General features: G+C 44.8%; 2 protein-coding genes, 1 long non-coding RNA gene and 1 pseudogene across 8 annotated transcripts; 3 read left to right on the top strand and 1 right to left on the bottom strand.

Moving 5' to 3' along the window:
- The first annotated feature begins 10,773 nt into the window (after positions 1–10,773).
- Positions 10,774–13,673, top strand: LOC141021870 (uncharacterized). Its single transcript, XR_012182931.1, has 3 exons — positions 10,774–11,096; positions 11,259–11,866; positions 13,231–13,673. It is a non-coding gene; the product is annotated as an uncharacterized lncRNA (long non-coding RNA).
- Positions 13,674–14,563: 890 nt separating this feature from the next.
- LOC109761983 (uncharacterized) lies at positions 14,564–15,453 on the top strand. Its single transcript, XM_020320794.4, has 2 exons — positions 14,564–14,858; positions 14,984–15,453. Exons 1-2 carry the CDS (start codon positions 14,805–14,807, stop codon positions 15,224–15,226), a joined length of 297 nt encoding a protein of 98 aa, XP_020176383.1. The 5' UTR covers positions 14,564–14,804; the 3' UTR covers positions 15,227–15,453.
- A 19,794-nt stretch (positions 15,454–35,247) lies between these two features.
- On the bottom strand, positions 35,248–44,488 carry LOC120966053 (uncharacterized). Of its 6 annotated transcripts, none has more exons than XM_045229619.2 (14): positions 44,314–44,484; positions 43,151–43,917; positions 42,916–43,068; positions 42,591–42,824; positions 42,306–42,504; positions 42,153–42,224; positions 41,719–42,067; positions 41,434–41,629; positions 41,258–41,356; positions 40,917–41,173; positions 40,732–40,807; positions 40,566–40,654; positions 36,144–36,334; positions 35,248–36,008 (listed from the first exon to the last, which is right to left on the bottom strand). In XM_045229619.2, the coding sequence occupies exons 2-13, from the start codon at positions 43,706–43,708 to the stop codon at positions 36,193–36,195; spliced, it is 2,424 nt and encodes an 807-aa protein (XP_045085554.1). In that variant the 5' UTR covers positions 43,709–43,917; positions 44,314–44,484; the 3' UTR covers positions 35,248–36,008; positions 36,144–36,192. The 6 variants fall into 6 exon arrangements, with proteins under 6 accessions (XP_045085554.1, XP_040247560.2, XP_073358209.1 ...); XM_040391626.3 differs by having other exon boundaries at positions 43,175–43,917; positions 44,314–44,483; XM_073502108.1 differs by having other exon boundaries at positions 43,786–43,917; positions 44,314–44,480.
- A 5,785-nt stretch (positions 44,489–50,273) lies between these two features.
- LOC120972976 (small nucleolar RNA SNORA57) lies at positions 50,274–50,405 on the top strand (annotated as a pseudogene).
- Positions 50,406–71,922: the final 21,517 nt, after the last annotated feature.

The raw sequence follows: 71,922 nt of genomic DNA, 5'->3' as shown, positions 1-71,922 counted from the left end.
TGCAGACCCTACGGGTTTGAGAACTATGTAGACATGACCGAGACACATCTTCGGTCAATAACCAACAGCGGAACCTAGATGCTCATATTTGTTCCTACATATTCTACGAAGATCCTTATCGTTCAAACCGCAATAACAACATATGTCATTCCCTTTGTCATCGGTATGTTACTTGCCCGAGATTCGATCGTCGGTATCTTCATACCTAGTTCAATCTCGTTATTGGCAAGTCTCTTTACTCGTTCCATAATGCATCATCCCGTAACTAACTCATTAGTCACATTGCTTGCAAGGCTTATCGTGATGTGCATTACCGAGAGGGCCCAGAGATACCTCTCTGATACTCGGAGTGACAAATCCTAATCTCGATCTATGTCAACCCAACAAATACCTTCGGAGACACCTGTAGAGCATCTTTATAATCACCCAGTTACGTTGTGGCATTTGATAGCACACAAGGTGTTCCTACGGTATTCGGGAGTTGCATAATCTCATAGTCAAAGGAATATGTATAAGTCATGAAGAAAGCAATAGCAATAAAACTTAACGATCATTATGCTAAGCTAACGGATGGGTCTTGTCCATTACATCATTCTCTAATGATGCGATCCTGTTCATCAAATGACAACATATGTCCATGGTCAGGAAACTTAACCATATTTGATTAACGAGCTAGTCAAGTAGAGGCATACTAGGGACACTCTGTTTTGTCTATGTATTCACACATGTATCAAGTCTCCGGTTAATACTCCCTCCGTCCCAAAATAAGTGTCTTGAGCTTAGTACAAATTTGTACTAGAGCTAGTATAAAGTTGAGACACTTATTTTGGGACGGAGGGAGTACAACTTTAGCATGAATAATAAATATTTATCATGATACAAGGAAATATAAGTAACAACTTTATTATTGCCTCTAGCGCATATTTCCTTCAAAACGATGAAGCATGTTTGATACACTTTGTTGTCGGTTATTCAAAACGAGCTAGCTTTAGTTCCTCTAGGGTCGAACGGTCGAGAGAGCGAGAGTAGGCTGTAGTTCCACGGTAATGTGGATCTGCGCCCGGGCTACACCCGATGAATAGTAAATTCAAAAATAATAGTTAAAAAACTGCATTTTTTGGCATGAAGGATGCTCAGGTGCCCATGTTGCGTGCAAATTTTTGCGCTGTTTGGACATTCAAATACCTCCATGGAAAAAAATCGATTAAGATAATGCTCTCTTTTAAAGTTTCTTTCACAACTAATTTTTATTTTTTTGTCAAGACCTCCCCAAATATCCAAACACCACAAATGTTTACACGCACGTTACAGATTCGAGCATCTTGGATGCCACAGAAAACTTTTATTTTTATTTTTTGTTTATTTTTAAAATTTTCATTGTTCACACCCAAGTGCAACTGAGCATTGAATCATCTATAGTTCCATCACTTCCGTGAGTATTAGCATAGACACGGTGTGGCAGTGGTGGTGGTATTGGCCTGTTAGGGCGTGTACGATGGTGCTATTTTAGAAGTGCACGTAGGATAAATGCTGAGGTGGAGTAGAGAGAAACCATAAGAAATAGTATGTCTTCTCTTAAAAAAATGATCTCTTAGCAACAATATGTTTCATCATATGTTTAGTGATACCTCGTTACCAGAGGTAAGGCTAAGAATAACCCATCGTACAACATGTTTATTGTCTTTTCTAGATTACGTAGGATTAACATAATTCTGCCTTATAAACCAATGTGCATGCCTTTATGGACCGTGTAGTCTCTTCTATTTGCTCATGACATTTCCTTTAAGAAGGAAAAAAAGACCGACTAGAACAAAAAAAATTCAAAAATACTAAAAAAACCTAACTTTAGATTTTTAAGCATGGCAAATCAAATGATTATTATGGCAAATTATGTGTTGCGAGCATGACATCTCCCTTCAGCAAGCATGGCACATCCTAACAAAAAAAACTGAGCATGCCGGAATTTACCATGTTTGCTGAAGGGAGAATTACTAGGCTCACGACATGTAATTTATCATTAAAAAACATTCGATTTGCCATGTTTAAAAAATCTGATATCAGATTTGTAGCGGAATCAAAAAAATTGAGGCAAACCGACTAGTAAAAATGATGTTACGGATATATGCCCTATGTATCCACGGTAATGGAATCATTTTCGCCAAATGTGACGTTCAGAAGAGACTTAATTGGACCCAGACTCCAATCGTGGAATATCTTGCTCGAACGGTTGTCCACGGTGCAATTGTCACATGGGTCTGATGTAATTTAATGGAACCTCCATGGGAATGGACAATTCTCAGTGGATTCTATGTATAGAGCGTTAATCCAGTCCGATGTGCCAGTTGTTAATAACAAGAAGATCTGGAAGATGAAGATACCTCTTAAGAATAAAACCTTTGCATGGTATCTTCGTCGCGGAGTCATTCTTAACCTTATTAAGAGGAATTGGCATGAAAGCCCGCAATGTGCATTTTGTCACCATGAGGAGACAATAAAACATTTATTCTTCCAATGCAAATTGGCTCGTTCTATATGGTCAGTCATCCAAATAGCTTCTGGCTTGTATCCTCCCTGTAGTGTTGCTAATGTATTTGGCAACTGGTTATATGGGATTGATCACAGGTTTAGGAACTCTTCTCAGGGTGGGAGCGCTTGCCGTTATTTGATCGCTTTGGCTATGTAGAAATGATAAGGTTTTTAACGATAAAAGTACTTCTCTGTTGCAGGTTATCTACAGGTGTACCGGGACTCTTCGTTTATAGTCCTCTCTATAACGTGTGGAGAATCGAGGCCTGTTTACGGAGGTGTGTACACGATTGGAGGCTACGGCTAGGGATACTTTTATCCAACATGGGTGGCAGCATGATCTAAGGATTGGCCCCCCTCCACATTAGGCATTATACGGACTCTACATGTTTCGTTGTAATTCACCTTTTTATTTTTATTTTGTGTGAGAGGATCTTATTTGGCTGTGTGCATCTTAGTTATGCAGAGGCCGGGTATAATGCTTAAATCTTTTAAGTAATAAAGCGCCCCTTTTCAAAAAAAATATGCCCTATGTATATTCCGGGAAAAAAGTAAAAAAAAAGGACACGCATGCTCTATGCGAGATGGGCCGGATCGTTTTGGGGCCTGCATTCATTTACAGGCGGGCATTCCTCTGTAGTCCGTAGCATCCGCCCATGTCTCCCGAGAGCTCCTGTCTGACACTCGGGAGCTCCTATATGGCGCGTGACGCGCTGGCGAACATGCTAGCGCGCACATGTCCGCTCACGTAAGCCCCGATTGGGCCGGCCCACGAGCGGGGTTGAACGCCCGAGTTTTTTTTAATTACTTGTTTTTAGTACTATTTTTGCTTTTCGTTTTTCTTCAAAATAATTCGTAATTTAGAAAAGTGAATTTTGTAAAAAAAGATGAACATTTTTTTATACTTGACGAAAAAAAATCTATTAAAGAATATTTTTTTGAAAACCGGATGAACAAATTTTGAAATCGGCGAACAATTTTTGAGTCTGGTGAATTTTTTTTCAATTTGGCAAACAATTTTTGAAATCGATGAACAAATTTCAAATTTGATGAGCATTTTTTCAATTTGATGAATAAATTTTGAATTTTGACGAACATTTTTTCAATCCGATGAACAAAAAAGGAATTTTATGAACATTTTTACACATTGATGAACATTTTTTGAATTTGATACAAAAAATGTTCACAAATTTTGTAAGAAAAGAAATAAGAAAACGAACAAAATTTTAAGTTGATGAACAAATTTTGAAATCGACGAACAAACTTTTCATTCGGGGAACAAATTTTGAAATTGATGGACAATTTTTTAATTTGGTGAACATTTTTTCAATCGATGAACAAATTTTGAATTTTGATGAACAGTTTTTCAATCTGAAGAACAAAAAAGGAATTTTATGAACATTTTTTGAATCGTTGAGCATTTTTACACATTGTGAACATCTTTTGAATTTGATACAAAAAAATGTTCACGAATTCGGAAATAAAATAAAAAATTAAAAAAAGAGAAAAAGGGAAACAGAAAAGGAAAAACGAAAAAGAAAAGGAAAAGAGAGAGCTAAAGAAAAAACGAAAAGAAGAATAAATGTGATATGGGCCGGCCCATACGAGCGCTCAGCGCGCGAGTGGTTGTGCCCGCCTGGTCGCTCGGGGGCGCCCTATGCGCCATATAGCAACCCGCCTGACGCTCATCAAGCAAAGGAGCTTTCGATGAAGGTAGATGCAGATGGGCCGGCCCATTTAAAGGTCAGTAGCTCGAGCGCGTGAAAAAATCGCCAAAAATACCCAGAACCAGCGACAGATCGAACACGCGACGTCCTGCTAGGGAATTATATAACCAAATCAGTCAAGCTGATAAGTTCTACTGATTTGCAGGCAGCGCAAGAATTAATGTACACGACAACTTTTGAAATTTTACGAACAATTCAAGAAAATCGAGAACAAAAATTTCAAAATTCTGAACAAAATTTGACAAACGCGAAACCCTTTTTCAAACTATGAACAATTTTGAAATTCGAACAAACTTTTCAGACGTGAATAATATTGAAAATTGAACAAACATTTCGAAATTCCAAAAAGATGAACAATTTTTTAAATATACATTGAACATTTTTGTATTATATTCTAAACAATTTTAAATACATAGTGAACATTTTTTAGTTACACGCCGAACAAAATTTAAAATATACATTGAACATTTCTGTAATGTACATTGAACAAATTTTGAATTGTGAATAAAATATAGAAACCGCGATTTTTTTATGAAATCATGAAGAAAATACGAAATATTAAACTTTTTTGAAACAAAGGACGAAAATAAAAACGAAAAAGGATAAAACAAGAAGAGAAGTAAAAAAGAAAAAGAAAAAGAATAAATAAACTGAAGAAAACAGAATAAAGAAACAGGAAAAAAATGAAAACTGGCAAAGAGGAAAAAAGGAAGAAACCGGTTTAGGGAATATTCTAGAAGGTTCCCAAAAAACGGTTTGCCTTTTTTGTGTAACTCAAAACCGGTTTGCCTGGGATTGCATTAACTCGCAAAGTAGGCCGGCCCATCGCGTGCAGCTACTCCCGCGCTTCAGCGGCGGCACATCTCCTTAGAGCAACTAGTTAACGACCACTCCTTCGGGAGCCTCTCAACGATCCGCGTCACTTGGCGCGCTCTCAGCCATTCGCCATGTGTCGCGCTCTAGGCGCTCGCTCCAGATTTTTTTTATTTTTCTGCACGCGTTTTCGGCTTTTTAAATGGTTTTTTTTATATTTTGGTTTTTCACCGGTCTTTCTTAGCTTTTCGATCAAAAAATTTCAAAAAAATATTGCGCGAAAAACGTGTTTTATTTTATTATTATTTTCCTTTCGCGAGAGTCACGGTTTTATTTCCGTGAGAGGCGCGGATGTGCTTTCGCGAGAGTCACGGCCGTGACGGTTTTCGTGAGAGGCGCGGATGTCCTTTCGCGAGAGTGACAGTTTTGCTTCCGCGAGAGGCGCGGGTGTGCTTTCGTGAGAGTCATGGCCGTGCCTCTCGGAAATGAAAAAAAACATGTTTTCCTTTTTTTTCCTTTCACGAGAATCACGGTTTCGCTTCCGCAAGAGGCACGGTTGTGATTTTGTGAGAGGCACGGGCGTGCCTCTTTCGAAAAGAGAAAAAACCTATGCTCCCGGTTCGGTTTTTTCGTGAAAAAAAGTTCTTCAAACCTGTTAACATGGAATCTAGTTTTTAAGATCTTGACGCGAGAAATCCAACGGTGAAAGCGGTTCGAGATTTGGACACACAGTTTGAGAGATAAAACGTTTTGAATAAGCAGGTCTATGAAAAAAAAGAAAAAACCCTCAGGTTGCGACAAGTGGCTCGCTTCGTGTGCGCCACTTGTCGCAACCTACGGAGTTTGAGTGATCTTTGTAACGAGTACTCCTCAACTAGTGATTTCGACATCTCCTCGACGCACGCGAGCGTCAAATAGGGACGACGATACCTCCTATATAGCGCGTGGGGTGACCCGAGTCGCGCTAGCCCCCCCCCCCCCCCCCCCCCCCCCCGCGCCTAGTTGGGCCTCGTTTTTTCCGTTATAGTTTTTGTAATGTTCATTTTTATATTTTCTGTTTCTGTTTTATTCCATATTAAAATAATTCGGGATTGCATCTAAAACTCAAAACATTCTTAAATGTCGTAAAAACAGTTCTTGAACTCAAAAAAAATTGCGATTCAAAAGGATGGACATTTTTTCAGTTTTGATGAACATTTTTTTCACTTCATGAAAAAATAATTGAAATAAATTAACAAATTTTGAGTTTGACCAACATTTTTTGAAAATGATGAACAAAGTTTAAATTTAATGAACATTTTTTAGGTCGGTGAACAATTTTTCTATTTTTGGTGAACGTTTTTTCAATCCAATGAACAAAAAAGTTGAATTCAATGAACTTTTTTTTAAAGTGATGAACAAAATTTGAATTTAATGTAAATTTTTTGAATTTTGGAGAAAATTTTCTGAATATGTTGAACAAAAAATTTGAACTTGATGAACATTTTTTTAATATGGTGAACAAAATTTGAATTTAATGAACATTTTTTCCAAATTAGTAAACAATTTTTGAATTTTGGTGAACATTTTCTAAATGCGATTAACAATAAAGTTGAATTCTATGAACATTTTTTGAAATTGATTAACAAAATTTGAATTTAGTGAACAAAATTTTTTGTGAACATTTTTGAAATCCATGAACAAAAAAATTGAATTGGATGAACATTTTATGAATTATTGAACATTTTTCTTCAAATGCTGAACATTTTTTGAATTCGATGAACGAAAAAGTGTTCATGAATTTGAAAAGAAAAATTTGCAAAAGAAGTGAAGAGTAAAGAGGAAAACATAAATAAAATGAAAGGAATAGAAAAAAAAAGGGAAAACGAAAGACGAAAGATGAAAAAGGAAAAAAGAAAAAATGGGGAAACTCGTGCCCCACATGGACTGGCCAGAAAGGAGCCCGGGAGAGCTGAGGGGTACGTGCCACGGTGGTAGGGGGCGCCCACTGCACCATATAGGATCGCGCAGGGACCACCATGTTTCCCACCAGGATTTCCTATTTAAAACATTTTGCGTCAAATTGACGGAGGTTCGCAGAGGCGAGCGACGCGCAGAGCTAAGTGGGCTGGGGCCCATTTAGCGGTTGCGGGCGGCTAGTTTCTCCTGGTGTTGGGAGCCTTCGAGAAGGTTCCCGGAACCGGCTTTCTTTTTTCCTGTTTGTTTTTCGAGGCTGGTTTTCTTTTAGGTTTTTTTTTTCATTTTCCCATTCCGTTCCTTTTTTTTTTCGTTTTCATCTTTTCCGTTTCTTTCTTCTTTCTTCTTTTTTTCTTTTCTTTCCTTTTTCTGTTTCTTTTTCAAAAATTCGCACACCAAAATGTTCAGAATTCAAAATTGTTTCTCAAATTTGAAAATATGTTTGGAGTTTTCAAAAAATTCTTCGTGTGTTCGAAAAAATGTTCATAAATTGAAAAAAATGTTCACGTTTTCATAAATGTTTCCAAATTTTAAAAAATGTTTGCCTTTTTAAAATGTTCGCAAAGTTTTCAGAAAATGTTCATGTTTTCAAAAAATGTTTAGAAATTTCAATGACAATTCACCCTTTTCAAGATAATGTTCGTAATTTGAAAAAAAATGTTGGTCTTTCTGAAAAATGTTCGCGCTTTCAAAACCATGTTCATCTTTTTGAAAAATGTTCGCACAAGCAAAACAATTTTCATCTTTCCGAAAAATGTTCGCACAATCAAATCAATGTTTGCAGTTTTCAAAAATGTTCACAGAAATCAAAATATGTTCAAAATTTTCAAAAAAATTTGTGTCTTCAGAAAAACATTCAGTTTTTGAAACGTTGCATATATATTTTTCAAAGTGTTTATGCTTTCAAAAGAAAATTCGAAATTTGAAAAGTGTTCATTTAAAAAAATGCATTAGCTATTGTACTCCTACAGAGTCGTTTTACTTTCCTACAGTATGTCCGTACGAGTAGATAGTTCTTAAAACTATGCGTTGCCTGTATGTCATCAAAGTTGGTGTCGTCTGTTTCGCAAAAAAAAAGTTGGTGTCGTCTGTTGGCTATCGTCGCGCGATACAGTGCAGTACTAGGCCAGCCCAGGCCAGAACGCGACACATAGGAGGTCTCCCTCCCACCAACAACACCTCCCCCGCCAGAACCACGGACTTTGCTACATAAAGTTCCGTCGGCTCAGTCCGTGTGTCTAGCATTTTCGTCAGAACCATCCTACATACGTTCCATTTCTCCTCTCCTCTCCTTCATAGGAATGTCTACGTTTTTTGGTAAAAAAAAAAGAAGGAATGTCTACGTTTTCCAGGAGAGCATTCCCTCTGTGCTCCGTAGCGTCCGCCCATGTCTCCTTCACTCACCCCACCACAGACGCCTCTATCGCTAGAACCAGCATTTCTCCTGTCCTCTCGTCCATCGATTTGCCATGTTTAAAAATCTGATCTCAGATTTGTAGCGGAATCAAAAAAATTGAGGCAAACCGACTAGAAAAAATGATGTTACAGATATATGCCCTATGTATATTCGCGCGGGGGTGGGGGGCGGGGAGTAAAAAGAAAAGGACGCACATACTCTATGCGAGATGGGTTGTTTTGGCGGCTCGTGTGAGAAGCCTGCTGAGACGGATCCTTCTGGGGCCTGCATTCATTTTCCAGGCGGGCATTCCTCCGTAGTCTGTAGCATCCGCCCATGTCTCCCACCAGGATTTCCTATTTGACGCATTATGCGTCAAATTGACGGAGGTTAGCAGAGGCGAGCGACGTGAAGAGCTCAGTGGGCCAGGGGCCATTTAGCGGTTGCGGGCGGGTAGTTTTCTCCTGGTTTTGGAACCTTCCAGAAGGTTCCCCGAACTGGTTTTCTTTTTTCCTGTTTGTTTTTCAAGGCTGGTTTTCTTGTAGGTTTTTTCTTTTTTCCTTTCTATTTCTTTTTTATTTTCGTTTTTATCTCTTCCGTTTGTTTCTTCTTTTTTCTTTTCTTTCCTTTTTCTGTTTCTTTTTCAAAAATTGGGAAATTTAGAAAATGTTCAGAATTCAAAATTGTTTCCCAAATTTGAAAATATGTTTGGAGTTTACAAAAAAATGTCATGTGTTCAAAACAATGTTCATAAATTGAAAAATATATTCATGTTTTCATAAATGTTTCCAAAATTTAAAAAATGTTTGCCTTTTCAAAATGTTCGTAAAGTTGAAAAATGTCACATTTTCAGAAAATGTTCGTGTCTTCAGAAAAACATTCAGTTTTTGAAATATTCCATATATATATTTTCAAAGTGTTTATGCTTTCAAAAGACAATTCAAAATTTGAAAAATGTTCATTTCAAAAAATGCATTAGCTACTGTACTCCTACAGAGTCGTTTTACTTGCCTACAGTATGTTCGCACGAGTAGATAGTTCTTAAAACTATGGGCTGCCTATATGTCATCAAAGTTGTTGTGGTCTGTTGGCTATCGCCGCGCGATACAGTGCAGTACTAGGCCGGCCCAGACCAGAACGCGACACATAGGAGGTCCCCCTCCCACCACCGACACCTCCCCCGCCAGAACCACGAACTTTGCTACATAAAGTTCCGTCGGCTCAGTCCGTGTGTCCAGCATTTTCGCCAGAAGCCCAGAACCACCCTACGTATGTTCCATTTCTCCCCTCCTCTCCTCTCCTTCATAGGAATGTCTACGTTTTTTGCTAAAAAAAAAGGAATGTCTATCTATACTACTATTAAACAAGCAAACATGTTCAGGGGCGGACAAAAACTCTGCCAATGAAACGTCCCGCGCCCCGCGGCCCGCGTCCACCCAATACATCGCTTCCCTTACCTAAAAAAAATCTTCCCGAAGGAAAATACAATCCGAACGTGCAGGACCCATGGTTAGCGATGGAAGTTAGGGTTAGGGCGCTGCCGCACTGCCCCATACCTTCATCCGCCATCCGTCCTGCTCCCCCTCCCACCATCGCTCTGCCGTCGCCCCCATGTTCCACCCGATGCGCCAGCACGACGCGCCCGGCAGGCCGGTCTTGCCTTGCCGTCCACCCACACATCTCCTCCCTCGGATTCTGGCGAGCTGCGGCGGCAACCACGGTGAACTGCCATGGGTGCAGCTAATCCGAGCTCCAGTTGAGGCAGGTCAACCATGTCTCCACGATGGCGCGGGCCAACCTGGTGGTGCCGGACGCTGCTAGTCTCGGCCGTCGCGTGATTGTGTGGATGACGCTCAGCATGTCCCTGTAAGCGTCGGCTACTGCTGCTCTCCGCCCCCATGTAATTATCCAATGCTAGAAACTATTTTTTTGTCCAGACCGACCTGCTCTTCAATTCTCGCTGGTTTGTGGTTTTTAGACCCCAACCAATCACGGTTAGTGCTAATGGAGAAGAACCTGTTGTTCCTGGAGACATGGCAGGCACTCCACCATGCTACTACCATTAGTCTCATCTGTGACGAGCTGGTGAACACGTGAGACATGACATGTCTGATTCCAGTTGTGCAAAGTCTGCTTGTACGTTATCAGTCCTGCCCCTAGCAATATAATTTGTCTGTTGCCTCAACAGCTCACACTTCTGCAAGTCATTACATGCCACCTATTAGTATTGTAGAAAGTACAACTGAATTTGATAATTGGATCAATATCAAATGCAGCTGTCATGCACCTCCTTTGTTTGAATCTGAAATTCTATTAGAAACATGATGGTGTCGTGTTTTTGCAGTTCTTATGCCATCTAACGAATTTTTTTCCCACATTTTATTTCAGATGCTGCAACCTTGGTCTATCCTTCACTCGATTCTTGAAACTGTTTGCGTTTTCTAAGTAAGTCTGGCACACGAGGTGCCCTCATGGGTGTAGATTTATCCATATTTAAACACAAAATTGATGTACTACTTTTTTTTTCTTAATTGTATTCAGTAAGGATTACTTTATTCATACATTGTTGGCATAAAATTGATGCTCAATCTTGTGGCAGACTTCCTACATTAGGAGACACTTGCCCCAGATCCAATTCGTCGATGGAGTTAGAACAATTCCGTACAACAGAGTCTTAGGTAATTTATGTTCTAACCATGTTATTATTATTGGAAAACCAAATACGGATGCTTAATCTGAGCTATGTCTCACCCCATTTCCTCTAGGTCTCTGCCAATTATTGTTTGTCTTTTGAGGTGAATGTAGCTGCCGGTCATGCTTTAACCACACGTCAATTGCAGGAGTGCGACAGCGCCATCCTGTTCCACAAACCATGTGAAGAATGATGGGTGGTGTAATCCCATGCTAGCTAGAGTGCTAGACAGATTTAATAAACTCTTTCGAGCTCATCTTTTGGCCTGAAACACAACTAAACTGCCCAGTAGTGAGCAATGATTAATAAAACGGAGTTCATTTGATCCATCTGATAAAAATAACTATTGGGGAATAAGAATGAAAACTAATCACGTGTTGTTTCTGCAATGGAATTCAGGTATACCCTCTCCTCTATTTATTTGACTGTTGTTAGATTGGTTCATCTTGGTCTGATGTGTTAATGGAGTTATTTCTTTCCTCACATGACCCCTTTCAATTGGATCACTTCTCCTTGTTTGGTTACTCTATATTCCCTACATATATCTTTATTATGTTCATCGAGACTTTAGAGTAAGACATTTATTTTGTTCATATTACCTTCAAGGTAACATGGTACCTACAACGCAGGGGGCTAATGGCAATCAGTTCTAATTTCTAAATATAATTAAGTGTAAGCTTCTCTGTTGTTTGTACTGCAGCCGTGACGATTAGAAGTTCAGGACCCCACTATAGGCAGGAAAAAAGATTAATCTTGGTAAGATAGAGTCTTCTGATCACAATCTTACTTTTTTGTTAGTGCATCCATTACTTTCTATTGAAAAATGCTCAATGGGCTAGGGAGTGGACCCTTTTAGTAAGTTATATGTATAATTGGAGATTACTTGATTTTCTCATCGTTATCTGGTTAGTTATCCCTCACAAAATCAAGTGATAATATATGCAGCATGTATAAGACTAGGAGTATTGGATGGTTGTGATTCGGGAGCGAAAATACTTCACACACGACAATTGCTCTCACGATTCTAGGACGATGGCTTATCCAACAGTGCTGTGCAGTTTTGCCTTTCCAGTGGACGGTGGGATATGCTGTGTCGTCTTGAAATCGTCCCGAGGGTGTCGTCTGTATATCAACGCTCATTCGGGAGTGTGTATTTTGAACGAAGTTTATGGTATGTATAGGGTGATAGATAGGTTGGGTAGGAACTTCTGCTCTAATTTACTATGGTTGTAGTTAAATTAATTTTTGGTTGAATCGTGTCTTTCGCACTGATCTTAATTTACTGGATAAATTATACAATAAAGTGGTTTGTGATTTTTTGGTTTTACACTATCCATCGTAATACAGAACTTATTATTCGCACTTCAACTTCCCGTGTAGTGTTAATCAAAATCAATTTGAAAATGCAATAAAATTCTATATGTTCTATATTTTTTTCAAACATGAGCATTGCTGGTTAATAAATTGATTTACATTAATTTCTGGAAAGGGGACCGCACACATGTCCTGGTGCTAAAAGTTTCTAGAAAGGGTTTATGTAATTTTGGTAGTATAAAAGTAACCCAAGTTCTTTAGTATTATCCAGAGCTAGGATATGTAAATGTATAAACACAGGGTAGAAGGTCAGTCAATTTGCAGGGTCTAACCTTGTAGTGCTGCTATTTGTCCCAACCATCTAATACTCATAACTAACTTCATTGCCTGCATTGTTAGGCTAAAATATGGAGCCACAAACGGAGCAATTACTAACCATCAGTTCACATAAACGCAATCTTACCTGAAGTTACAGAGTAGTCAAGGATGATATACTGATATGCCATGACCATCTGATAAGAAGAAAGCAGAATACCTAAAGAAGGAATACATATCCTGCTAGCAAGAGAAAGTTGTGGTGGCCCGTGAGAATATCGATGGACCTAGCTGAAAACCCCAAAACTTTATTTCTCCATATATATTTTGCCTTCTAAAGAGTAGTTATTGCCAATTGATTGTCAATAGAATGTCTAGATGCATGAGTATTTGACATCTGCGTTTGTTCTGATCTATAGAAGCAGTGGAAATAATACTTTTATCATTCAGTGAGAAATAACTAAATTTTCATGAAATCTCCATATCTTCAGTAATTTGCTCGCAGGAGAGCGATGACTGTGGCAGCAAGCTCGCTAGGGATGGAGAGCACTGCACAGAGAAGGAAGGGAACGTGAATGGAATTGGGCATTGGTATAGTGTCAGTTTCGGTCAGGCTGCCCACCATGTTTGGTGTTTCAGCTGAAACACCATAAAGCTATTTAATTATTCATGTTTATTTATCTTTCATCTGATCAAATTAAAATGTCTAATCAAAGTTTTGTAATCACATAGGTGGATTATATTGGGGTTTATGGATAGGAATATTTCATTTGACTATTTTGAGTATGTATATTTCACTCAAAATTGCCACCATTGTTCTTTGTGGACCAATTCTGATTAATACTTGGCAAAAGCATATTAGACTATTATTTTATAATTAATTCTGATTACTATATTTTCGGTAATTTGGAGTACTACCTATTTGGCAGTAATATATGACACACTTCAGTACAAAATTATTTACCATTTTAGTGGACTCAGAATTGAATGATGATATGGTGAGAAGTAGAAATATGAAAGTGATGAGCACAACAGTGAACACTTATATCGTGTGATTTTGGACAGCCGTCCTAGAAGAGGTCACAAGACCAAACACATCTTGTAACACGAACTCCTAATACCATCAGTGGTGACCTGTCACAAACAGACAAATGCCAGCTTAGGTCCTGTTCGGATCCACTCCACTCCACAACGCTGCAACTCCCTGGAGTCGACAGAGCAGAGCAGAGCGATCTGTAGATGGAAATCGCAGAGCTGGGAATGAGCTGCTCCGTAGATCCTGGAAACGAAGGAGTTCGTCAAATTTACAGCACACTGCCATCGATAAGTGGCGTACCCATTCGTTCACGTTATGTCTCGTGCCTTTTCTGTCCTACCACATCTTGAGCTAGAGCTCGCTTGGAGGAACCGGCGCGTAGGATTTCCTGGAGCCAATGGATTACCGAACAGGCTCGTAATAGATGAACTTTACTACTTATTGTCTATATTATAGACGTGCGTTGCACGTGCATATTTACTAGTGTTTTCAAAGATAAATGTTCCGTGCTCCGTAGCGTCCGCCCATGTCTCCTTCGCCCACCCCACCACCGACGCCTCCACCAGAACCCTCCTGTCCTCTCGTCCAGCATGTTCCGATTCACTTCTCCCACTGGACGGAAGGCGAAAAGCCTTCTTTCCTCCTCTCCCTCGCGCCGCCCACGCCTCTCGGCTACCTCCGACCGTTGCTTCCCTTCCCTTGGTCACCGTCGCTTTCGGCCGGTTCCTCGGGTTGAACGGGCGGCGCTTTAGCTGTAGAGCACGTGAAAGGTCGTGGGTGCCAACCAGCCCCCACGTTCCCACCCGATTAGAAAATCCCCTCCCTGCTTTCCAACGCCACCCACCGCCGCCCGCCGCCGTCAACGACGCCAAACGCGCCTTGCTTCCTACTCCAAGATCCCACGCTACATATAAAGAGCACCCCTCTGCTAGTTGGCAGCCAGGCTAGCTCTCTCCTTCGTCCTCGCAAGCATCGCACCAGATCCACCGGTAGGAGCTAGCGAGCAAGGGAGATCCACCTAACCCACCAATGGCGGCCGCTGCTTCCTCCAGCGCGTGGAAGGCGAGGTGGCTCCGCCCCGAGGTACGCACCGCCCCCATCCCATGTCCCTTCATTTCATCTGATATAGCTAGCTTAGTTTAGCGATCTAGCTCGCCTGGTTTGTGGTGGCCATGGTCTCACGACGGTAGCATGTATGGTCTTGGCAGGCGTACCCGATCTTCGCGGCGACGGGCGTGGCCGTGGGGATCTGCGTCATGCAGCTGGTGCGCAACATCACCACCAACCCCGAGGTCCGGGTGACCAAGGAGAACCGGGCGGCCGGGGTGCTGGACAACCACGACGAGGGCCGCCGCTACGCGCGCCACCCCTTCAGGAGGTTCATCGACGGCAAGTCCGCCGAGATCATGCCCGGCATCAACAGCTTCTTCACCGACCCACCAAAGAACTAGACCTGGTCGCCGTCGCCGGAGACCTCTTGTCCAAGCCAAGAGGAAGGAAGGAATTCCTCCGCGAGATTTTTTTCCCTTCTGAAGGAATACAGGAATACTGTTGTTGTTTTTCCTCGAATTCAAGTATATTATTCGCCATGACTAATTGTCTGGCTGTACACCATTGATTGTTGTGATCATACACACAAAACTCGGCCTGAATAATCCCTATATGTCTTGAGGAACTATGCGTGCGTGTGCCTTTCTCTATCATCACATTCGCAATTTGTCATGGCCGTCGACGGATTGTTCAGTCTGATTGTTGGCACCATTTTAGTTTGTGCTCGTCTTCTCCGTAGAAACTAGCCAAGCCGGCATGCAGGCTCTTTCCTCGCATGTTTGGTCAACACAGAACTCGACAAGGCATTGGGCACCGGCCTCCTTTCTTGGAAGGTGTCAAAGTAGTGCGCAACACGCTGGTTATTCAGACAAGGTTTCTAGAAAAAATATTGTTCTCTAGTAGCTATGATGTGCAGTCAACATGGACTTTCGAGCCTGAAAAATCTCTGAATTCCCATCGATATGTCTGTTGAAGCGCATTTACGCAGCGACCGGGAGGACTAGGGTTGTAGCACTGGGCGAGTATTGTAGCAAACTAGTACTATAGTGAGCCGGCACCATCACAGACGTTAAAAAATGTGAGGAGTTTTGATTTTTTTGAAACTGTGAGCAACTTTTGAAATTTCAAAGATTTTCAAAAAAAGAACAAATTTTGAAATTATGAACAATTTTCTAAAAATTCTGAACACTTTTTAAAGTGGATCAAATTTTAAACTTTTTGAACAATTTTTCAACATTGCGAACAATTATTTAATATCTGATCTTTTTAAGAAACACGGACAATCTTTGAAAATTCGAGCAAAATTTTGAACTCTGGACAGTTCTTTGAAAAAAGTGATTTTTTTGCAAAAATCAAAAAAAAATTAAAAGACAATTTTTTTCAATTTTATGATTTTTTTAAAATAAAAGGAAACACAAAAAATAAAATAAAATGGAAAACTGGGAAGAAAACTGAACAATCAGTGAAGTAAACATGTTCAAGAACCAAGGTTCCTAAAACCGTAAAAACCCAGGCTGGAACCTTCGAGAACATTATTAATACCGGAACCAGCGTCCCATCTCAGAAGCGTTAAATGAGCTGGCCCAAAGCAATAGCAAGCAAGTTCCTCCTATGCGAAATGGCAACAACTCGTTTAACTTGTTTCTACATTCAAAAAGTTAAATTCAACTTTAGAAAGGTTCACATATCTTAGAAATTTCAGGCCACCAACATTAGCAATGATCATCCGCTCCCGAGGATAAAGTGATTGAATATTGCTCCCCAAGAACAAAATTTGAAATTATGAACATTTATTGAAATTTTTCATTTAAAAAAAGTTCTGAGTTTTTTTTTGAAATTATGGTTTTCTCAATTCAAAGATTTTTTTTTCAAGAATTTCAATATGTTGGGAACTTTTTGAATATTTTTTAAGATTGTGAACCATATTTTAGTATCCAATCTTTGAAAATTCGAGCAAAATTTTGATTTTTGGACAGTTCTTGAAAAACCTTAATTTTTTCAAAAATCAAACAATTTTTTATAGATATTTAAATTTTATGAATTTTCTAAAAGAAAAGGAAATCAAAAAAGAAAAAGAATACATGAAAAAATGGGAACAAAACTGGAAAACCTGTAAAGGAAAAAAACAGAAGAGAAAAAACATGCTCAAGAACAAAGGGTCTTATAACCGTTAAAACCCAGGCTGGAACCTCCTAGAACATTCTTAATACCGGAACCATAGTCCCATCTCAGAAGCGTTAAATGGGATGTGCGAAATGGTGACAACTTGTCGTAATAAGCGTCGAGTAGGGATTGTAGCCACGAGCGCAGTTTTTTGAGTTGTTTCTATTCCTAAAATTTGGCTTTGATGCCTAGGGGACGGGTCGGATCAGGATTACACAGGTCCTAATATGGCCGAACACAGCACGAACCATTAACTACAGGTTTATTTGTTTATTTTTATTTGAAAAATGTTTAATACGTATGGAGGAAATATTGTCAGAATAACTCTAAATTTTTTATATGAAAGGTATAATGTATAAAATAGGATAAAATTCATAATTTTTTAAAAAGTGTTCCGATATTGAAAAAGTTAAATTCATGTTTAGAAAGGTTCACGTATCTTCCTAGAAAAGTTCGGGCCACCAATGGAAACAAAGATGATCCGCTCGCGAGGCCGAAGTGATTGAATATTGCTCCCCAAGTCCAGAATTAAGAGCGTTAGGGGGTAATAGGGACCCTAGAACTTAAAGCTTTTAGTCAGGCCTTGCCTTAAATACTAATAGGAAGAGGTGTGGTGGTGTTGGCCCGTTGTTAGAATCATTTTCATGGCACAAGGCAGTCCTCCGCCTGGGCCAACCCACGTATGAGCAGCTGACGGTATAAAACCACCACCAAAATGTGGTGCGTTGGCCACGGTTAGAACTAGAGACTCCCCTCTAGTAGATACAAGTACCTAGCCACTAGAGCTGGTGACGAATAAGCAGCGTGAATACTTTAGAACTAACTATATTGGCAGATCCGAATGTTTTTCTGCTTTTTCAATCATTTTCTGAAAATTCTGAATAATATTCTAAACTACCAAACAATTTTTTAAAACACAAACAACTTTCAAAAAATTGTGACCAATTTATGAATTTTTAATAAAAACAAGAAGCATTTACGAATTTTGGAAAATAATGAAAATGGGATCAGTTTCTAAATCCTGAATATTTTTTGGCAAACAGAAACAAGCTTGGAAAAAATGTGATCAATTTTTTATTTTATGTACAAATTAAAAAATGGGAACATTTTCTTTAATTAATTTTTTAAAATGGAACTTTTTATTTTTTGGAAAATGTACATATTTGTTTCTGTGAATTTTTTTTGAAACTCTGAAGAAAATTTGGAAATGACAATTTTTTTCAAATTCATGAACATTTTTTAATTTATGAACAAATTTGGAAGCAGGAACATATTTTAAACTTCTGAACACCTTTTGAAACTATGAACAAAATTAGAAATAGATAAACATTTTTTGATTTTAGGAATAAAAAATAACAACGGGAACATTTTTGAACTTCTGAACTACTTTGGGAAAGAACAGACATTTTCTAAAATTCCGGACATTTTTTGAAAAAGCGAACATTTTTTGAGTTCGGCAACAAAATTTGAAAACAAACAACTTTTTTTCCGTGTCTTAAGAAATAATGAAAAACACAAATATTTTTCGAAATGTATGAATTTTTTCGAAAAACATGAACACTTTATGGAATATTTTAAAATTAACTTGAAAAAAGAAAAAGAAAAAGTGGCGTGACAACACATGATTGACTTCTACAAGCTCTAGGGTGAAAACTTAGGTCTGCCCAAAGTGGGTATACCTGGCAATGGTGATGTTTGCATCGTTACCTTACTGAAGGCATTACTCGAGTATGCTCAGATGGTTCTATAGGGTGAAAACCTAGAATTTGCCTTCGGTGTTGGGTCCGGTGACGATGGTGCTTGAGCGCCACTTCGTTCCTAGAAGCGTTGCTGTTGAAGAAGCTCATCATCCTTGCGGTGTCATAAGATGTTTGGTGTGGATACGATCATAGCTGTTGTTTGTCGGTCGAGGATTTGATCCCTTTGGGGTGTTTTCTTTTTCCTTGTTTAGGCATAGCTTTGGTCCTATATGATTTTGCTCTTTGCCATCGTGTTTTTGTATGTGACGATGACATGTACCTAGGGTAGGGTCTTAGGCCTGACCTGTATGCCCTACCCAAGGACACTGCGTAGGAGGCCAAGGCCTACAAAGTTAAACAAAAGATACCGACTGGAATCCTCATGGAGTATGATCCACTCGACAGAAGATCCACTCGGATATCCCAACTCCACTCGACCGTCGATATTCACTCGGGAGACAAGAATCCACTCGGAGGACAGAAGACTTAGAGTCAGCTCTAGATGGCAACAACCAGGCATTCACTCCGTCTCCTTTAGGGGTTGTTTGGATAAGGAATATTAGCGATGGATTTATATAAAACAGGTTTTTAGCAAAACCCGTTTTACCAACTGTTTTGTGAAAAATCAGTTTATAAAAAATCTTGTTTGGGTTAGAAAACGATGAAACTAGCACGTCTTGTTTCCTGCTTGTACAACGATTCAGCCTTATTCTCTTGTGAACTACAACCATGAACTTTTACCCAGATTGAGCACCGACGGAGTTTCTCTGCAGTTCCTGATATTTGACACTTCCTGATGCCATCTCGAGCGTCCCTGGACGCCGCTTCCTCTTCGACTTCTCTTTGCGTACAGCGGCAAGGCCCCACAGATGCATGCCTTCTTCTACTCCACCGTGCCGCTCTGCCTCCACGAGCGCCTCGACGGTAAGTAAGCAGGCTGCTTTGTCCACACCGGTACGCAGTGCATCAGCGAGCATGATGTTCGTGGCCATCACGTACACGTCCAGAGAGCGCAAGTTCAGGGCAGTGACCAGCAATAGGAAGCTGCTATCGGACGTACACCCGCCGCCCCTCGACGCCGGTCGTCCAGGCTGCAAACAGAGTGGATGTACGTCCATGCTGCAAATAGACTGTCGAGGAGCTGGCCTCGGTGGAGACTCGACCATGGCGAACAACGTGATCACCGCAGGACCACGACCGACAACCCTGCAAAGATGGACGGTGTGGAGGAAGAGACGATGGGCGACCATGGTCGACAGTGCAACCATGACGGACGGGATGGAGGAGGAGGAGGCGGGACCATGGCGGGCGGCATGGAGGAGAAGGCGTCGTGACCACCACAGACGACACCGAGGAGGCGGAGGCACGACTGCCGCGCGGACATACGGCGTGGAGTAGGAGGCGACGAGACTGGGTATAAGCAAATCGAGTTTTTAGAAAAACGACTCATAGTCGTTTTTCTATAAACGCAGAATTCCAGGTTTTAGAAAACCAAGTTTCCTATATCCAGGGATTAGTTGAAGTAGCCAAACGGGATTTTATTCGGTTATAGACTGTTTTCCAGGTTTATAGAGAATGGATTCTATATATTCCACTTATCCAAACAACCTCTTAATCATTTAATACGGGCGTTACCAGTAACGTGCCTGGCTTTACTCTCTCATTGAGCCCTGGCGTAACTGAGGGCTGCGAGGGGTTGGCGTACTCTATATAAGCCACCCCTCCCCTCTTGCACAAGGGTTCGCATCCCCTGTAACACAACACTCCAATTAACAGAGCCTCCGCGGCACCGAGACGTAGGGCTGTTACCTCCTCCGAGAGGGCCTGAACTCGTAAAACCGAGTGTACAACTTCACCGTAGCTAGGACTCTGCCCTCTCCTACGCACCCCCTATCTCTACGGTCAGATCTGTTCCCACGACAGTATGTGTGTCTGTGCGCGCGCGCGTTGATGTTGGTTGTGTGCACCTTATCTATGCAGAGGTCGAGTGTGTGCTCATTGTGTTTGTATCTACTGAGTCAATTGCAAGAAACCACCACATTTGTGGCTAGGTTTGCAGAAAACCACCAACTCGTTAATCCGTTGCAAAAAACACCGCAAAATCACTTAAGTCGTTGCAAAAAGCACTGATCGGGTGATTTAGCCCGTTTGATCGCTTTCTGACAGATAGGACCGAGTTGTAAGGTGCTGACTTGCAACCAAATATCATACACACCCCTGTATCTAAAAATGAAAAGCAATCAAACCCCTCCTCCCAATCCCCGTGCGTTGCTCCATCTGCTCCCACCGGCTCCGGCGCCGCCACCAGCTCCCGTCGCCGCGCCGCCCCCACTGGCTCCCGTCGCCGCCGGAGGCTGGTTGGCGCGGGTGGGTTGCGAGGCGCCCCTCAGGCGGACGAGGCGGATGCAGGGCCGGCCCGAGGTCGATGACGCCCGCCAGATCTGACGGTTTTCTGCGGCGGCGGAGCTCGATCCGGCGGCGGACAGCTGAAGAGCGGCGATGCAGTGAGGATTTGGGGGCGGATTGTGCAGCGTGCTCCGGCGGCACGACCTGTAGAAGTGAGAGAGAGAAGGTCTCGGGAGGAAAGGACGGGCGGCGTCCTGAGCAGGTCTGCCGGTGGCGGGACCAGTGGTTGCCGGCGGCGGGGCCCCTGAGCAGCGCATGCAGCAGCTCGCGTTCTTGCCGTCGGGGGCCTCTGTCAGTCAAGACCACCAGGGCCTCCACCGGCCAAGACCACCAGCTGCCGTGGGCCTCCGCCGGCCAAGACCACCAGCCGCCGCGGGCCGCCGCCAGCACCTCGCCCCGTCGCCCCGTCTCCTTCTCCAACTCCGCTCAGCAGCAGGTCCTTGCCGGAGTGCATCGTAGCTAGCCTCCCGACGGCGGCTCCCGGTGCCGGAGATGGGCAAGGCGACGGCCTGGACGCCGGGCGACAACCTCGAGCCCGAGCTCAGGGATGGCCTGCTGCGCGTGGGGTGAGGCGGCCAAGGGCCTGATTGCTTTTTCCGACGCCGACGAGGGCGCCGCCGTGCCTACCGGACAGCAGGGCCAGTGCGCTGAGGTCGTCCACACCGAGGGGGCTGATTGCACTTTTTAAAAGATCTAGGGGGTGTGTTTGTCAATGTTTTGCCAAGTCAGCTCTTGACAGCCAGGCCCCACTTGTCAGAAAGCGATCAAACGGGCTAAATCACCCGATCAGTGCTTTTTGCAACGACTTAAGTGATTTTGCGGTGTTTTTTGCAACGGATTAATGAGTTGGTGGTTTTCTGCAAACCTAGCCACAAATGTGGTGGTTTCTTGCAATTGACTCGTATCTACTTGATGTTTCATTTTGAGTCAATAATAAAATCCACCCTTTGTTGAAAAATGTGCGGTCAATTTGTTTGACTTAAATTTGAGGGATCGGTCAGGTCCAGCAATCGTTACAAGAGTAAAATTTGAAGCAGTTAAATTTAAAAAGGCATACAAGGAGTAAGAGATCGGTTAGAGATGCTCATCTACCCCCATCACAAACAATGTGACAATTATTTTCACAAGTTTTTCATGAAAAGCATTTCATAAATCATGTAAACGTTTATCTGTTTATCAATGAATGATGTCCTACAAAATAACCATTAGGTAAGTCATGGGGACATTTCATAATCCTGTAAATTTTTATTGCGTTTTGAGTTTTTCTTCATCCATAAAACCCCGTGTATAGTAACGAAAAGGAAAGAATAATTTGCTGGTTTCATGATCTCAGTTTTGCTATCCTCCATGCAAGAATAGCATTTTGTTCATGCCAGAAACATCATGTCAGTCGGTACGGTGCATGATTACCACAAGATCAGCGTCGTTGTCTGTCGGTGTCAGCTGGCATTAGCAAATCCGTCCAACGTTAGTGCTGTGGTTGTAGATGCTCTAACAGACAATCTGACAATTATTTTATAGGTTTTTCATGAAAATCATTTCATAAATCCTGTAAATCTTTATCTATTGTGTTTCGAGATTCTCTTCATCTATAAAACGCCGTGTTTAATAACGAAAAAGAAAGAATAATTTGCATGGCAATTTGGTTTCATGATCTCAGTTTTGCTATCCCTCCATGTCTAAACAAAAACTGAACAATCACATCCAGACATCCAATCCTACCCAAGAGGCGACTTCCTTTGTTGCCCTAATGCTGGCGCTGCCGTTGTCTCGCCGCTGTCTATATCTTGGAGATCACCAAACACATGAGACCACCGTCGTCCTGCCGAAACGCCCATATCTGGATCTCATCCATCACTTGTAGCCCACTCACGTCGACGAAGCTCCGGTGGCTTCCGAATTTCAGCACCGTGTTGCCGTTGGACGTCCATCGCGTCAGCTCAGCATTCATCCGGTCGCCGGCATGGTTGACGTAGACCGGCACGACCAGCCCGCCGTGCTTCTTCCCCTGCGCCCTCGCCTTCTTCTCCTCGCTGCTGTCGCTGTGGTTGCCGGACGCCTGCCGCTTCTGCCTCGTCCAGGGCTTGTCCAGGTTGGCGGCGCGGAGCCCGTCCTCGGAGAGGAGCGGGAGGAGCCGGGCCACGTCGCCGCTCGGGATCAGCAGGCGGCTCTGCTGCAAGTCGAGGTCCGAGCGCTCGATGCGCTTCTGGGCGATGAAGCTGAGGCGCAGTCCGGCGGGGAGGCCCAGCGTCGTGCGTATCCAGGCCGGCTCCGTCGGGGCTGCGTCGGCGGCGAGAGGGATGTACCGGCGCGGTGCCGCCCGCAGCGGAACGGCGTCAATCGGCTCAGTGGAGAACGGCGCCGCCACGGCGCTGCCTGAGGAGGACGCGGCGTCGTTCGTTGTGATCTCTCTGGCCCCGCCGTGGCGCAGCCTTAAGAGGTGCGAGGCCATTCCGGCATGGTCGTAGTACACCGCCTGCAGCGGGACGGCGTCGATGGGTTCCGTGGCCATTGCTTCCGGGCCCGGGGAACTCGTCTTGCCGTGTGTCCTCCAGGATCGCGAGACGTTGTCGTCGCCGTGGGTCACGATCGCCAGCGCGAGCGACCGTGAGCTGCTGGCCACCGTTCCATGGCAAACACAAGGCGCAAGCTTTCGCTTCTTGGGTGGCAGCATTGTTTCCGCCGCGCCGCTCGACGTATCGCCGGCGACGGCGCTCGGTTCATCCTCATCCGATGGCGCGACCGAGAGCTTTAGGTAGTCACGCGGCGCGTCTATATGCCTCAGCGTCACCTCCCCGGGTTGTTTCCGCCGTGGCCATGCTTCCCCGGCGGGCGTGAGCGACAGCGTCAGGTACTCCGGCGGCACCGCGTCAGGCCCCTGCAGCAGATGGGCCAGGGACACCACCGCCGGCCGGGATTCGGCGTCTTCCCCGGCCGTGCCGGAAGCCGATGCTGATGACGAGCAAGATCGCGACATCGTCGTCGAAGGTGCAATGCAATATCGGTCGCCTCCGTATGTAGATTCAGGGCGTGATTCCTCCGATCCTGGGGTGTAAATATATATAGTACTGAGAGAGACGGGTCGATGAGGGACGCTGCGATTGATATGCCATGGATCCGTGTGCAGAATGAACTCAGATTCACATTTGGATTCGCATTTGGACTCGTTGGTGTCCGTCTTCAAGTGTTCCTGCATGCGAGAAGTGTAATCCGAGCTGGACTCGTAAAGCAGTAAATTTTTCGCGGGGGAGGAGTTTCCAGGTCCAAACAGATTGTTACAGCCCAGCTCAAGACTGGGTTCACCTCACAAAAAAAAAAAAAAAAAAAAAAAAAGCTCAAGACTGGGTGGAGGCTATCGAGTCCGTCCATTGCAAAAGCAATCGAGAGTTACGCCCCAATTTTTGTTTTCATTTTGAATAAGTTGCACCCCAATTTAAAATGAGTGAATAGAGGTGGCAAAAAAGAAGGAAGAATTCCGTGAGAAATTCGTGTATAGATGCTAGCAGAATGAGAGGCTCGCCACCAAAAACAAGCTGACAAATCCTGGTATTTCAAATGCCCCATATATAATAAGAAGATTTTTTTTTTTCTGAAATATGCCCTGCATTCCTCGTTCTGAAACAATAAGAAAATGTTCCCACAAGGCAACTCAACTCGCTAGTCAGTAGCCACCAACATTGGAGCATATTCCGTCTCTATCCCGAGCGATATTGTATTCAACCATACTATTTCGTTCTGAAGTGAATTTGTTGAGTAGGTCAATTGTATTTCACGTGTTTTGCCTGTAGTGTGAGGTCTTTCTTCTCCAAATCTGTTTGCCTCCCTCCCGTCCCTGAATTTTATTTGACTCTTTCTTGTCCTAGCAGAACTCTGTTATTTTTTGCATGCGATTTGAGAAAATAAATAAATCGACTCGAGCTATGCATCTTTTGTAATATCTCTGCGTTTGATGTGCTGGTTTCCATAAGTTGAATCAAAGTTGCTTGATTCTGACGTGTATATAGGTGTATAGGCTTGATGTGCTGGTTTCCATAAGTTGAATCATCAAAAAAAGAAGAAGAAAAGGGACCGTGTCCCTGGCTCCATTTATATAATAAACGAAACCACATGTTCAGATCCGCAGTGAAACAAACGAGAAAGCTGAGAAACGGCCAGACTCCCAGGGACTCTAGCCTATTACAAGACATGGAAGGACCAGGAGATAAACTAGTTCCATAGTGCTATTACAGAGCCAAGAAACCTAAAAAACAGGATGAAAGATACTGCATGGATACAACGGACTCCAACTCCTCAAGCGGCCAGCAGCTCAATGGGGGAGCTGTTGCAAGTTGGGGAGACCATTCCAGCTGAAGAACTGATGAAGGGCTGGGCCTCTCAGTGCCCAGAGCAAGCTTGCTTGCCACTCGTGATTGTTAATGGCGCCTTCACTTGATCTTTTAGGAACCTCAGGAAGTCTTCCCAATTCTCCTTCTCCTGTTCTGGGATCAGGACTGCCAGATTCTGGACAGACTTAGCATTCTCCCCAAAACCTGTTTAACAGAGATCCACATGGCATTGTTAAAAATGATGGAGTTTCTAAGTTTCCATATGCTCCACATGGTAACTGCACAGGCTACATTTAAAGGGGATCTCTTTTTGTTAGAAAGCCAGAATCTGGCAACTGATAGGTAATCAGTACCTACATCTACCTTAAAGTGTTTTCTAATGACTGCCCAAACAAACCTGGCAACCACACAATCAAAGAGAAGGTGATGAACAGATTCATCTTCAGAACAAAAAACACAATTCAAAGGTTTAATGATCTGTCTTTTCTTGAGATTGTCTCTGGTCATGATCTTGTTATGAGAGACCAGCCACAGAAAAACATGAATTTTAGGAGGAACATGCAGCTTCCAGACCGCAGGAATGTATATAGGCATGACCCCCCTAAAATTAATAATATGGTAGAGAGAACTACTGGAGTAAACACCATTGCTTTCATGTTGCCAAATTAAAGCATCAGGTTCTACAAACAGGTTAAGCTGTTGGCTATTTCCACCAGTTGGAACCAGCTTTCCATCATGCTATCTGAGAAGTTCCTTCTAAAGGTGAGCTTAATCTGGCCATTAACCCAAACATCTTTAATACTCTTAGAAATCTGGTTACAAACACTGTACAGGGGCCAGAATTGAATTGCTAAAGGTGAAGTGCCAAACCAGGTATCTTCCCAGAATCTCACCTTGGCTCCATTACCCACCTTCCACCTAAAACCAAATTTAATTGCCTTTGCTACCCACATCACTCCTTTCCAGAACCTGGATGTTGAGGGGGTTGAAGGGCAGTTAAAAATATTGGGGTTCCTAGTATTATACTTATGATCAATGACTTTCTTCCAAAGTTTATCCTCATCATCATGATACCTCTTGATCCGAGAGACTAGTAAGCTAATGTTGAGCTCTTGCAGGTTAGGAATACCTAATCCTCCAAAAACTTTTTTCATACAAACCATTCTCCAATTGGCTAGATGGATTTTCCTATTTCCTTCAAAGTCATTCCACAAGCAGTTGGCCATCTCAGTGTTAATGAGCTCTAAGGCCCATTTGGGAAACTTGAAGAAAGATAAGAGGTAAACTGGTATGCTGGCTAAACAAGCCTGGACTAGCACCAGTATACACTACAAAAAAAGACACATCCGTGACATTTTGGGCCAAACGATTTTTTTCTGTCATGCTTATGACACTTCTATGGCGATAATTGTGACAAAACCCAGTATCATCATAGATGTGGTGGGCTCCTACTTCTATGACAAAAAATGGGCTTTTCGTCCTGGGCGGGCCGGAGACGCAGCTGCATGACATTCTTTGGGCCGTCCATGACAGAGAAAACCGTGGTAGAAGCGAGGGTGAGGAAAATATTGGGGAGTTCCCGGTTACGGTGGGTGGTCGGGGCCGAGCGATGCACGTTTCTCTCGTACACGTAGGCGCGTGGGTGCGAGGCGTTGGGCTCTAACTGAAACCGAGCGAGGCGCTCGCCTACTGAACCCGAGCGATTGCACTGCAGGCTACGCGTTACTGAACCCGAGCGATCGACCGATGGCTGTTAACTAAACCTGATCGAACACGTCTGCCTCCTTCGCTACTGCTGCTAACTGAAGCCGATCGAACACGTCTGCCTCCTTCCCTTGATGAACAGTGAACGTTATTGGGGGCTTTGGATGAACAGTTCTTGGTGGGGGGTTGGATGAACAGGATCCCATGGTAGTAGAGGCCGTTGCCGCTGGATGAACAGTACCCCGATCGATCGAGCCGGTGGAGGGCTGGATGAACAGGACCCCGTGGAGGGCTGGTTGAACAGTAGCCGGTGGAGGGCTGGATGAACAGTAGCCCATGGAGCGGTGGTTGAACAGGACCCCGTGGAGAGGGCTGGTTGAACAGTAGCCGGTGGAGGAGCACGCGGTGGAGGCTGGATGAACAGGAGCCCGTGGATGAACAGTCGTAGGTGGAGGCTGGAGGAGGTCGATGGTGGATGAATAGTATCCCGCGGAAGCAGTCGACGGTGGAGATGAACAGTATCCCGTGGAGTCCCGTTGTGCGGTACGCCACACCCCTCCCGATGAACAGGACCCCCGTTCCGACCGTAGCGCTCCAACACAAGTCCGTTTCCTCCGTTTTGCGGTACGCCACACCCCTCCCGATCAACAGGACCCCGTTTCGACCGTAGGAGATCCAAAAGAAGTCTGTTTTCTCCGTTTTGCGGTACGCCAGGCCTCGTTTCCATCGGCTGTTCCGTCCAAGCCGGTTGGCTCCCGATAAACACGACGCATTCCGTTGCCTCCCCATGAACACGACGACGACGCAGTTTCTCCGTTTCGACCCAGCCATGTACACGAGACCTGGCCGTACGTATGCGCGAGTAGGCGTTCGAGACCCCGCCCGTATGTACGTACGTGGCCGTATTTACTTTCTTGCACCCTGGCCGCTGCACGTACGTGTACATGCTACGTGCGCGCCTCTACTACGACACGTGCCTTTCCTTACACGGCCACGCTTCATCGCTGCAGCCTGCAGATAGACCGATCGTATGTACGTACACGTTTGCGACCAGAATGACAACGCTACGTACGCTTCGACCGGGTGGGTCCTGACTGTCAGACACTTCCTTGCGTGCGAAGATGTAGCTGGTGGGTCCCAGCAGTCAGGGGGAAACATTTTTTTATGAAATATGGTGGACCGTCTGATGGGTCCCTGCTGTCAGGTGGAGGAATCATTAGTTTCCACATAATAAGGAGGCACTTCCTTGCTGCGGCCGTGGACCCAGCTGTCAGCCTCTCAACGTACAGTACTCTTCCGATGGAAGTCGTTCCTTGACCACGTTGACCACGCCATGCCAAGAGCACCAGGGCGGTGGACGACGGCGAGGCCTAGGAAGGGGACGACGCGGAGCCGGGGAAGACGCGGCAGTGGATGCCCACGCGGAGAGGAGTACTAGGACTGGTTCGGCTTCGGTGCGAGGCTGCCGTCGCCGCAGAATAACAAGGGGTGTGGGTGAGTGGAGGGATGGCCTGGCCAGCGGTGGGAGTAGTAGGGGGCAGTGAGGCCTCCGCGGTAGCACAGCTGGCCACAGGAGGCAGGAGCAGGCGGCACGACCGGCGCTGCTTTGGGCGGCTGGAGCAAGAAGACCAGAGGTTGAAGAAGCACTACGTCCGTTGGATGGACATCGTACGGTCACTGGAGCTAGAATCGTTCATATTGACTAAGTTGATAAAGCCCTCCATCCCCGTCAACTTAGTAGGCCCACAAGTCAGCCTCCCACTATGCTGGGTCCCAGCTAGCAGGGGGAGTATTCATTTTTTTGTGCGTAATAAGGAGGCACTTCCTTGCGTGCGAAGATATAGCTGGTGGGTCCGACCTGTCAGCGGGGGGAACATTTTTTCGCGAAATACAGAGGCCCTTCCGGTGGGTCCCAGATGTCAGGTGGTGGAATCATTATTTTGCGCGTAATAAGGACGCATTTCCTTGTGTGCGGCTGTGGACCCAGCTGTCAGCCTCTCCACGTACAGTCCACGTCCGATGGATGCCGTTCGTTGACCACGCCATGCCGAGAGCACTAGGGCGGTGGACGATGGTGAGGCCTAGGAAGGGGACGACGCGGAGCCGGGGAAGACGCGGCAGTGGATGCCCACACGGAGAGGAGTACGAGGGTTCACTGGTTCGACTGCGGTGTGAGGCTGCCGTCGCCACAGAATAAGAGGGGGCGTGGGTGAGTAGAGGGATGGCCTGGCCAGCGGTGGGAGTAGTAGGGGGCGGTGAGGCCTCTGCGGCAGCACAACCATCCACGGGAGGTAGGAGCAGGCGGCACGACCGGCGCTGTTTTGGGCGGCTGGAGCAAGAAGACTAGAGGTTGAAGAAGCACGATGACCGTTGGATGGACATCGTACGGTCACTGCAGCTAGAATCGTTTATATTGACTAAGTTGACAAAGCCCTTGGTACGCGTCAACTTAGTAGGCCCACAGGCCAGCCTCCGAAGCGGTGCGCCCCAGATGTCAGGGGGAGGAATCATTTTTTGGGCGGCTGAAGCTAGAATATCCGAGATTGAATAAGAAGCACGACATCCGTTGGATGGACATCCAACGGCCACTGCTGCTAGAACCGTGTGTTGACTATAAGTTGAAGTCTTGCATACGCGTCAACTTACTTTTTTTAGGGGACGTGTCAACTTAGTAGGCCCACAAGTGTGTGGCAGAGAACTTATAGCCATTTGCGATTTGTAAGAATGTACATCCAATTTTTGAATTCTAATAGAATTTACTACATCCCATTTACAGTTTGTTAAAAGTACAACCCATTTTTGTATTCTAATGGAATTTACTACATCCCATTTATAGTTTGTTAAAAGTACAGCCCATTTTCTAGCTAGGACAACGATTAATAATTTCAACCAACCGTTCAAAACAGAATTCAATAAAATTTCCCACATTTTGATGGGATCCGAAATATTTTTATACCGAAATTTCTAGTCAGATTAAATACAATTTCAATATAAATTTGTATTATGTAAAAATCCAACAAAACATTGCGCGCAACAATTAATGAAATTAAAAATTTCAAAATCCAAAAATAATATTTAATAAACTAATTACATGTTTGGTGCATTTTTTTATAGTTACTGCCCAGTTTTTATAATTACATCCCATTTAATATTTCTTAAAGCTCATTTTCCTGTTAAGCCTAATGCATCCCTCCTAGGAAGGATTTGCAGCCTAGCGGGGCGGAGAATAACAAGTTGACCTTGCCTAGGTATTCCTCAAAAAAGTGTAGCTGGGCTAGCCATTTTCAGCTTGAAAAAAATTAATATCTGGGCTGGATATCTGGCTTGGGCTAGACGGGCCACAACCCGCCTAGTTAATACCCTGCTCTACTCTGAACAACAACGAAAACATCGCTCAAGAAAAACTCTGCAGTGCTCAAACCTCAAAAACACAAATACTGCTCGAGCTGCTTGGTCCCAGCTGTCGACCGCTCCTTGTGCAATTCTCTCGTTTATTGACTACATAGGTTGACAATGGTGTAGGACCGTGCTGTCAGGAAACCAGGAGGAAGCAAAAAAAATATAGTTGTACATGATAAGGAGGCACTTGCGTACGTACGGCTATGGCCCTAGTGGGTCCCTACTATCATCCAGTTAAAATAAAGTCATCTCCTGAATCCTCATGTTCGTTGACCATGTTGACAATGCTCGGCGCCACGGCGAGCGCAACAACTCGAAGGACGATGGAGAGGGCCTCGCGGGCCCTACGGATGGTCTGATACAGCGCCCGGTGCTCATTCAGGAAGCCAGGATCATCGGACACCTATGAGCACCTTCGAGAGACTAAGACGGCATGAAACGGTAAGGCCGCGCTTCGGAGCTCTGGTTTATTTCACACCTGTATTAAGATACAAGTGTAATTTACTCATCATCGGAAACAACGTGTAAAATACAGGCGTAATGAAACCGAGGGCCCGAGGTCTGTAACGGAAACCGGCGTGTTACGCGTGTAATTTGAGAGACCAGTGTAGTATTTTACTAGTCGAAATCGACCAACCAAGCGCTTTGCCCGAGACCATCTGCTTTTATTTACAAGCGTCAGTTTTACAAGCGGTTTTGGTTGGAAAACGATGATCCAATCACGGTCTAAGATGATGAGTTGGTCGGAAGATCATATAGTTTCACCTCTAACCTACCCGAGTGTAACATCCCCAAATTCGAAATTTTGGAATGTTACATTAAATAGATAGTTTTGATTGATTGTATGATAGCTTGTGTGAAATTGAGTGGAATTTGAAACATTTTGAAAAGTTAAATGAGAGGGAATGAAATGACTTTCCCAAAATTTCAACTTTGCTTTCTGACCTCCATGAATTCAAATTCTTTTCAGATATAAAACCCTAGAGAGAAGATGACATGGCTTCTTCCATTTAAATAAAAATAAAAAGGGTTCAGAAAATATTTGAATTTCATTTGGGAAATATTTCAAATTCAAAAAACTTTATGCAACTCAATGATTTTCATGAGAGAAGATAAAATGACTTCTTCAAAACATATGAAATATGAGTTGTAAGTTTAAAAGGATCAAATTTAAAGCCCTTTTGGAAATTATTTTCAATTTGGAGTTATTTGGGTTTTAATCAAATTATTTTTCTCCAAAAAATAAAATATATGGAAATTAGGGTAAAATGATTCCCTACATTAGAAAATTGGGGAGAAATAAATTTGAAATCATTTTGGTATTTTAAAATGATTTTTACTGGGTTTTATTGCACCAGTAGCACTCTTTGATTTATTTAAAATTTTGTGTATTTTATTTGACGTTAGAAAAATGTTTACGTTGTAGAAAATCTTTTTCTGAAAATTTTGATATATTGTATGCCTATATTGTATTTTAATTTATTGGTTTTTTTTTATTTTTTTATTGTTTGTAAAAAAAACTTCTGGACCGACCGGACCGGGCCGGTCCAGCCGGCCTGACACGCCCACCCGCTCGTCCCCAAGCTCGGGACAGAGTCCCGAGCCGTCACGACGCCGCCGCCGACCTCGACGGCCGTGTCCGCCCCGGCCTCCTCTGCCCCCTCCCCCACGCCACTGCGCCTCCCCTCCTCCTATAAATCCGCCGCCCCGGACCCCCTCTCCTCCTCGCAGCCGCCCGCGCCGCACATCGCCGTCGCGCCGCCGATTTCGCCGCCGCCGCCGCAGCAACCCCGCCACCGCACCCCGGACGCCCGCCCCGCCCGCGCCCGGCCCACCGCCGCATGGAGCCGCCGCCACCCGGAGCCCCGCCGCCGCCGCTCGACGTCGCCGGAGTCCGCCGCCGCCGCGGTAAACCCTAGCCCCGATCCCGTCCGTCGGATCGAGATCCGACGGCGTTTAAGCGTTCACTGTTTTCCTAATGTAACGAACGTTTGTTCGTTAGTTCTTTTTAGCGAACTGTTCGTTCGTTAGGATTCCGTAGCGACCGTTCGCTCGTTAGACTTTTCGTTTTTATTTTATTTTCTGCCAGGGACCCGTTTGTGAATAATTTATTCGTGGATTAGCCCCTGATCTTACAACTCTCACTACTTTTTACTCGTTTGTCCAAATCCAACGAAACCAACGCCCACTTCTTCTTTACGATCCCCTCTGTTCAGATAATCAACTTGAACATGTTTTTGAAAAATAAAAATTTGTTTCCAAACATTTTGAATTTGAATCTTCTCTTGTTCATAACTCGAATTTTATGACTCCGTTTGAGTTGATTCTTTTTGCAAATCGAAGCTGTTGACCTAAACTTTCTGATAAGGCCAAATTCACTTAATTTTTGTACTGTTAGAAATTGTTTTATGTTGCAAGAGTTGTTTTCTTGTTTTTGAAGTTTTCCGAGATCTTTTCTTTGATTCTTTTGCTTCATTGCTTATGTGTGGTTACTATTGCTTGCTCACGATAGATTGACCGGAGTGTGACGAGTAGAAGTTTCAGGAGTTATGAGTGCGAATCATCTTCATCAACAGTACAAGGCAAGTAACACTTTGATCATACCCCTTTATTACCCAATTTTTATGCATTAGCTATACCTCTCAAACATTGCATGAGTAGGATTTGTTAACGTGTAGGTATTGGGAAGTAGATGATGAGGTAGAACCTATTGTCTTTTATTTCAAACCTTGGGAGTTACTTCTACGTTGTGCTTACTGCTATGCTATCCTCGTAGACGTGGTTTGGTTTGAGTGTATCCATGGCAGAGGTGAGAGTTATTAATTAATGGTTAACTTAAGGTGGCTACTTTAATACACATCTGGGTGGATTGTTTGTGGGCACCTAGGGAATCCAGTGTTGTCCAAGGATATCCCAGGGCATTCGTGTGATCATCCTATGGTTCGCCACCCAGGCTCAAAGGGATCATAAGATTATTCATGCTAGAAACTTCCGTGTGCAGCCACAAGCCATTATGGGCTCTGGCATAGTTGAGTAAGTTGTGGGAAACCTTTCCATGATGGGCTAGCAGATGTAGGGGATTTTAGGTGTACCGTCCTATCTATCGGTTAAGGGGACCTCTTCGGAAAGACTGTGTCTCAGTCATCCGTTTCTCAAACATCTTGCAGTGCGAGAAATACAACGGAGGAGATCGAGCCTTGTGGGGAAAAGTGCGCAAACCTCTGCAGAGTGTACAAACTAATCATGATTAGCCGTGTCCCCGGTTATGGACATCCTGAGTATTTGGTGCTTGAATTATTGATTTGATCTCATCACTTTACTTAATTAATTTGTTGGGTTGTTAATATTATTATTTGGGATTGAGATGGGGTTACCATTCTCAATATTTCAACAAATTTGGTAGTTAAATAAAAATGTATTCCTTTGTTGTAGGGAAAATTTGGCTTTATGCAAAAATAAACTTAGAGCTTTCCACCAGCCAAATATGCATGTAGTGATAGCTATTATTCAGCATTATCCTATGGTGTGAATTTGCCAGTACATTCAATGTACTGACCCTTTGTGGCTGCAACGTCTCATGTTGCAGGAATCTTACGACGAGTAAGTGATACGTTAGGGTTACGATTTCTACACTCAACTTTGCCGTTGGTGTTGATGGGAATCCACAACCTTGCTTGTTACTTCCGCTATGTACTTTACTGGGCCCAAGACAATCAGTTTCGTCCATTCCTGATGAACTACTAGCCTTAGTTCAAGAGCCATGGGCAATAGGTGAGTACAACATGGCGCGATACTCCATAGACGTGCTCAGGATATCTGCAAATAGATATCAAGAGGGGGTGGCCAACGGAGCTGACCTGATTATACTGGGTGGAAATCCATTGTTTCTACAGGTAATAAATCTACATATGATGTACATTTATGTTTCGCATGCTGAGAGCCCATGTTGTACATACTTCTGCATGTGCTAATGATTGGTGGTCCATATCCACATTGCAGCACTTTCAGTTCGACTGGGTGGACTATGGACTTGCCAACTTAAGATCGAACCTGCTGCCCAGAATTTGTGCCTACACCCTTCCAATTGTTAGGGTGCTGATTCAACTTGAGAGGGAAAACCCAGGCTACTACAGAGTAATATATGTTTTGTCTAATTTTTGATGGCAAATGAGTTTGATTTTCTTACGTGAAACTTATTGATGGGTTTTGTCTTCCTTGTGTTTTGCAGACAAGGCCAGAAGGTTACATGGAGCAGCGTGTGTGGAGGTGGCATCCTTTGATGGAAGCGACGGCACATCTGGTGAGTGAGCCTGGGTGATGAATTATAAATTTTGGAGGAAGATGATGTTGCTATTGACACATGCTGACATTACTGCAGCTGTTTGCTCCTTCGGCCATGAACAATGGAGGTGGTGTCGACAATGGAAATGCAGCCGCCCCTTCAAGTGACGGGAACCAAGAAGAAGCATCTCGTAACGAGCGTGAGCTGGGTGTTACAGTTCAAGGCGACCATGCAGTGACCAGCAGAAATGTGTTAATGACAGAAGGTTCAGAGAGAAATGGTGCATCACTAACCATCGCAGATATAGATGCACATCAGCTGATCAGCCCTGTTAACCATACCGAAGGGGGACATTGCTGGCACACTTATAGTTAGCATGCCTGGTGATGTCGCAGACCAGGCAATGAGTGAATCAGGTACCTCCCCAACACATAGGTTTACAATTCAGTACGTATACATGGTTATGACATGTTCTGTCATTTGTGATAAGAAAAGTAAAATTTGAATTACATCTGATCACCTGAATGCAACAGGTGAAGACGATGAAAGCTACGACACTTCTTCAGAAGATGATCGACAGTTGGTTGCAGCAATAGGTAAAAACCAAGTTCAGAACTAAATTCAGAAAATTACAAAATTACTCCTTTCTGATCTAACAAACTGTGTTGTTGCTGCAGATGCATCCCTTGCAGATCAGGCACGTGTAGCACGACTGCCACCTGTGGTAATTGAGGAAGGAGGCTACGAAGCTCGGCGCCGCAGCCGCATAGCGGAAATTGCAGCAGATGACCCTGGTAAACAGGTGATGGAGCCAGATATTGGCTTTGAGTCATCAGACAGTGATGAGGACATGCGGAGTCGGTATGAACGCATAGGTAGGAACCGGTCGAGAATCATGCATCACCAAGGTAATAGACCATCTGGTATAACTTGACCGCTGAAGTAAGGTTTCATACTTTTGACAGGAGAAATCAATTATTTTTTTGCAGAGCAACGTGGGCGGGGAGTGGCGCCGGTTGAAATTCCATTGATGACCATGTCAGGTAATGTTGGGAGTGCAAAATCATCATGCCATATCCCTGGTTTAGAAACATACCCACTGACAGAATGAACTCTGAAACAGCATTACCCCTAGTCCCCGATGGAGCAGCACAAATTGGATCCCCTATTCACATGGAACAAGAAGCTGAACCAGTTATAACTGCTCACATAGTGGCATCAGGTATAAAAAGTAGTGCAATAATGCATTGTATGTGCATATTGTTTCCCGAGGCACATCATTCTTATAGGGGAACCTAACCTGATTAAGATGTTGCTCATTGAACAGAAGGAATTGACATGGCTAGGAATCAGAACGATGCTTTGGAAGATAGCCCAAGGACACCTGTGCACGCTATCGTTGATAGTGGTCTACCAGATTCAGATCCATATGTTCTCCCAGAGCAGAGGGAAAATGATTTCAGCAACCATGGAGCGCTGATTGCTAGATTCCTGCAAGCATCGTCCGATATCCAAGGTTAGAATGACCAAAAACGAAAAACCTTGCCACTTCATCCATATGGTTCCTGACATTGTAGATGCATACACATTTGAACAGCTGAAGGAGTGGCAATGGACTTAGATCGGCAAAACCGAGATGGAAATGAAGGTGCAAGAGATGTGGGTGTTGTCGCTTCAGGACAAGCTAATCGAGCGCGTGCTCTGACACCAGATAGTCCTAGTGGGGGATCATACGATGAAATGCTGGACATGCATCATGACAGCCTACTTGATGATACAACTGCAACGAGCACAGCCGATGCAGCAGATGGTCTGTTTGCTTCGTCAGTACAAAATTTGTATGATGCAAATGGTAAAGTGCCTCCACTGGATGTGTGTGTTCAAGTACATGTGTTATTGTGTTTTGACGAAGATTTTTTATTTATGACCTGTGATGCAGAGATGGAGGTCCCATTTATCGATTTGGTGACAAGTGTGCCCATAACCCACACAGGCAACATGTACTTCACACAGATTGCTGAAACTGAAGTTGTTGATGAGCCGTTTATAGAGGAGTTCGTAGACCATGTAACAAGCAGCGATCACAGTGCCGGTGATGCTCGAAACCAAGTGCCAGGTATATGCACTGCTTGCAACGCAGGCGATTCTCTGTACAGGCGTGCTTTCCAAAAAGTAATAATTTGTTTTGCATGCTACACAGGTGATGCTGACGTTCATGCAACTCTGAACGGATACGTTATCCCGGAATGCCTGAAATTTCAGACAAACATTAACGGTGAGCACTTTCAGTGGAAATTAGAACAGAGGCAATCTATACTGCATGTATGAGCACTGCCTAAAAAAACTTCTGAAATTCGCAGGTGAGGAGTTCCTGGGATCCATGCCTGGAAGTGGTGGTAATGTGACTGAAAGCTTGAAATACCAGACTGTGGTAAATGGTAAGCACAGTAGCATGTGTAATGATAATTGCGTTGGCATAGTTTGGTGGAAATAACATGATGTTTCTATAGGGATACATTGTGTTGGGTCAACTCCACCTCAGGGTTTTGTTAGCATATCAGTGCCAGTCCCCATTGTTGAAGATCCAGCTCAGTCTGATGAAGGTAGTAATTATAATATTTGTTGCATACATATGATTGGGCATGCAACATGTAAAAAAAAGTGCAGCAGGCTGACAGATAGTTTGTGTCATGGAATGCAGGTGTCAGAAACATAGATGTGGCTTTGAACAACCCATCTGTTGCAGGAGGTAGGAGGCGTCATAAGAGAAGTGCAAACAGGGGGAGCAGGAGGTGTCGGCAGAGGATAAGACGCACTCCAAGGAGTAGGGGGCCATCACCTGTGATGAGCTCAGATGAAGATGACCTTCATGATAACAACCATGCGGAGAATCAAAACAAGGATGCAGATGTAACAGCAGCTCAAGTCGCCAGAAGTCAAAGTGCAAACAATCGCACGAGGCAGTAGACTGATGGAATTCCAACACGGGGAACAACAGTGTTACAGCATCCCGAAGATCACGCCTTCCCAGGGGTTACAAGTGAGTAACAAAGCCAACAATAATTCTTACCTGACTTGTGCATGTGTTTCTGCTACCCGTATAGCTGACTTAGTTGTGTGCGATTGCAGTTGCAGTCGGGGGAGAGAGTTCAGTTACAGCCACAAGAAGAGGTGGAGAAGTTGCACAAGGTACCTATGATTTAATTAAGCATGGATTTGTGAAATAAAAACTTACACTAGTGGAAGGTGTGACTTGTTGTTCCGTGTGTATCACAGGGCCAACTGACGTGCCAACGCATACAACAGATGGCCAAAGGGAGGAAGCAAAAATGGAGAATGCTGCCGGAGGTTTGCATCGTCTTTCCTTAACTCATATGCTCATGACACTAGTGCCCGTATGTCCGAGATAAATTAAGATAGTAAGATTGAAATGTTGTTTCAGCTGATGGTATTGGCGTTACAGTGGTTAGGGGGGCAGGCAATGCATCCAGCCGGATGGCCACCAATCGGAGGTTGAATGTGGGCATGGTGAGAACATTTTTCAATCCTGAAATGGGAGATAAATTCCCAGGAAAGGTCGGTCTGAAGCACGAAGAGCCTCTTGGTCGCAATATTGTGGATTTCTGGGACAGAATGCTAGGCAGCACTTCTAGAGATCGGAACAAGTAAGTTATGCTGTGATTCTGCATCCCTTATGTGGTCTTAATAGACATAGTCGATGCTTTGCTGATAAGTGCCTGCCCATGCGTGTGAAATACAGGAAGTGGTACAAGCATCTTGTGCCATACCTGGTGGTCCTTTCAGGAGAAGACTTTGTGAAGGAATTTGGACCAGGCGGGAAAGTTAGCTCAGTTGGGTGGGCAGCTGTGTCACGTATGCTGATCTACAAGGAAGGGAAAATGTATGGGACATGGCAGATCAGGTTCCGTCACATATTTGATCTTCGCTTTGTGGTAAGATCTGCAATCTCTATGGAGTCAAATTGTTTTCATTCGTCCCGCTACATGCTAACTATGTCCTGCGTGTTCTTGTAGCTGGCACTAATGTATAGGGGGGCCAGCTTGGACTTTGACTACATGAATACCATGATGAGTCCCGAATCACTAGGTTACAGGCTTGACTGGACAAAGAAGGTAAAATGTGATGTCACAGTAATGGAGATGACAAATTCCAGTGCTAGTATGTCTACTAATTATCATAACAACTTGCAGCTGATGTTACCAATACCAATGATGAATAGCTGGTTGCTATATGTGGTGGATACGGAGGAGAAGACCTTGCTGGTGATGGACCCATGCGAGACATCATCACCAAAAGAAGTGATGAAGGCCAAGCACGAAGACAATGCAAACTTAATTCTGGAGGGTCTTCGTCGATGCATCCATGCAAATATCGCTGGGTGGTACGTCCCGTCTCAGGGGTGGAGGATCAGCTACAACACCGCCATGCATGAAAGTTGTGAGATGTATGTTGATATGACTGAACAGTTCTGAATTTGCAACTGATGATAATTTTCCATAACTAACCACGATTCCCACTACTGACTTGCAGTGCGGACAGCTGGCTACACATTATCAACTACATCAGGAATCACACTGGGTTGTACCTTCAGACTATACTCACACCGGTATGTGCCCTACTTTAGTCGACATAGTATTTTGCTGTTGTCCTGGGATATCTAACTTATGAACTTAAATGGTCAGGGACGTCTGCTGTACCTGCGTCAATCAATAGCATATGAGGTGATCTCCATGAGGGGAAACAGGGCTGAACTGCCAGACTTCATGCTGGAGGACATCCTGCCTTTCTAAGCTGAAGATAATGGATCTCATTTTGGGTGAAACGTATGCCAGTCAGTTAACGAGAGAATTGCTCCAGGCCTAATCATGTTTAGGTGTGTGCCGGGGGGAGGAAGTGTTAGTTGCCATCCCAGTCTCTGTGGTGTGGTGATGCTTCCAGGTTTCCCCGGTCATTGTTATTCCGTGAGACCATATCCCCCTGAAATTTAGCTTGCATCCCACAGTGCTGGTGTGCAAGTGATCTGGGGCGATGTTACCCAGTATGCTATGTTGAATGTGTATGAATTTGAACCTATTCGAACGAATTAGCGTGTGGCACTGCATCCATGTCAATGAGAGTGTATGCTCCCCATAGTATTTGTGTATGTGTATGCTTTCATGGAACTACATTTGATTTGCAATTGAAGATGGGAAGCAGTATGAAAACATGGTCCTATTGATAGTCCATGCGTGTGTGCATTCAGATCAGAGATTTTCATGGTGCACAAGTCAAACGAGTGGATTCCGTTTAGATAGACCACATACAACCTAAATAGAGTTGGTGTCGCGGATCAGTTGTGTGGCCCTTGTACTGGAGTGAAGTGACTCCATGTAGTCTACTAGATCGTGAAGCATGTGGCGAATGTTATCGGATATCAAACTAATGAGATAAGCTGCCGGTAAACTAGATCCATCGAGATGGTTCCGAGGGTGTGCCGGCATCGCGGTGAAAAACTATGGAAGTTGATATTGAACGGTGGGTCCCATAGAACCAACATATGAATATTACTACAGTGAGTACTGAGGATACATGTTTCTAACTTGGACTGGAAACAAACGGTTCAATATCTTAGAACAAGTGCAAAAGCTACATTTATTCATGGGTTTGGACGATAATAACTCAAGTGGAGTCGAAAGGAGAGTCTGATGGAGCGAGGACATGCCAAAGTGCGTCTCCTGCAAGTGATGAGAAGTTGCCCTGGAGCTTCATGCACTGGTGTAGTGCTTCCCGCTTCACTTTCGCTATGTTGTGCTGTGCAACAACGCCATCGTGTAATAGTGAGTTGAAATGTGACGTAAACTGGGGTGGAGTTAAAAGAGGAACCTTACCTTCGTGATGGGCAACTTGAGCTTTTCCCCATCAAATTGGCGAGCAATATGGATGATGCAAGCACCAGTTTCATGTCTAGCACATACATAAGAAGAAAGAACAGTTGTGATGAGAGTATGCATTTGGCGGCAGGGGCCGAGGAGAAAAATGAACAAACACGGACAGTAGTATGTTGATGAATTACCGAGTAACTATGTTGTCACTGACTGGCATGAACTTCACAGTCCAACCATGTTTGCTTGTTGGCCATCCAGCATAGTATTCATTAAGGCAGTGGAACAGAGCATAGTGAAGCTTCCACGCAATTATCTCATCTCGTTGCTGTGTCGGAGGCTGTGGGCATTGCTTGGTGTATAGAGGATCGATGACGGTGATGAACCGTTTGATCATGTCCCAGAAAACCACCATCCAACCTTCAGGCCTAGGCACGGGAGTGAAGAACTAACAGAAGCCAAAGAAATGTATCAGAAAAATCACATGCACTCTGGATGCAAAAGCAAAGCAGAACTAGCGGAATGGACCTACCAGCTGTGATGATGTAATATCATACTTCAGCTCATTAGCACATAGCTGGTTCTGAATCGACTTTGTGTGCAGATAATCGAAATCCGATAAGACAAAAGTCTGCATTGAACGAGAAGATGCTGTCACACTTGTGACGTAATGTGTGTACCAAGGCGACTTTCACAAAAAAAACTAACCGAGAACTCAGGTTCAATTGGGTGCCTCCATGAGAGATACGGTGATTCCTTGTCAGCTTCCTGGTCCGCCTGGGAATAACGACGGATGATGATGGACATGAGCTCATGGTCGATTGCCGCATCCCCGACCAGCTGTTCTTTCAATGTGACCCCTGATATGCGTATGAACCGAGGTTTCTCATGAACAAGAAAGTTCCTGCCGTAGACAACAACAAACAGAACAAAAAAGTCAGCTTGGTACAACAATTTCAAGACAATACAATGATGATCAGATCATGCTGGTACCTTGACAGGTGGTGAGCTGATGACGTGGCAAAGAACTCAACTAAAAGGTCCTTAACCGCTGGCGTTGGAGGGTAAGGGATAACACCCCTTGTCCAGGGGCCAGTCTGGAAACCAGGCCTATAAACATATTTGCGTCCTGGGAGTCCATTCGTCCTCTCCCCAAATACAGTGGTGCTCCCATCATTCGGGAGATCAATGAACAACTCACAAATCTGTTGCAGCACATGTTTAGCAAAGCATTCAATTTGATCTCTAAGAAATATCATAGTCGTTTCGGCAGTCCGCTGCCTCTTTTCCTGCTGGTGAGATGTTGATTCATCACGCGTCGTCCTTAACGTGGGGTTGCCATCTGACATATTTGAACAGTGTGTCATGGTTTTAAAAGGGTTTGTATTTACACACATTGGTCAGTACCTAGATAAAATTGAAATTACCGGAGCATGCCGACATATCAAGTCTCACTCCAGAAATTTTAGGACCTGCAGGAGTCCTCAACACCTCCGCTCCTGATAACAAATACATCAAGTGAGTTTTCAAGCCTAAGGATACCAGCGGAAAAATCAAACCGCTTAACTAAAAAGAAGGACCTGTTGGTATATCAACAGCTCTAGCTGGGCAATTAGTAAAGCCCCTAGCTGTGCAGCATATGCACCTTGTGCTGAGTAAATCCATGAGTTTATCGACAAACTTGATCATGTCAGCCTGGGTATTAGCACGGGCTGTATTGATTTCGCGCTGGCACCTGGCATTCTGCTCCCTCAACAAAATAGATAGAAGATGCGACGCCTGGTACATGACACATATCAGATCAAATTAGCATCGCCGAACTTCAACTTGGAGAACATGAAAAGATGACAAAAAAACCGACTCACCATGCTAGGGTACCGCCTTTGTAGATGCTGCGCAAAATCAATTGGTCCAAGGGCGCGAAGAGGTGTTTGCACCTCCAGATTGGGAGACGATTCATTCACTCCCATTGCCACTGCTGCCGTATCATCACCAATACATACGTCGTCATTGCCAAAGCCTGCTCCTTGGATGTTGATTTTAGGATCGCATTCTGGATGCTTCCGTCGAGTATAGCATACGTCATCGTCATGGCGGAACTGAAGATTTTGAAAACTAGGGCCGTGAGAACACAAACATAATTTGAAAAATAGAAAATGAGAAAGAACTGCTATCTTATGGAGTCATCACCTTACAGTTGTAGAATGACAGGACGCTGGTGCCAATGTCAGTTGACATACTTATCATATTTTTCATGGTTGCTTGGTCAAAGTCACTTATCCGAGGGAGGACATCATGCTTCTTGTTGAACATCCCTAAATCAACATTGTCGAGGAAAAACACCTGCAAACAATAGAATTGGGAATGAGAGACGGCGTGTTGCGTCAAGGAACATACTCTGCTGGATTGTATTACAGAAACTAACATGTAACCACAAGTGGCAACCAACCAAATTAGTAGACATGTTGCCTGCCGTCATGTCATTCTTTAGCCGACGGACTACCTCCATCAAACACTCAAGAACATACTCGCACCAGTTGAACTGTGATATACTTTCCGTATCAGCAAGTGCACCCCAATAGTCTATCGTGCCATAGTCATGTTTGGTTGTTGGGGCCAAAACATGACCCATTACGAAAATGACGAATGCAATCTGAAAGCAATCCTTCTCAAGCTTGCTAGATGATTCACTTATGTCCCTGAGAAGGAATTGCTCTGCCGCCTTGAGACTGTGCGCCCCTGTCTTGTCCATCCCAAGTGTGTTTTTTATGAACTGTATGGCCTCAGGGTTTATAAAACCATCACGGCCTCTTACATTCCGGTGACCGCATGGGATACCGAAAACCTTGTGCACATCATCTGCCCAAAACTTCAGAATCTTCGTGGCTAACAGTATAATAGCACGGTGCTTAACACTGACTTTACTCATTAACCATGCACTGAATTTAAGGTTCATTTTCAGTATGGCAGGGAGCTTCAGCATACCACCAAAACCTATTCAGTTACCAACCACCTCTTGTAATCATCAAATGATTGAATTACTTCAACGGCTCTCTTAACTGAAATTCTAGAAGTTGGCGTCGGTGGCGCCTGTCCTTGAACCCCGCCACCCGATTGTCCGGCTTGTTGTGGTAGAACTCGTTCAGGGTGTTCATCCCCATCGCAACTGGCCATGTCAGACATGATTGCAGACTGCACAAAAAAATCGTATGCTAATCATTAAAAAAACAGCAGAAATCATGCAATCTATCTGCTAAAAATCATGCAGTCTGTACGCTAAACACACGGCTGTACATCCCGTGCTAAAGTACAACCTTCAGAAAATAAGGGGCAGACGCATGTGTGCCCTCGTCGGCGGGGACAAATTCGGTCAAAGCTTTTGGGGCTGATTCATACGATCCGGAAGGAGATCCGGGCTGAATCTACAATACAACTCAACCCATATAGAACGCTAAATCATGGCGAGATTTCCGCAAGCAAACACTAGATTCCTCAGATCTAATCCAGACCCAACAAACGATAAAAACAGATAATCGCCCCCGGGCGGCCTGATAGGAGCTGGCGATGGGAGTTAATCTAAGTGCATACCGGGCGTACTTGACCAGCCGCAGCTCAGGGAGTCCGCCGAGATCCATGGTGATTCTTTGCCGGAGGCGAGCACGGGCATGAGAAGCTACTGGAGACAACTGTGGAACAAGCAGCCAGCTGCACAAGACGGAAGCCGATAATGAGATAAGGCCAACAATTGCCTGTGAAGTTTGGTGTGGCCGATTTATTGCAGGGCAGTGGTAGGTTGGAAGGCAGGCTGTACACAGAGAACTTGGTTAGCAAAAAATATTCTCTGGATCAACAAACAGATTCTTTATTAATCGCCGCATGCATGATTACATAGTTCTGGTACACACCACACCATACAGATAATTGCAATCCCCCGGTCAACTGACCAAATCTTTTACCTACTAAGTAAACTATTTTGAACAGTGCCGCTAACATAAACACTGCGATCACCAGCAGTGCGCCCAAACATAACAAGCACCTTCAGGACCGACAGTTGACCTCCCTGGGATGCCCGAGCCTTCCCCTTCCATGGCTGCTGCTCAAGTCGGACATCTGACGCAACCTCCCCTCCGCGCCTCCATTGCTCACCTGGCTCGCCAGATACAGCTCGACGATGCAAGTAAGCTGCCTGCTGTATATGCACGGGGACAGCCTGACGATCTCCAAGAAGCTCGCTACCGATCAGCTGCGCACGGTACTCATCTGATGATCTCATGTATCCACAAATCTGCGAACAACAGAGACGTAGCATGAAATCAGTACGATTTCGAGATGAAGATGGAGTCATTATGCGCTGTGGAACTTACCTCCTTATTCACACACTTGTACATTCGACGACCAGCGTTCACTCCAGATCGAGCAATCCAGGAGTACACTCGGCCGCCGCACTCCGTACGAGGAACCAGGGGCAAGATCTCATCCTGCCCTACGGACGACGATGATGCGGACATGGTAGAGCTGCTGGTGGAAACGGCTAGGATGCGAACTCGTACAGCCAAAGATTTTTGTGATCAGTCGACCACTGGGATGGAGGTGCATAATATAGACGAGAACCGTGCCGGAGAAGATTGCTTGGTCGCTCGAACAGGTGGATGCATTGCTTGGTAGCTCCAACGGGTGTATGCATTGCTTGGTCGCTCCAACGGGTGGTTGCATTAAATGACTGTAGCTGCTGCCGCCGTTCGTCCAGATTCTCGTTCGAGCTGGCTCATTTGGTCGCGGAATTCCTGATCCGCGACCCAGACTTTCTGTCCCGTGGCGGGCCTGACTAACGGCGTATCCATTATTCCTTCCGACAGCTGGGCCATGGGCCATAAAAACAAATCTGCAACTGAATTTCCAGCTGTAAATAGCGAACCTCCGCGGCCCATCTCGAGAGACTCGTATGGTACAGATAACGAGACCACTGCAGCTCGTGATCACATTATCACTTTCGTATTCATGGCAATTACTTTGCTTTGTCCCATACATTCTACCTCCATCATGGTTATAATACAAATTTTTTTCTCATTTTTCTCTATAGAGAAGGACCGATTTGGAAACTCGGGATGAGGTAACATGTGCTAATACCTCTGCTATCTTCAAGAATGCTTGGTGGCAGTACCAGAATTACCTAAAGAAAACGTACTTCACTGGCAAAGAAACTCATCAAATTCCCTTACGTTCTCCTGAGACACATTTACTGGACGATGACTGGGAACGCCTTGTTCTTTACTAGTCCCGAACCAAGAATGTGGTAAGGTCTATGAGCTCATTTTATTTTAAGTACTACATGCTTGCGTCTTACTGTACTCTGTTCATGTAGAACAAGTGCTTAAACCTGAAGATCAACTGTTCTCATTTAAGATTCCATTGCTATCGTGCATACTGCTTTGCTCTTGTATCACTGTATTTACTCATACAAACTTATTTTTAAAGTGAACGATCCAATCGAAACTCCAATGGCACAACAGGTATGTTTACGCATGTTTCTTTAACAGGTTTGCTCTTAAATAGCTCTGTTCATTTCAATTTCAATTGTGTATATAGTTGAGTTCTCATATCATGCACATCACTAGCATCATAACAGGGCCAATAGTGTTGTTGTACATGTAGACCCATGGTGCCCATCTGAAATCTTGTTGTGTCGTGTAGTTTCCCACGCTTTGTATTCTTTCAGTGCTGCTTTCTCTTGAACTGGTATGATTTGAACCGTGTCTCTATTTTGATTTGGCAAGACAATGCAATGACCATAGGACATAGATATATGTTTGTTTGATGCTTTTATAATGTACTACTTGGCAATAAAAGACTTGGTAGTTTAATCTTGTCCACCTTACTAATAAACTGGTTCACCGAAATGAGTTTCATATACTAGTACATGTTAAACATGTTATGTGTCTGCTTGTTTCTTCTTTTAGAATGCTGACAGAATATTGGGGAAGAGTGCCTTATTAAGCAATAATAAAGGAAGTAATGCAGATAAGGTTCAGGTTCGTGAGACATCCTTGTTGGTCTCCAACAAAGCTGATAAAACAGCTAAGGAAAACTATCTTGAAGACAGTGAGGCAACCCCAAAGTCCTATCTTGGTTTACTGTTCGAGTTACTGGCCACTACCGCTTGCACAAGCTATTCAAACTCACGGTTTGAATCAGCTCGGTTTCTTGAGTCTCAACTACAAGCTGAAAGACATCGATCAGCTGTGCTGCGACAAGAAGCCGAAGGACTGCGGAAGTCCCTGCATACTTTCTGGTGCAACAGCAAGCGTTGGAGGATTTTAGCGCTAAACAGGACAAAGCTAATAAGCTTGCTAAGCTTATTGCCAGCATGGTGGATACCCAGGATAACGTTTCTTGAGCTCTTCTGAAGTTGTTTCAGTTATGGACTTGCTTTGATGCCGTGTTTATTTGCACTGGTGGCCAATTTTGACAGCCAGTGTATGTAATATGCTGCTTTGTTCCCTATATTTGCACTGGTGGCGAACTTTGATGCCTGGTGGATGTAATATGTGTAATAGCTGTAATAAGCTAGCGTTAGTTGCTTGCTTATTTATTTCCTTATTGTCTTGTTTAGTTGTTTGCTTGTAGTCACTGCAGTTCTTTTTTCGCGTTTTTCTAGTGGCCACAATAACCTATTTTAGGTAACTAGGCCACAATAATCATGGCAACACACGGACTGTTGTAACCATGGGCCTCCTGCAGGCCATAGGATCAGTGGACCTTCTACCGGCCGTAGGATCCATGGGCCTTCTACGGGCCGTAGGATCCATGGACTTTCTACAGGCCGTATGATCCATGGGCCTTCTACAGGCCGTAGGATCCATTGGTCTTCTACGGGCCGTAGGATACATGGGCCTTCTACGGGGCGTATAATCATTTCGCCAAACATGGGTCGTACTATTCATGGACCATAACGGGCCGTTAATAGGCCGTATTTGATAACGGTATGAAAACAGCCCAGCGGGTTAACGGGCCCCAAACGGGCCGAATGTAACCACTGGCTGAACTTGGCCCACAAATGGAACAGGCCAGTAACAGACCGTAACTAACCGAATTTTAGAAATGATCCCAAGAATAAATGGGCCCTTAGAAGGCCGAAGTTAACATGGGCTAGAAACGACAGACGGAATAATGGGTCATTAATGGGTATAAAGCGATACACTGTTTATTATGGGCCAGTTTCATCTCGGGCCTTTAATGGCCCGAGAGTTACAAAGGGCCTCATATGGGCTGAAAGACATCATGGGCCATACATGGGCCGGAAGTTACAACAGGCTGGAATCGTATTGGACGGCCCAGATGAAGCTACTGGGCTTAATTCCGATAGGTCGTAACGGGCCGGTAGTTAGCGGGCCGTAAATGGGCTATATACGAACAGGCCGTTAACACGCTTTCCGTGGGCCGGCCCGTTACCTTTTGACCAAGTCAAACGGGCCGGCCTTTTCACCGGAATGGGCCTCTGTTGGGTCGTGCCACGTGTCGATGTATCATAGGCGCCTCCTATCCAATGAGTGGATGACATCTGTCTCAATGGTGACCAACACGTGTTTCCTCTGGCCAATGATAATTTTACACGTGGAAAATCCCCATTGGTCCGGGCTGTTAACAGGTTATCGGATCCAAAACCGGACCCGATAGCTTAACGATGACCTGTTATGGTGGATGCCACGTGTCGGTCACCCTTGACGAAAGCAGTTCTATGACGCGCGATTTATCGTCATGGAAGTGGACACTTCCGTGATGATAATTTTGGTAATGTCATGGAACACTTCTACGACAGCACATGTATGACTATCTTGATTCTGTCATAAAATCGTCATGGATGTACATGCATGACACAAAACGTGACCTACTATGACAAACACGTATCATCACGGAAGTGTATTTTTTTGTAGTGTTACCTTTATGAGAGAGTAGCTTCCCTCTCCAACCTGCTATCCTCTTTAGGATTTTGTCTATCAGGGGTTGGAGATCTTCCCTTTTCAACTTATCATAATGTAAAGGGATGCCTAGATACTTAATTGGGAAGGCCCCTTGCTTGCACCCTAATGTGCTGGCAAAAGGTAGAGTTTCCTCCAAGGTCATGTTAATTGGGATCAATTCACTTTTTGAGTAATTGATTTTCATCCCAGAGACCTGCTCAAAACATGTGAGCACCACCTTTAGATTCGAGACTTTTTCAAAGTTATTTTCCAAGAAAAGGATGGTGTCATCAGCATATTGCAGACAAATTATCCCTCCTTGTCAAATGTTAGCGCAGAGGCCTCTAATCAGCCCACTGTTAGCAGCTTTCATAAGCATCCTAGACAACACATCCAACACTAGGTTGAAAAGTAAGGGTGAGGCAGGGTCCCCCTGCCTAAGCCCTTTGGTGGTAATGAAGAAATCACTTTCAAAACCATTCACGTTCACCCCCACCGACCCATTTCTAGTGATAGCAGAAATCCAAGATATCCATTTACTCCCAAAACCTCTCAAGGACAGAAGTTCAGTGAGGAAATCTAGGTTAACAAAATCAAAAGCTTTCTCATAATCTAGTTTAAGCACTAAACCTTTGTTCTTTGCCTGTGTGTATAGAATGCAGGACTTCATGGGCTGTAACCACACTCTCTAAAATGTATCTGCCTTTCAAGAAGGCAGATTGATTACAGGAAATCAATATGTTTAAAAGAGTATTAATCCTATTAGTTAGTACTTTGGTGAATATCTTAAAACTGCAGTTAAGAAGACTAATAGGTCTGAATTTCTTCATACTAGAAACATCAGCCTCCTTAGGGATAAGAGAAAGGAGGGCAAAATGAAGGAAATATGCCCTAGAGGCAATAATAAAATTGTTATTTATATTTCCTTATATCATGATAAATGTTTATTATTCATGCTAGAATTGTATTAACCGTAAACTTAGTACATGTGTGAATACATAGACAAACAGAGTGTCACTAGTATGCCTCTACTTGACTAGCTCGCTGAATCAAAGATGGTTAAGTTTCCTAGCCATATACATGAGTTGTCATTTGATTAACGGGATCACATCATTAGAGAATGATGTGATTGACTTGACCCATTCCGTTAGCTTAGCACTTGATCGTTTAGTATGTTGCTATTGCTTTCTTCATGACTTATACATGTTCCTATGACTATGAGATTATGCAACTCCCGAATACCGGAGGAACACCTTGTGTGCTATCAAACGTCACAACATAACTGGGTGATTATAAAGATGCTCTACAGGTGTCTCCGAAGGTATTTGTTGGGTTGGCATAGATCGAGATTAGGATTTGTCACTCCGAGTATCGGAGAGGTATCTCTAGGCCCTCTCGGTAATGCACATCACTATAAGCCTTGCAAGCAATCACTGGTAGAAAAAGGGGCTTTCGTTCGGGCCTGGCCAGCCCATTAGTCCCGGTTCTGCCACGAACCGGGACCAATGGAGGCATTTTTCCCGGTTCGAGAGCCCAGGGGGCCGGCCGGGGCCTCGTGGGCATTGATCCCGGTTCGTCTGGGCCCATTTGTCCCGGTTCTTGGCACGAACCGGGACCAATGGGCCTCGCTCCTGGCCCACAACCATTGGTCCCGGTTCGTGGCAGGAACTGGGACAGAAGGAAGGCCTTTAGTCCCGGTTCCATCCACGAACCGGGACAAATGAGTGGCCTATATATATACCCCATCGCCGACGAGCAGAGCACTCCACAATGCTCTGTTTTTTGCTGGCCGGCGAGGGGGAGGGCATTGGGTGCTCTAGCTCACCTCCTATGCACATGAGGTGTTCGATGAAATGCCCGAGCCACACTAGTTAAGCTTTCTCCTCTCGAAGCTCGACCTCTGAGCTCCATTTTTCCCGAGATATGTCTAGGTTTATATTAGCGGTCCGTCACGCCCCTCCCCGTCTTCACCTCCGTCGATCGCCCGCGCCGATCTCGTCGTCGGGACCACCGTGGTGAGCCTCTTGTTCTTATCTTCTTTCTGAATAAAAAAAATTCTTACTTTACATAGATACTTGTCTAATTTTCTTACTTTTGACACACATAATTATATATAATGCACGCAGATGAACCGGCAATGGATGTACGGTGACAGACACACCTCCGAGTACATTAAGGGCGTGCATAATTTTCTCGAAGTGGCTGAGGCAAACAAGCAGAATGGTTTTATGTGATGTCCATGCCCTAGCTGTGGGAATACGAGGTCTTACTCTGACTCGAAAACCCTTCACACCCACCTGCTTTATAAGGGTTTCATGCCACACTATAATGTTTGGACCAAGCACGGAGAAATAGGGGTTATGATGGAAGACAGCAAAGAAGAAGAGGACGATGACAACTATGTGCCCCCTGAATACGGTGATGCTGCAACGGTGGAAGCTGATGAATATCAAGAGGAACCAGACGATGTGCCCGATGATGATCTCCGCCGGGTCATTGTTGATGCAAGGGAAAAGTGCGAAAGTGAAAAGGAGAAGCTAAAGTTCGATCGCATGTTAGAGGATCACAAAAAAGGGTTGTACCCTAATTGCGAAGATGGAAACACAAAGCTCGGTACCGTACTGGAATTGCTGCAGTGGAAGGCAGAGAATGTTGTGCCTGACAAAGGATTTGAGAAGCTACTGAAAATATTGAAGAAGAAGCTTTCAAAGGATAATGAATTGCCCGACAGTACGTACGCAGCAAAGAAGGTCGTATGCCCTCTAGGATTGGAGGTGGAGAAGATACATGCATGCCCTAATGACTGCATCCTCTACCGCGGTGAGTATAAGGATTTGAACGCAAGCCCGGTATGCGGTGCATTGCGGTATAAGATCAGACGAGATGACCCTGGTGATGTTGACGGCGAGCCCCGTAGGAAGAGGGTTCCTACGAAGGTGATGTGGTATGCTCCTATAATACCACGGTTGAAACGACTGTTCAGAAACAAAGAGCATGCCAAGTTGATGCGATGGCACAGTGAGGACCGTAAGAAAGACGGGAAGTTGGGAGCACCCGCTGATGGGTCGCAGTGGATAAGAATTGAGAGAAAGTACTGGGCTGAGTTTGCAGGTGACCCAAGGAATGTATGGTTTGCTTTAAGCGCGGATGGCATTAATCCTTTCGGGGAGCAGAGCAGCAATCACAGCACCTGGCCCGTGACTCTATGTATGTATAACCTTCCTCCTTGGATGTGCATGAAGCGGAAGTTCATTATGATGCCAATTCTCATCCAAGGCCCTAAGCAACCCGGCAACGGCATTGATGTGTACCTAAGGCCATTAGTTGAAGAACTTTTACAGCTGTGGAATGGAAACGGTGTACGTGCGTGGGATAAGCACAAACAGGAGGAATTTAACCTGCATGCGTTGCTGTTTGTAACCATCAATGATTGGCCCGCTCTCAGTAACCTTTCAGGACAGACAAACAAGGGATACCACGCATGCACGCACTGTTTAGCTGACACCGAAAGTATATACCTGGACAGATGCAGGAAGAATGTGTACCTGGGCCATCGTCGATTTCTCCCGACCAACCATCAATGTCGAAAGAAAGGCAAGCATTTCAAAGGCGAGGCAGATCACCGGAAGAAGCCCGCCATGCGTACCGGTGATCACGTACTTGCTATGGTCTCTGATTTACACGTAATCTCTGGAAAGGGTCCCGGCGGACTAGCTGTTCCGAATGACGCTGAGGGACGCGCACCCATGTGGAAGAAGAAATCTATATTTTGGGACCTACCCTACTGGAAAGACCTAGAGGTACGCTCTTCAATCGACGTGATGCACGTGACGAAGAACCTTTGCGTGAACCTGTTAGGTTTCTTGGGCGTGTATGGGAAGACAAAAGATACACCTGAGGCACAGGAGGACCTGTAACGTTTGCACAAAAAAGACGGCATGCCTCCAAAGCAGTATGAAGGTCCTGCCAGCTACGCTCTTAACAAAGAAGAGAAGGAAATCTTTTTTGAATGCCTGCTCAGTATGAAGGTCCCGACTGGCTTCTTGTCGAATATAAAGGGAATAATAAATATTCCAGAGAAAAAGTTCCAGAACCTAAAGTCTCATGACTGCCACGTGATTATGACGCAACTGCTTCCGGTTGCATTGAGGGGGCTTCTACTGGAAAACGTCCGATTAGCCATTGTGAAGCTATGTGCATTCCTCAATGTAATCTCTCAGAAGGTGATCGATCCAGAAATCATACCAAGGATAAGGAGTGATGTGGCGCAATGTCTTGTCAGTTTCGAGCTGGTGTTCCCACCATCCTTCTTGAATATCATGACGCACGTCCTAGTTCATCTAGTCGACGAGATTGTCATTCTGGGGCCCGTATTTCTACACAATATGTTCCCCTTTGAGAGGTTCATGGGAGTCCTAAAGAAATATGTCCGTAACCGCGCTAGGCCAGAAGGAAGCATCTCCATGGGCCATCAAACAGAGGATGTCATTGGGTTTTGTGTTGACTTCATTCCTGGCCTTAAGAAGATAGGTCTCCCTAAATCGCGGTATGAGGGGAGACTGACTGGAAAAGGCACGCTAGGAGCGGACTCAATAATATGCAGGGACGGGCATTCTTGGTCTCAAGCATACTACACAGTTCTACAGAACTCTACCTTGGTGACCCCGTATGTCGATGAACACAAGAACAGTCTGCGCTCCAAACACCCGGAGCAGTGTGACGACTGGATTACCTGTGAACACATCAGGACTTTTAGCAGTTGGTTGGAAACACGTCTCAGAGGTGACAACACTGTTTGTGATGAGCTGTACTCGTTGTCCAGGGGACCATCTTCGACTGTATTGGCTTACAAAGGATACGAGATAAATGGGAATACATTTTACACGATCGCCCAAGATCAAAAGAGCACCAACCAAAACAGCGGTGTCCGCTTTGATGCAGCAACCGAGAGGGGAAATGACACATATTATGGTTACATAGTGGACATATGGGAACTTGACTACGGACATGATTTTAAGGTCCCTTTGTTTAAGTGCAAATGGGTCAATCTGTCAGGAGGCAGGGTACAAGTAGACCCACAGTACGGAATGACAACAGTGGATCTGAACAATCTTGGGTACACTGACGAACCGTTCGTCCTAGCCAATGATGTGGCACAGGTTATCTATGTGAAGGACATGTCTACCAAACCAAGAAAAAAAGATAAGGAAGCGAATACATCATACGATGAGCCAAAGCGCCACATAGTTCTTCCAGGAAAAAGGGACATCGTGGGAGTGGAGGGCAAGACAGGCATGTCTGAAGATTATGAAAAGTTTCATGAAATTCCTCCCTTCAAAGTCAAGGCTGACCCAAGCATCCTGATAAACGATGAAGATTATCCATGGTTACGGCGCAATAAGCAAAGCACACCAGCGAAAAAAGTGAAGACTTTCTCTCCACAACTATTATGATGATACCATGCCAACTTTCAACCTTTTCGTAGTTCATTTGAAATGCCTGTTGTAACAGACGAGTTTCCGTATGAAATCCTGATACTTCGAAAAAGATTGTCCGTATTGTACACGAAGTGCATCCAGTTTTTTCCGTAACCCTCTCAACTTTCTTGCACATGCTATGTGGGTGAAATGATGATACCATGCCAACTTTCAACCTTTTCACAGTTCATTTGTAGTGCTTTTCAATTTCAGGGTCTTATAGCTCAAAATAATCAGTAAATACATGGAAAATAATAAATGAAGTCAGAAAGGGTTGAAAATTGATGATGTGGCTTTGAATGGTGCATTTTGAACACAGAAAAACTATGGAGTTCAAATAAGTTCTAAAAATGAAATCCCTTTGTAACAGACGAGTTTCCGTATGAAACCCTGATACTTCGAAAGAGATTGTCCGTTTTGTACACAAAGTGCATCCAGTTTTTGCCGTAACCCTCTCTACTTTCTTGCACATGCTATGTGGGTGAAATGATGATACCATGCCAACTTTCAACCTTTTCAGAGTTCATTTGTAGTGCTTTTCAATTTCAGGGTCTTATAGCTCAAAATAATCAGTAAATGCATGGAAAATAACAATTATCATAAAATAAAATAAATAAGTAATTATAAACAGAATAAAATAAACTTTAATAAAATATATAAGTAGAAACAAAATAAAATAAAATAAAATAAACTTTAATAACATAAATAAAATTTATGAAACTAAAATTATCAACGTATTTTCTGTTCAAAACGTTATTAGCAACCTCTAGTATTATTGAAACTAAAATGATATAAAATTGATACAACTAAAATTATCAAAGTATTTTCTGTTCAAAATCATTAAAAGCAAAAAGAATTTTCATAAAGAACTTTTTTTGTTAGAAACTTTAGTAGCAAAAAGAATTATCATAAAATAAAATAAATAAGTAATTAGAAACAAAATAAAATAAAATAAATAAGTATTTTGTTGTAAGTAGAAACAAAACAAAACAAAATAAATAAAGCAAAAAAGAAAACAAAAAACTAGGAAAAAATAAAAAATTTGCCACCTACTGGGCCACCACGGTCTGAATACGACTAGAAACCCATCCATGGGCCAGGATTCAGGCCCACAGCAGGGCCAGCAGACCCATCAGGCATAGCAGTAACAAGTAGGCCCATAAGCCTGCAATGGAGAGGAGGTTGAGAGGGGTGCGGCAGTGGGGCTTATAAACCACTGCGCGCCCCTCTCAACTAGCGAGGTGGGACTAAACTCCCACCACCACGCCGCTGTGCAAGGGCATTTAGTCCCGGTTGGTGCCACCAACCGGGACTAAAGGGGTGTATTAAAACCGGTTCTTTGTAACAACCGGGACAAATGCCCCCTCTTTAGTCCCGGCTGGTGCCACCAACCGGGACCAAAGGCCTCTGCTTCCCGCCGATGCAACCGATGGTCTTGTTGTGTTGATCAAGTCAAGCATGCACCACCTAGTGGGGTTCCAATTAGGGGATATGGGCCTATCATCCAATAGCTATACAAGTAGCGCAACAAAAAGGGTGGCGGCAAAGCATTCATGTTGAACCATTGCTATAAGGAAATAGTTGGCAATTCCTGGAAATGGCATTAAACAACTGTTGTCTACAGGTTATTCGTCTGTACTGTTAAATGACATTCCTGGAAAGCAATTTATGTGCAAGTGTGGGGTCAGACAGGGTGATCCACTATCACCTCTGTTGTTTGTCATCGCAGCAGATCTGTTGCAGTCTGTGGTCAACCAAATGCTGGTGCATGACACGCTCTCTTTGCCTATTCAAACCCATGACAGAGATTCCCATCATTCAATATGCGGATGACACGATCCTATTTCTTGCAGCTAAGGATGATGAGCTTGTTGCCCTCAAGAACATGCTGCTTACCTTCGAACAATCCACTGGTTTAAAGGTCAACTTTGCTAAATCCTCAATGATTCCATTGAATATGACTGATGAGGAGGCTGCTAGACTTGCTGCTATTCTTGGTTGTAAAATTGGCCAGCTACCATTTACTTATCTTGGATTGCCTTTGGGAACTACAAGGCCAAGGATCATTGACCTCATGCCCTTAGTTGACAGTCTTGAGAGGAGGTTAACTGCAAGCTCTTCTATGCTGAATCAAGGCTCTCGCTTGCAGCTTCTTACCTCTGTCCCGACCTCTCCGCCAATATACTTTCTGTGCAGCCTCAATATTCCAGCAGGGATCATTAAGCAGCTAGACAGAATCTTCAGGCAATGCCTTTGGAGGGGTAATAGTGATGCTCCAAAACAGTCTCTGGCTGCTTGGGAGCTGGTTTGCAGGCCAAGAGATAAAGGGGGTTTAGGTATTATTAATCTGAACATCCAGAATAAAGGACTTCTTATCAAGCATCTTCACAAATTCTATAACAAGGTTGATGTTCCTTGGGTGACCCTGATATGGAACAGCTACTATGATCATGGGGTTCCACAGGCAACAGCTAATGCTGGATCTTTCTGGTGGAGGGATGTTCTGAAGCTGCATGAGGCTTACACTGCTATTGCCTCAGCTCATATCAAAATGGGTGATTCTGCTCTGTTCTGGACAGACTCTTGGCACATTGGGGGCTCTGCTAGACCCCTATGTTGGAGATTGCCAAGGTTGTTTTCTTTTGTCAATAATGATAGGATCTCTGTGCGGGAATTTCTTCAATCCCAGGATCTTTACTCTATGTTTTATTTGCCTCTTTCTCATGAGGCTGCTGCTAAGTTACACATGCTGGAAGGTTGGATCATGCAGTTAGACAGAAACCCCACTATACCTGATGTTTGGATATGGCCTGGTCAATCAGGAGGATACACTGCCAAAAGTTTTTACATGACCATGCACTCACACCTACCTACAATACAACCTTGCAAATGGCTATGGCAGAGTAAGTGCACCATGAAGATCAAGGTGTTCGGCTGGCTATTATTCTTTGACAGACTTAACACCAAGGATATGCTGGTTAGGAGACACTGGCGCTCAAACCAGGATGACAATCTATGCCTCATTTGCAGTGAGCTGGCGTATGAGGATAGAATCCATCTGTTTTTTAACTGCACCTTCAGCTGTAGAGTCTGGAGCTACTTGGGCATTGATTGGTTTGGAGGCTCAGATATTCTGCAATGTATCCTGCATGCTAGGTCCAGCTTCACGCACCCTTTCTTCGTTGAAGTTATGCTAACAGCAGCATATGGAATATTTGGATTTTGAGAAATGGCAGAACCTTCAGAGCTGAGAGAGCTACTTTCAGTGCTTGGAAGTGTAAATTCATCCATGATATTTCTTTGCTTGCTCATAGGGTGAAGGATTGTACAAAACCAAAACTCTTGGCTTGGGTTGCTTCTTTGTTGTAAAGCAGGTAGAGTTGTTTAGCCATAGGTAGACCCTTTTCCTTTTTCCTTCCTTGTATAGTCTGTAATTTGTTTGTACAGTTGTGCTTTCTTTAATAAAGGGCTGTGGGGCTTTTCCTCACAGTAAATATTCAAAAAAAAAAGTTGGCAAAAAGAAGTCGATCTGGAAGAATTTCGAAACCATACAGAAGAGGTCATGAATTAGCATATCGGTTGAAGTTGATGATGAGTAGGATGAAAATCGTCACGAAAGGCCGGATGGGCAAAATATTGTGAAAGAGAGGAAGCGACATGTACGTGTCGATGCCTAAAGAGGAGATTTGTGCCATGATTGAGGCCAAGATATCTTTGGTAGCTGAACGCAAAGAGAAGTCGATAAGGTGGAACAAGCTCAGGTTCATGGAGGATGAGAAGTGAAATGCAAAATTGACGGCCCAAGCGAGGAAGGAGGGAAGCGGGGGAGGGGAGGATTGCACTCGAGGGGGAGAGGCTTGCAAAAGAGAAGAAGGCTAAAGAGCATGATATCATGTTCATGGATCCGAGCACGATAGATGCCATGCCAAGGAAATATTGGGGACTCACTCCAGAGAATTCTTAGATCTCAAAGGTCAGCCATGGTGGTGGTGGCGGTGGACATGGTGATGTTGGACATGGTGATGGTGACTGTGGTGATGGTGAGCATGGGAGTGTTTGAGTTCGTGTAGTATGAACTTGGTATGGCTTGATCCATGACATAAGACATGCTATGTGGTGTTTTTTTTAATCAAATTTGATCGATTTGGTGGCTTTTGGATATGCATGTTATAATTTGAATTGTTTGATTGGGTGAACTATATGTATGTTTGTATGTTGAATTGTTGCATATGGTCAATTTGCATCATTCAAACGATTGATGAAATATCATGCAATTATTTGAAATGTACCTGACAAAGGATGGAGAAACTAATCTATTTTTAGGGAGTTAAATATTGGGATTTCGTCAGGTCTGACCACTTTCCTAACCCCTTGCTTTCGAGGAGTTAAAATTTAGGAGAGCATTTGACAAGTTATATGATAGGGACTCTCCTAGAGATACCCTAAGGCGGAGCATATAATTTGGCCCCAACTTGCAGTGTAGGTGCATAGTATATTTATATGAAAAGATGTGATATTTCTTATGTTTCACGTGTATTTAGGTCGTGGGTGTATTTTCGCTAGGCAGAATTTTGAACCAATGTCTCATTTTCACCGGTTTATGGCTATTTTCTTTCTTTTGCGAAAGCGGACTTGTATTAATTATTAAGCATCATCAATATTTTTTTTGCAGGAGAAGCATCGTCAATACAGTCCAATTGGCATAAGCAGCCAATCTCAACGAGTGTGTTATGAATCCACACCGGCGTTGTGGGCACAGAACGCCCCATTGAGCTAGCAGGTGGCTCACCTTGTTATTTCTGTCTCTGTTTTTTCTTTTCGGGGATTTCTGTGTCTGCTAACGTGCACTGTCACATGCTCTCTACAGTTCAGGCTACTCTTCGTCGTACGCTCCCACCGGAGTATATAATTAAATTGCTTATAAGGAGGAGCTCCTCCCGTGCAATCCCAGTTCTGGGCGAGGGGCCCCCACCGATCGCCACTTTGTTTACCTTCTTTGGTTGACACGGATCAGGTGTAATTCTCAAGTTAAAAAAAGGGAGTGTCTAACTAGAACTGAAATTCAATTGGATTTCAATCAGATTTCTCGACCAACTAGAACTGGACAAGTGTTTCCTGTTCTCTGTCGTCTGTTAATTTCTACCTGTCCACTTTTTAACAGACCCACAACAATTCAAAAAGACTAACGGGTCCACACACCCTCTTTCCCAACCCGGACAGAAAAGCAACAAAAAGGAGAAGATTCCTCCATGATCGTACAGAAAACCTGCAGAAAATCATGGCTAGCTGAAGAGCACTAGAGCAAAGACAGAATGTAGCCACAGGACGAAAAGATCACCTTACCCACATGTTTTGGAGGATCATGACTACTCCTCGTGTGTTCTCAGCTTCTAATTACGATCCATCAACATTTAATTTGTCCCACCCGGCGGCGGCTTCGTCCATCGCTCATCGCTCTAGTGGCCTTGTACATGTGAGCGGCAGATCCTTCTGCTTCTTCCCGTGGAGCATATGATCATGAGAGATAACTGATTTGCCCTTGGCAGGATCGGCTTCCGGGTGCTGTCGTATGCCATCGACGACTCGATGTGGCTTGTCATAAACCGACATGAAGATTCTGTGCTTGACGCTGGCTTGTGGTCGGGATCTCGTTTCTTACGTGTGAAGACCGACACATCGTCATAAGCATTGGGAGGCGCTCGTCCTTCGTGCAGTTCTGCAGTAGCTGGAGCAGCTGGTCTTGTTCGGTATTGGAGACGTTGTCCACATCTGGCATGTTCCAGTGCTCTCCCATGGCAATCCGAAGTGCCCGTGCCCTCGGACAGCTGGAGAATGTGTGGTAGGTATCCTCGCATTCCAAACCACAGAGTTCACAAATATTAGACTTCATAATATTTCTCCTTGGTGCAAAATTTGTTGACATCTTCAGGTATTATTTGTTGGAATTTTGCTAGTAGGCCTTTGGCCCAAAGCCTAACTAAAATTCTCAAATTCTGTTGGCCCATTCATGCACACATGTGAGTGGAGTGAGTGAGACTAGAATTTAGTCCCACCACGGAAGTTGAGAGAGACTTGCACCTCTTTATAAGGTGAGCTCTTCTACCACTTGTATGAACATGAGAAGAAGAGACCTACACGCGCGCTCCTCCTCGCTCGCCACTCCTCGGCTTGTCACGCCGCCCCGCGCCGCGGGTTGCGGGATTGAGCCGAGGACAGAGCTATGCACGTTGTCTACATTTTTGCTGCTCGGGAAAAATTAATGAGTCATTAATTAATAATTAACGGACGCGTTAATTACTGAACCGTTTCCGATTCTTTTGGATCGTGACGACTAGGACGTGGGGTTTACTCCCACGATCTACCCGGCCCGGACTATATAGTCAGACAGACGTCTACCATAGCCGCCGTCGCTTCGTATGGTTTCGCACCATCGTTCCAGATCATTGCGCCGCCACACAAGTCTTCTCCATCCCTCCTTTCGGCGTGCACCGCAAGAAGGGACAGCAGGCCTCCGGAACCCCGCCTCTCGTGATCCTGTACGGGAGAGGGGCGATCAGGTTTTTGGGGAGCGCACTCGCGCGACTGTTGGCAGCGACGACTTCTTCCCTGACCTCAGCAACCTCATCCTCGACGACATGGGCGACAACGTCAACGCCGGCGGTGCTGCTCCCGCTGCACTGTATGTGATTCTATCCTTCCTGTTCGAGATCGTGGCAGAATTCATGTTTCTAGTATGTGCCCTAGATGTGATCTGTTCATCTACTATGCTAGTTCACATGATTAGTTTAATCTCTGCTATTGCTGTCATGATTTATTTTTTGTTTATTCGAACTAAATCTCGTAGTAATTTGCTCATATTTCCAACAATCCAAAAACCTCATTATAGGCAATTTACTCCGAGTGGTTTTGCTGCGCATCTGAAGCCGCCTGCCTTTAAGGGGGTGCAATATAAGAGGTGGCGCACGAGAGCAGTCTAATGGTTTCAGACCATGGGCTGCTATGACGCCACCAAGGGCAAGCCAGAGGGCGATCTTAATCCAGCACAGCTGGAAGCTTTTGAGAAGATCGATACTCTCTTTAAAGGCGCTCTTCTGAGTGTTCTTGATGATTCCATTGTGGATTCGTATATCTCGTTTGACAACGGCAATGACATGTGGGCTGCGCTCGAGGCCAAGTTTGGTGCCTCGAACGCCGGCAGCGAGTTGTACGTCATGGAGCAATTCTATCACTACAAGATGACTGATGAGCGCTTTGTTGTACAACAGGCTCATGAGATACAGTCGCTCGCAAAAGAACTTGAGTACTTGAAGTGTGTGTTGCCGGACAAATTTGTTGCCGGGGGCATTATTGCCAAGCTTCCACCTTCGTGAAACAATTTTGCTACTTCCCTGAAACACAAAAGACAGGAGTTTTCCGTTGCGGATCTCATTGGTACTCTTGATGTTGAAGAGAAGGCGAGAGCAAAGGACACACGTGCTCGAGTTGCTGAGGGAGCTTCTAGTGCCCACATGGTATAGAAGAAGAACTTCCAGCCAACAAGTTCAAAAACAATAAGAACAAAACTCAGGGCAAAGGCAAGTTTGACACAAAGGACAAGCCGTCACATTCTACCAACTTCAAGAAGAATTCTCATAAGAAGGGGAAGGGACTTTGCCATGTCTGTGGTGATCCTAATCTCTGGGCTCCGAAGTGTCGTAACCGCTTTGAGGAGCGTGAACATGAGAAGAGCGGCAAGTCCGCTAATGTTGTCATCGGTGATACTGATATGAAGGAATCTGGGTACGGTATTCTTCCTACCATCCTTTCAGTATTTCAATCTCCTGATTGGTTAATTGACACCGGTGCCAATGTACGTGTTTGTGCTGACGCCTCCATGTTTTCTTCCTACCAGGTCACAGGGACTTCTCTCGTGCTGATGGGGAACGAATCACATGCCATCGTTCAAGGTGTCGGTACAGTCGATCTGAAGTTTACTTCAGGGAAGACCGTGCGTTTGAAGAACGGTCATCATGTGCTGTCCATCAATAAAAATCTCGTTAGCGGTTCCCGTTTATGTCGAGATGGTTTTAAGTTGGTTTTCGAGTCCAATAAAGTTGTAATTTCTAAGTATGGACAATTTGTTGGAAAAGGCTATGAGAGTGGAGGCTTGTTCCGCCTGTCTTTGTCAGATATTTGCACTAAAGTTATTAATAATGTTTGCCACAATAATGAGTCTGATACCTGGCATTCACGAATTTGTCACATTAACTTTGGTTGCATGACGCGGCTAGCCAATATGAATTTAATTCCAAAAATCTCTACTGTCAAAGGCTCCAAGTGCCAAGTAAGTGTGCAAGCTAAGCAACCTCGCAAGTCCCATAAGACTGCAGAGGCAAGAGACTTAGCGCCACTGGAGCTTATACATTCTGATCTTTGTGAGATGAATGGCGTGTTGACAAAAGGTGGAAAGAGATACTTCATGACGTTGATTGATGACTCCACTAGATATTGTTATGTGTATCTTCTGAAATCAAAAGATGAGGCTTTAACTTTCTTCAAAAACTATAAAGCTGAAGCAGAGAACCAACTTGATCGAAAAATTAAACGGCTTAGGTCTGATCGTGGTGGAGAATACTTTTCCAATGAATTTGATTTGTTTTGTGCGGAACATGGTATAATCCATGAGAGGACGCCTCCCTACTCACCTCAGTAAAATGGGGTAGCCGAAAGAAAGAACCGAACTCTAACTGATATGGTTAACACCATGTTAGACACATCGGGTCTCTCCAAGGAATGGTGGGGGGAGGCGCTAATGACTGCGTGTCATGTCCTAAACCGAGTTCCCACAAAGCATAAGACCATGACTCCATTTGAGGAATGGGAAAGGAAAAGGTTGAAACTCTCTTACCTACGTACTTGGGTTGTTTGGCGAAAGTCAATATACCAATTCCCAAGAAGCGCAAGCTTGGACCAAAAACCGTGGATTGTGTTCTTCTGGGCTATGCTTTTCATAGCATTGGCTATAGATTTTTGATAATAAAATCTGAGGTATCCGTCATGCATGTTAGTACGATTATGGAGTCGAATGATGCAACTTTCTTTGATGACATATTTCCTATGAAGGATATGTTGAGTTCATCAAATCAGGAGATACCTACTCCATCTAGTGAGGAATTCGCTGTAATTCCTGAACCCACCATTGCGATGGAACACGTTGAGAATCCTGATGAGGGTGACAATGGAACTCCTGTGAGGAGTAAGAGACAGAGGACTGCAAAGTCCTTTGGTGATGATTTCATTGTGTACCTTGTGGATGACACACCCAGGACTATTTCAGAAGCCTATGCATCTCCTGATGCTGACTACTGGAAGGAAGCTGTTCATAGCGAGATGGATTCCATCTTGGCTAACGGAACCTGGGAGATCACTGACCGTCCTTATGGGTGCAAACCTATAGGAAGTAAGTGGGTGTTCAAGAAGAAGCTTAGACCTGATGGTACGATTGAAAAGTACAAGGCACGGCTTGTGGCTAAGGGTTATACCCAGAAAGAAGGTGAAGACTTCTTTGATACTTACTCACATGTGGCTAGACTGACCACAATTCGGGTGCTACTATCACTGGCTGCCTCACATGGTCTTCTCGTTCATCAAATGGACGTTAAGACGGCTTTCCTCAATGGAGAGTTGAAGGAGGAAATTTACATGGATCAGCCAGATGGTTTTTTAGTACCTGGTGTGCAAGTTATTAAAGTCTTTATATGGCCTTAAACAAGCTCCTAAGGAGTGGCATGAGAAGTTCGAAAGAACATTAACTGCTGCCGGCTTTGTAGTAAACGATGGTGAAAAGTGTGTGTACTATCGCCATGGTGGGGGCGAAGGAGTTATTCTTTGTCTGTATGTCGATGCCATACTGATCTTTGGAACCAAACTTGATCTAATCAAGGAGGTTAAGGATTTCTTATCTCGCTGTTTTGAGATGAAGGATCTAGGATTAGCTGATGTTATCTTAAACATCAAGCTGTTGAGAGATGAGAATGGTGGGATCACACTGCTTCAGTCTCACTATGTGGAAAAGATCTTGAGTCATTTTGGGTATAGCGACTGCACGCCTTCTCCAACTCCATATGATGCTAGTGTGTTGCTTCGAAAGAATCGATGGATTGCTAGAGATCAACTGAGGTATTCTCAGATTATTGGCTCGCTTATGTATTTGGTGAGTGCCACAAGGCCTGACATCTCTTTTGCTGTGAGCAAGCTGAGTCGGTTTGTGTCAAAACCGGGAGATGATCATTGGCATGCGCTTGAGAGAGTTATGCGCTATTTGAAAGGCACTGCGAGCTATGGGATTCACTACACCGGGTATCCAAGGGTACTGGAGGGTTATAGTGACTCAAACTGGATATCTAATGCTGATGAGATTAAGGCCACAAGTGGTTATGTTTATACACTTGGTGGTGGTGCTGTTTTCTGGAAGTCTTGCAAGCAGACCATCTTAACGAGGTCAACTATGGAAGCAGAACTCACAACATTAGACATTGCCACTGTTGAAGCAGAGTGGCTTCGTGAACTCTTGATGGACTTACCTATGGTTGAAAAACTAATACCCCCTATCCTGATGAACTGTGATAATCAAACTGTGATCGTCAAGATAAACAGTTATAAGGACAATATGAAGTCCTCAAGACATGTGAAGAGGAGACTAAAATCTGTCAGAAAATTGAGGAACTCCGGGGTTATTACGTTGGATTATATCCAAACGTCGAAAAACTTGGCAGATCCCTTCACAAAGGGTGTATCACGTAATGTGATAGATAATGCATCGATGGAGATGGGTGTGAGACCCACCGCATGAGTTGTCCATAGTGGTAGCCCACTCTATGTGATCGGAGATCCCGTGAAGTAGAAGTGGGAGACAAGCTGTTGGTCAGCTGGGAGGAGAGTATCCCTATAATAATTATCCCACTCCGTGAAGATGCAATACTCTCCTGATCTGCATGGCAGGTTGATACTTATCTTAATGTGTTCCAAGTTGCTTATTCGGGTAAGCAGAGATGTTGTCCTGCAGAGCATCTCCTGAGGAACACACCTATATGAATTTCACTGTTAACGTCGCAGTCTGTGAGAATTGGGTGTTCTCTAATAAATTCATGAAAGGCCCTGGAGTATGACGTATACGCTCCACCCGCGGGGAAGCCTTGCGGCAGCCTAGTATCGGTCAAGAATTTGTGTAAAACTAGTTTCGCAGAAAACCTGTAGTTCAAGGCGTAGTCCACTATTCAAGTTGTGATCTAGTGTAGCATAAATCTCTGAGTGGAAGTTCAACTTTACAGTCTCCACTGAGCACCGGTATATAAACAATGTTTTGGAACTAAATGATGAGATGTGCCAATGAGACTTTGTGGGGGATTGTTGAAATTTTGCTAGTAGGCCTTGGCCCAAAGCCCAACTAAAATTCTGAAATTCTATTGACCCATTCATGCACACATGTGAGTGGAGTGAGTGAGACTAGAGTTTAGTCCCACCACGGAAGTTAAGAGAGACTTGCACCTCTTTATAAGGTGAGCTCTTCTACCACTTGTATGAGCATGAGAAGAGGATACCACATGCGTTCCTCCTCCTCTCGCCTCGCCACGCCATGCGTCGTCACGACACGCTGCGGGTTGCGGGATTGAGCCGAGCCGAGGACAGAGCTATGCACGTTGTCTATATTTTTGCTGCTCGGGAGAAATTAATGAGTCATTAATTAATAATTAACCGTTTCCGATTCTTTTGGATCGTGACGACTCGGAGGTGGGGTTTACTCCCACGATCTACCCGGCCCGCACTATATAATCAGGCAGACGTCTACCCTAGCCGCCACCGCTTCGTATGGTTTCGCACCACCGTTCCAGATCATTGCACCGCCACACAAGTCTTCTCCATCCCTCCTTTCGGCGTGCACCGCAAGAAGGGACAGCAGGCCTCTGAAACCCCACCTCTCGTGATCCTGTACGTTAGAGGGGCGATCAGGTTTTTGGGGAGCGCACTCGCGTGACTGCTGGCAGCGACGACTTCGCCTACGACGACTTCTTCCCCGACCTCGGCAACCTCATCCTCGACGACATGGGCGATAACGTCAACGCCGGCGGTGCTGCTCCCGCTGCACCGTATGTGATTCTATCCTTCCTGTTCGAGATCGTGATAGAATTCATGTTTCTAGTATGTGCCCTAGATGTGATCTGTTCATCTACTATACTAGTTCACATGATTAGTTTAATCTTTGCTATTGCCGTCATGATTTATCTTCTGTTTATTCGGATTAAATCTCGTAGTAATTTGCTCATATTTACAACATTATTCTCCTTGGATTGATACGGGCAAAAGTGCGTCGAGCTTTGGAGACTAGGGTAGAGGGACATCACCGGCTAGGGGGGCACCCTCCCGCCCTGCTATGGGAGCCTCTTCATTACTTCCTTGCGACCGGCGATGCGTCGCTGTATCCGGCCCTTGCGGCCATGTATCGAACCTTATTTACCGCCATTTTTTGTGTGGAATTCCACTTTGTAGTCTGCTGATCTGTTGGTATCTTTGTAGCTGCATGCGGACCAAACTTTGTAAGGGCCTCATTCCAAGACCGGACAAGTGCCTCCGTTCTAAAAAGCCCATTAGTCTCCTTGTTGCTCCTTTGAAAGTTGATGCGGCACTCGAGGAAGCAACCAATGCATTATGAATTGATGCTGGATCACACAAGATTCTTCATATAATGTCGTTGTTGCGGCCGGCTCTTTTAGATGTGGTGTGATAGAATGAGGATGGTGGTGCGGTAGTGGCTTAGGGTCATTTTGGGGTACAAAACATTTAATTTGAGTATGTTTCTGGATGAGACTTTTGAATTTGAATACTTGCCACCACTGTGTTTCCTCATCCATAGCAATTCGTGTGTAATATTCAAAAGACGAGTACTAGGCATCGGCTGGCCGACCGACCACCCACCATCCGATTGGCCCGTGTCTGACCGTTAGACATCGCGACCCCCTTCCACACCATCCTTCTTCCTCCACTCGCCATTGCTTCATCGTCGCGTGCGTTGTTCGCTTCACCGCGAGCGCCCGTCCCATCGTCTCCGGTTGCAGCACCTGATCCCATCGTCTTCACCACTGGCAGCTGCTGGTTGTAGCAACCATGGCTATTGGTTCCAGCATCGCAATTATTTCGATGCCATCTAGTTCCAGCATCAGTCCATGGTGGTTGCAACTTTTTTGCTAGGTGGTTCCAGTAAAAACTCTCTCCGGTTACAACACCTGATCCCACCGTCTTCACCGTTGGCACTGCTGGTTGTAGCAACCATGGTTGTTGGTTCCAACATCGCAAGACTCCACTCCAGGAACAAGGGTCGCGCCGGTTGCAACAGTCATCGGGATCCGGTTGCAGCTTCCCATCGCGCACGCCGACGCTTGCCATTGCAACACCGTGCCCTCCTCCCCGGTTGCAGCTCTGATCGTCTGCAGCAGTGGCGGATGCGACTGAGAGAGGAAAAACCGATGGCAAGGCGTTGGCTCCATGGTGGGCTTTGTGGTGCTCACCGGAGGAGAGGACGGCGAGATAGAGACAGAGAAGAGGAGGGGATAGCTCGGGCAAAACAGAGGAAGAAGAGAAAGCATGTGGTCATGATGACGGCTTGCAGGAGAGGATAAGACAGAAGGAAGAGTGTTTTTTTAGAACGGAGACGCTACAAGCATCCGACTTTAAATTAATAAAGCCATCAGGCCACCGTCACAATAGTACTTAGATTTTACAGACCAAAAGTAAACAAGCATGAAAGTACGGAGAGGCATCAAGGGGCCAGGGTTACAACATGCTAGGAAACAACATAGATCACACCCCTTTCCTCGACTCCCCCTAAACCAAAAGGAGAGACCATCTATGGAGGCTGTCGCACGGTCGACAAAGTGCTTCTAATCTTCTCCATGGCCTCCGACATCTGCTCAGCATCTCGGTGCTTCCCCAACGGTGTCCACATCTGTAAAAAAGAGATGGCATTTAAAGATAACATCAGCGGGCTGAGCAGGGAACTTCTTTTCTATCGTCATTTTGTTCCTAATAGTCCACAAAGCCCATAATAGCGCCCCTACGCATCTCCAAACTATACGACTACTAGTTCCTTTCTGGGTTTGAACTATCTGAAGCAAATCGGCTCCCGACGCCGGGCTCCAATTTTGATGGAACGCTCCCCTCACCGCGCTCCACGCGAATCTAGCTAGCGCACACTGAAAAAAAGACATGGTTCGCATCCTCGTGATTCCCACACATGATACACGTTCCATCGGAAGGGCCGTTCCTTTTGGCGACATTGACCGCCGTGGGGAGGCGGTTTTTGAACATTTGCCATAGAAAGATTTATATCTTGAGTAGAATCCCTGCCTTCCAAAACCCTCTAGCAATATCCAAGGTGTTACCTTCCGCCATCTTGGCGTATAAGGACTTCACCGAGAATTTACCAGAGGCGGTCAAGCCCCACGAGACCGCATCAGCTCCCAAGCTCAGCGTTTCCGACCCGATTTTCGCCACGAACTTGTTCCACCTCCCCTGTTCAATAGCTGTCAGGGGGCGTTTAAAATATATGGCTGGTGGCGACGTTCTAAGGGCTTCCCCAACCAGAACTTTCGTATCCGCCACTAGCTGATATAGGGTGGGGAAACCCTGCCACAGCGGCCGTGGGTCGATCCAGCTATCAAGCCAGAACCGCGTCGACATTCCATTATGAACTTCAAACTGGGCCCCCACCGCAAAGGCCGGTCGGACCGCCTGGATCCCATTCCAGAACGTCAAACCTTTGCGTTTGGCTTTGAATACATTTCCGTCCGGGGAGTATTTAGCCCTAAGGATGTCCGCCCAGAGCCCCGACTTTTTTTGGGCAAGGCGCCACCACCACTTTGTTAATAGGGCCACGTTCATCAACTTAGAGTTAATGATCCCCAAACCACCGAACTTTTTAGGTCTACAAACCGCCGCCAACCTAACTAAGTGGTACTTTTTTTTGGTTCCAGTCCCTTCCTAAAAGAACTTGGAACGAAGCGTATCAATCTTTGCGTGAACCCCATCCGCTAAGAGAAACATACCCATGGTGAAGAGGGGCAAGGAAGAGAGACTAGTATTTGTTAGGATTAATCTTGCCGCCGAGGACATGAACCTCCCTCTCCACGGGCTCACCGATTAGCCACCTTGCCGTATAACGGCTCCCATTCCGTTATCGACAACTTCCGATGGGAAATCGGTAAACCGAGGTACTTAATTGGGAAGCCCCCAAGCTTACAATTAAGTAGGTTGGCCGCATGCGAACTTTCCTGCTGGTTCATCCCAATGGAAATAACCTCGCTCTTGAGGAAATTAATTTTCAAACCGGAAAGGAGTTCGAAGGTTATAAGCAGCAACTTGATCGTCGCTATACTATGCAGGTCCGGCTCGAAAAGGAGCATTGTGTCGTCGGCATATTGCAAGTGCGTGACCCCACCGGGGATAAGGTGGGCCACGACGCCTTTGATGTGACCAGCTGCCCTGGCTTTGTCAATCATTGCCGAGAAAGCATCCGCCACGAAGTTGAAGATCATTGGCGAGCCGGGGTCCCCTTGTCGGAGTCTCCTTTTGTTACGGAAAATTTTCCCCATTTCCCCGTTAATTGTGACCGCTGTTTGCCCACATGAGATGAGGTGCATAATCCGTTGCACAAAACCCGCCTCAAAACCCTTTTTGAGGAAGACCTCCCGAATAAACTTCCAGAGAAAAGTGGCGTCGTGTACTTCGTCTCGAGACATATGATCTGTTTTGATCGACGCCACGCCGCCCGACCGGCCAAATGTTCTTCAAAAGCTATACATTTCTGTTGAGAAATTAATGGAAAAGGTAATTTCCCCGTGAAAAAAAGCAATTCGTGTGTAATATTCCTTTTTTTTTCCTTGAGGTGACAAAGTCAATTTTTTGTTTTGTTTTTTACAATGGACGAGCTGTCTGGAGTTGGGTTGGGCTGCATCTTGCCACGAATTTTCTCTCCTCCCTCTCTGCTCGCTCGTATTTCCACCCAGTTGGCCAGTTCGCACAAGCAAACCAAACCCTGGTTCGCCTTCGCCGTTCCACATTCCCCCAATCCGCTCCCCGCCCGCCGGCCATGGAGGAGCCACCGGCGGCGACGATGCGCGCTCCCAAGAGGCCGAGATCCGATGGAGCCGAAGACCAGCGAGTACCACCTGGGGGCGGCAGCGGCGAGGGGCAGGGAAGCCTCGACGACCTAGACCTCATCAGCCGCCTCCCCGACGAGATGCTCGGCACCGTCGTCTCCCTCCTCCCCACCAAGGACGGAGCGCGCACGCAGGTCCTCTCCCACCGCTGGCGTCCCCTCTGGCTCTCATCCAATGCGCCGCTCAATCTCGAGGTTGACCTCGGCCGCAGCCTCCCGGTCTCCAAGATCCTCTCCGACAACCCGGGCCCGGCCCGCCGACTCTGTCTCGACGACACTCCCGACCTCGCCCCCTGGACGATTGGATTTGCTCCGGGAGCCTCGTCGTCCTCCAGGACCTCGAGGTCACCATCTCCCTATCGAAGGTGTCGGTATGGCGGCACTTCCAGCCGTGGTTGCCGTCGGACGCGCTGATCCTCTTCGCGCCCACGCTCCGTATATTCAGCCTCACCTGCTGCGGATTCCCCCGCCTGGTTCTGGATGGCCTGCCACCGAGTTTTCCGCACCTCGAGCGGCTCTTCCTATTCGGCCGAAATGGAAATCGGAGTCCTCAACCACTGCAACGACGAATGGATGCACTATCAACATGGACAGCTACAAGTGGAGAATAGAGCTTCTCGAGATGCAAACATTGAACTGAAGAGGGATGCAGAAGGGAAATTCGAACACCACAGGCATATCCATGATTTTTCAATTGCTGGTCCTTTTGATGGGCCCCATTGACGCTAGCTACACATGTTCTAGGTAGCCTTTCCGGAGATTGTGTCATCGGCTGCCCTTGTTTGTCTGTCTAATGTAGTAATGTTATCTCAAGCCGCAAAATGATCTGCTTTATTCAGCAATGGAATGCCTATGTTACCCACTTTTGAAGCAAACCAGGATTCAGGAGGTGGTCCCTAAGGCCCAGGTTCAAATCCAAACTTTCTAATGTACAAGAACGTTTGTGTTATGTTTAGTTGGTACTTGTTGTTTCTCTCCTGTTTTGTGTTATATGTAAGTTGGTAGAACTGGATGCTGCAGGCAATATATCCGTCGTATGCAGCACTTAATGAAAAACATTGGTGTTTTATTTCTTTGCATGGAAGTCATTCAACTTCGTGAGCAAGTCATTAAGATAACTATTTCAAATTTAAACCTTGTTTCTGCTGTTTAGCCAGGGATCTATGTTCGTTTTACAAGATTCATTTCTTTCAGACATTTGAAATTGCATTTATAGTTACGTATTGTTTGTCTGTAAAGAAAAGATGGTAAAGTTTGAATGGTGATTTTATTCCGTGTACAATTAAGTGGCATTAGAACATGTACTTTTCACCTCTATTTGTAATGGTTTCCTGACCTCATTCTGACACAAACCTCAAAATGGAAAAGGAATTATACTTGATTTTTGTACATGGTTTGATTTGATACCATGGAGCAATTGGTTAGTGAGTTTTGATGAATGACTGTTACAATACATGGATGCATCAACATTTTAGTTACTCATGGGGAAAGAAATTAAATCTGAAAGTAGTCAGCATTCCATTCAAATACATTTTGGTGACGAAGTATATAGCATGTTCAGTCCCTGCTTAGT

Source organism: Aegilops tauschii, chromosome 1 (genome assembly GCF_002575655.3).
Source record: "Aegilops tauschii subsp. strangulata cultivar AL8/78 chromosome 1, Aet v6.0, whole genome shotgun sequence".
In the NCBI taxonomy this organism is placed as follows: Eukaryota; Viridiplantae; Streptophyta; class Magnoliopsida; order Poales; family Poaceae; genus Aegilops; species Aegilops tauschii.
The sequence above is the reverse complement of the archived record's forward strand: the minus strand, read 5'-3'. Positions and strand labels throughout refer to the sequence as shown.

What these genes read in the sequence shown, in the direction of transcription:
- LOC109761983 (XM_020320794.4), top strand. Translation starts at nt 14,805, where the DNA reads ATGGCGGCCGCTGCTTCCTCCAGCGCGTGGAAGGCGAGGTGGCTCCGC. An exon ending in CGAGGTGGCTCCGCCCCGAG is followed by an intron (nt 14,859 to 14,983) that starts GTACGCACCGCC and finishes TGGTCTTGGCAG; the next exon opens with GCGTACCCGATCTTCGCGGC.
- LOC120966053 (XM_045229619.2), bottom strand. Translation starts at nt 43,708, where the DNA reads ATGCTGAAGCTCCCTGCCATACTGAAAATGAACCTTAAATTCAGTGCA. An exon ending in CAATTGAACCTGAGTTCTCG is followed by an intron (nt 41,357 to 41,433) that starts GTTAGTTTTTTT and finishes CGTTCAATGCAG; the next exon opens with ACTTTTGTCTTATCGGATTT. An exon ending in TCAAGTTGCCCATCACGAAG is followed by an intron (nt 40,655 to 40,731) that starts GTAAGGTTCCTC and finishes GTTGTTGCACAG; the next exon opens with CACAACATAGCGAAAGTGAA.